The sequence below is a fragment of the Anomalospiza imberbis genome, chromosome 1, assembly GCF_031753505.1.
Source record: "Anomalospiza imberbis isolate Cuckoo-Finch-1a 21T00152 chromosome 1, ASM3175350v1, whole genome shotgun sequence".
Lineage (NCBI taxonomy): Eukaryota > Metazoa > Chordata > Aves > Passeriformes > Viduidae > Anomalospiza > Anomalospiza imberbis.
In genome coordinates, this window is record NC_089681.1 from 119886227 (window position 1) to 119958315 (window position 72089).

General features: G+C 41.6%; 1 protein-coding gene and 1 long non-coding RNA gene across 2 annotated transcripts; both read right to left on the reverse strand.

The window, feature by feature from the left end:
• Window positions 1-6552: 6552 nt before the first annotated feature.
• On the reverse strand, window positions 6553-25965 carry LOC137484687 (uncharacterized). The gene is made up of 3 exons (XR_011004964.1): window positions 24311-25965; window positions 9054-9232; window positions 6553-8902 (listed from the first exon to the last, which is right to left on the reverse strand). It is a non-coding gene; the product is annotated as an uncharacterized lncRNA (long non-coding RNA).
• A 34399-nt stretch (window positions 25966-60364) lies between these two features.
• On the reverse strand, window positions 60365-69592 carry NPY (neuropeptide Y). The gene is made up of 4 exons (XM_068208748.1): window positions 69485-69592; window positions 69107-69294; window positions 63825-63905; window positions 60365-60655 (listed from the first exon to the last, which is right to left on the reverse strand). The coding sequence occupies exons 2-4, from the start codon at window positions 69292-69294 to the stop codon at window positions 60631-60633; spliced, it is 294 nt and encodes a 97-aa protein (XP_068064849.1). The 5' UTR covers window positions 69485-69592; the 3' UTR covers window positions 60365-60630.
• Between the last annotated feature and the right edge of the window lie 2497 nt (window positions 69593-72089).

The window sequence follows — 72089 nt, forward strand, 5'->3', positions numbered from 1 at the left end:
CAAATTACATTTTTATGCTGCTGGAGTTTATGGACTTACATTAGTTTTAATTCTTACACTGAAATAAGCTGTAAAATAAAGCTGAAAAACATGCAGTGCAGCCAGGGTCACATTTTTCAGCTGATATGCTATGTGGCTATTAAGGATGCTTATATTTTCTTCAATAAATTGTCATTTCTCCTTCTCCAAAGTCAACAGAGGAGTGGTATTATTCTTCTGCCTCTTCATAAAACTCACTGTGTTTCATCATCTTTGGTACGGGGCTGAAGTCCGCAAAGCACTTACACATGTAGGGAAAAAAACCTCAGAACAACTCCCAAAAGTAGCTGATTAAAATCAGACTGATTTAAGAGGCAGGGAATATACTGATCTGCCTGATTTTAATCAGCCTGTTTCAGAAGATTGCTCCGACACTCGATGTTATTTTCAAATGCTTGATCCCTGTGCTAGATGAATTTGCTATTACAGCAGGGTCACTAAAGTGCTGTCTCTGGTGAGAGCAATGGGAGTTTTGCTACTGACTTCAGTGGAATCAGGATTCACCAGTGATATAGCTGGAGATTATCTGCTTTTGATTTGACTGCTGCAGCATTCCCCATTTCTCATACCAAACATGGATATTTGCATGTATTTGCCAATCTGTGGACATCACTGACTTTCACCAGATAACCCAATGCAAACACTAAGTTTAACCATTTAATCATTTAATCATTACAAACAGTACATTTAAAATTATTCTACTAGTGAGGGTATAACATGCAAATATCTGTAACTTGTCTCATTTTTGAGCAGATTAATCTTTGTAAAGGAGTTCGATGATCTGTATAAAGGCTGCTAAAATCACTATGCAGGATTTGAGTGAAACAGAAGAGCTCACAGATCTGGACTCTTATGCAATAATTTAAGTTTGCAGAATGGAAGGTACCCAGGAGACCTCTATCAAAATTTCACTTTTTTTCTAATCACAGATAGATTTAAGCAGTCTCACATTCCTTAGCACTCTCAACTCCAGATCACAATGTTTAAAAAATGTCGCTTTCAATGCATACCCAGAAACATGCCAATTCACTGCACAATTCATTAGCAAAAGGAACAACACAGCTTGCTGCTAAATGTCTTTCTCTGATCTGCCTCTCAGTTGAATCAGAGTGGTGTTGCACACTGTATAGCTGGTAGAACTAGTCTAATTTCCCAGTGTGATAGTTCAGGGACCTTAAAAAACAATTCTATACTGAAAAGTGTATGAAGATGTAAATAATTTAATTTAGAGTTTAGATGTACAAGAATCATAAATAGAATTAAATTCATTAATAGAGTCATTTGGCTACATTCACAGCAATGTGCAAACCCATTAAGAGCCCCAAGTCAAATTCTAAATAGAAGGTTGAGGGTGGCTCTACAGTTAAGTTAAAAGCATTTTTTTAACTAAAAGTCTAACTGCATTGTGGGCGGTGTGCTTCTACTGCTGAATAATTTCTGAACGTCAGAGCCCGCAGCACTTCAAAAAAGGTGATCAACACCCCAAAGAACATGGATCTGACTCTAACAAGCAAGATTATTTTTTATAATTCATTGTGAATGAACCCAAAATTTCCAGAAAATACTAAACATGCAAATGAAATTTATTATGGTGGTAGTAGATTAATGCACTATTTATTATTTTCATTCAAGCAACTGTAATTATCTAAAGAGAAATGGAGATTCATAAACAAGTTATTAGTTTAGCTGTTAAATAAAACCTTAAGAACTCTATTCTCTTTGAAATTTCCTTTAAGTTTACATTCCTATCAAGGAAAGTATTCTAATGAGGAAATGAAAGTGTATGTATGCCAAATCTGAAGTTCTAATTGAGTTTGTTGACAATAGCATAAGCAGAGTACAAGCAAGGATTTTGAAACAAAGACCATGAGTCAGCCAGCTGATGAATGGCAGCTTATATGCCATGGAATATAGAATCATATAGAATATTTCTTCCTAACTTCCATTAATAAGAGAGTGTGTGAGTGCGTGCATATGAGTAATGTCAGCTTGAGACTGAGACTCTGGAATCTGTATCTGCAGCTGAACAAGTCTGGATGGTGCTGGGGTCCTGATTCAACTCTCACTAATATATTTTTATCAACAGTTTTAGTACACAGAGGGATTGTTTAATTCAAGCTGCACCTATGGAGATAGCAAGAAGCTGGTGAGGAGATTCCAGCTGCCTGTGCTGCAGCACCTAAAGAGCAGTTTCTCCAGACAGATACTCATGTTCCCAAACCTGCACTCACCTGCACTGTACCCCAAGGTCAGAGGCTGCTTTTGACAGTATTTACTTTAACTGTTTGTTCAGGATTTTTTTTTTTTTTTTACATTTGCCAAATAAAATAAGCACATTAGCAAGTGACCTGATGATCAGCTAGTAGGGCATGATGCCAGTGGAGTAAGGTACACAACTGAAAGTGCTACTCAAAAGGGCACAGCCAGCCATGCTTCTCTCATCACCCAGAAGAAAGAAATCTGAAAACCACAATACATTATCTCTGAATTCTGGCATTGATACTTCTCATGTACACACTACTAGGATAAAAATAAATTACTGGAAATACCAAACCATTTACTAATATAAACACTATTAACCAGTTGACTTACAGCTCAGTCAAAGAAGAATCACAGTTTGCTTTAAATTCCAAGTCTTATGTAAAATATGAGCTGCTTCTGGCTTCAGAGTAAATATGTGCTTTTGTTATCAAGCACCTGACATTTGCAGGATAAATCCTGAGTGAATTTTAAAATAGAGAATAAAAGTGAAAATCCTTTTCATTTCATGAAAGGTAAACTGACTAGTTCCTGGGAAGAATACAATCTTCTGCTCCTGAAAAGAAGCACCTGGGTATTGTCAGGGCAACTTAATTGTCTGTTTCTAGCTGATAGCAAGAAATGAACACTACAGAGCTCTGTTTGTGTCACCAATGTAGATCACAAACCTTTCCCATAGAATTGGTTGTTGCTGAGATAACTCAGAAACAGATTTTACTATAGGAGGAAATAAAATTAATGAAAACTTCCATGTCTACACAACAAGATAACTGTGAGGGAATGAAAAATAGCGATTTCACAATTAATTTGATAATAAAATCAAAACTGCAATATTTACTTCAATCTTTTTGTATTCCTTTTCTCAGAGATAGAAATGTTTATTGTTAAACAGCTAGAATGAGAACTTCAGAGTTTTAAAGACTGTTCTGAGTATCTCATAAATTTTACCTCATGATCACTGTGGTTCAAAACCATTGCCCATTCTTGGCACAATAGAAGGAATGAGTGTCTGAAATTGCATTTCTGTGGTCTGGAGGAATAATGACCTTCAGAGAAAAATGTTACTAGTTTCCTCACTATATGACTCCACCACAGTCATTCCAACAGAGAATGTGCCCACTTTGGCTGAGAAAAAAATAATTTATTTCTGTAGAGAAATTCCTACCATACACAAGACACCATATATTTAGGACATAGGGGTGCCCCACTTTGCATTAATAAAACTAGTGTTATAAATGGTATTTTTTGTACTGTGTAAGTTCCACATCCAACCAGAAGAATAATAACTACAATGAAACAGAATCAGATTATGTTTTGCTGCCATTTATCAGTAAAATTCACAATGTATTAATGCAAGACTTGTGCATTGCAAAAACTTAAGCCCTAGTGACCTGAGGTTAATATTCATGTATTTAGATTGCTGTCAATTCCCAGGATTTAAGAAAAGCCTGGGATTTAACAGAGTGGTTAGAGTAATCGTAAGAGGCTGCTGTTAAAAACGTTGGCTTGAGCTTGAGCCGTCAATCACATTTAAAAGCAATGTACATATAAAAACAAGGTTATCAAGTGACCATGAAATGTCTTTTGTCATCAGTGTGTGAGAGCTTCAAGAGCTACAGACTCTCAAAGTGGTAAAACTCACAGAGGCTGGGTCAGAGAAAGGGCTTGGAAAGCCCTGCAGCTTCCCCAGTGTGGACTGAAGAGAAATGTCTGTATTCCTGTCTGCTTCTGTGGCAAACATTGTTCAGTTTTTTTCTGCTGGAATAGTTCTTTAGGAGTGCCTATTTTAACAGAAGGGAGCCGCAGGAGGAAAAACCTTAATGCAGCCGTGCAGCTTCATGGGGAAGTAGGGAACTTACAACTCATGCAGCATCAGATAAGAAAGCTTCTTACGGGGGAATGTTTCTGTTCCAATTGTCTCACATATCAATATATTTAATAATGTTGAAAAAACCCAAAGAAATATTAGCGTTCTGGTTTTGGCTGGGATAGAGTTAATTTTCTCCTTAGTAGCTGGTATAATGTCTGGAATTTATTATGAAAATAATGTGTTGATGACACACTGATGGTTTCAGTTGCTGCTAAGTGATGTTTATACTAAGTCAAGGACTTTTCAGCTTCTCATACTCTGTCATTCAGAGGTGACAAGAGGTTGGAAGGGGACACAGCTGGGACATCCAACCCAAACTGGCCAAAGGAATATTCCCATACCATACGACAACATGCTCAGCATACAAACTCTGGGAGAAAGCTGGCCAGGGACCTCTGCTCAGGAACTAGCTGGGCATCAGTCTGTGGGTGGTGAGCAATAGCACTGTGCATCCCTTGTTTTGTATAGCCTAATTATTCTGATATTGTTGTTATTGTTGCTATCATCATCATCATTATCATCATTATCATCAGCATTATTATTATAATTACTATTGTGATCACCATGATCATTATCATTATTATTATTCTCTTTCACTCTGTCCCATTAAACTGTCTTTATCTCAACCCAAGGGTTTCCTCACATTTACTCTTTTGAGTCTTTACCCCATCCCACTGGGAAGGGGGAGTGAGTGGTTGTGCGTTGTTTAGTTGCCAGCTTGGGTTAAACCACGACAGCTAGAAAAAGTATGTGGAAGGAAAAAAAGTGATTTCTTTTCCAGAAGTACAGTACTACAAGCCTCGGTATTAAACTGCTCCCTCTGACTTGGAATGGGAGGGGTGGAAGCCTGACAATCTGGGGTAACGGCAGGGACCATCATTCCTCCATTGCACTGTTCCTCCATCATCTGGATAAAATAGAAGATGCCCCAAGGTATTTCAGTGGGCCTGGGGTAATCAGTGAGGTGGGAGGGAGATCAGGAGACCAGCTCTTGTCTGTAGCACTGTCCTCAGCCAACCCCAGGGATTTCCAAATGGAAATCAGAGCTACGGCTAATGCTGCTTGACACAGAATTAATTCTCCCAGGACCTCCTCTTTGCTTCTGCAGAGCTGCCACAGAAAAAAAAAACTGAGCTGGACTGTGTGCTCCCCACAGGGTTGCACTGCAAGGAAGACTAGGAAGACAGAGGAGAAGAGTGAAAGGAGAATCCCTTAAAAGATCCATCCTGCAGCCCCACAGGATACAGGCTGAGGGAGAGTTCATAGCTTAAAATTATATAAATGTCATATATCTCCCATATCTTGCCCACAGGAATAACAATGGTCTGCAGCAAAAAGCAGCATGAGTTCTGTATTGTCTCTCATGCTGGTATATTTGGATTGAAACTAGAAAATAAACTTAGTGTTTCATCACTTTTTCAGACTTCAAATATGTATGTAGCACTGCTTTCTGTCTCTCTTACAATTGCAAGCTGAAGCAAGTATTTTATCTGTTATAACCAGTATAGCATGGCTTAAGAACATTACAATGATTTTCTCCTCAGTCATTTTATCATCTCACTTTTTAGGTATGAGCCAGTATTTTGTAGATTGGCTAATTTAACATGTACAAATCTGTCCAGTGGAAAATGGTAACAGGAATTTTTACATCTTGAATAATGTGAAATCACTCCAAACACTCATGCACCAAGACATGAGAGAAACAGTTGTGGTGTGGAGCCCCTGGGATTTCCTCAGATCACCTGCACAGTGTCACAGAACCCCAGGTGTCCCCAGGGGTGACAGGGTGACAACACACAGGGCATCCCAACCTCACTTCCTGGGCATGAGGGCCTCCACCCAGGCAAGGACAGCTGGTCCATGTGTCTGTCATCAAATAGAGTGCAAGAGGGCAGGCATTTCTCGAGGTTGGATATGGACTATAGCATTTCAGCCTGCAAAAAGGAGCCCTTCTCAGAACCTGGCTTAGCCAAGAGGTGTCGAGGAACCAGGGGCAGCTGACCCCTGAGCTGGGTGTTTTGTGCCCTTTGCAGTGAGACAGATGATTTCTGCCCTGTGAACCGGCTGAGAGCTGTTTACCAAGAGCTCAGCACAGCACTGCACCTCCAGCTAACTGGAGCGTGTCAGCCCCGGATCAGCCCGGAGCTGCCTCAGCACTTACAAGGGCTTAACCTTCGCCCATGGAGCCCTGGTTCCAACTTGTTAAAATGTGCAATCAGTAATGCAACAGCACAGATTCTTCTGCTGACGTGGAATTAAGAACTTCTGAGGGATTTTGAGCAAATCATGGGTTAAACATTGCCCTGGGAACACTCCTGGAGCTCCCGTCATACTTTGCCTTTTTTCCCCTTCTGAAAAAGAGGTTTTTGCAAGCCATGCAAATGAGTGAATTCAGCATATAATTCCAGAGTGGCATGCAGCTCCTCTCTTGCCACATACACAGACACTGTTTTTAGTGCACATCATCACATAGTGATTAATGGCAACATGGCATTTACTCCAGGGAATGCAGCCAGCTTAAACACGAAAACCCACATAGACTCAGATGGACAGACAGGCATATAAATTCTATTTATTTTGCCAGCCAAGCAAGAAAACTATAAAAATAAGAATACAAAAATCTGCTCTCATGTTTGCTTTACTCAGGGATAAAGTGATTTAACAGAATTACCAACCATGATTTTTTCTGAATAGCGTTACACACACTGGCCTGTCACCACTCCTGTAGCTAAGCTGCACTCGGCACAGTACCAGATGCACGAGAGAATAGAGAGAGGGACTTTCCACTGTCTCTTGATTCCTTTCTTTTGGTGTTCCCAGGGGATACCATCAAGATACCAGCCCTGGGAACAGCCTCAGCTGTGGTCACAGCTAAGGGGCTGCTGAGCAGCAAGAAGTCACAGGCCTGGAGTAACATTTACACCGTGCTGCCTCCTCCTCACCCAGCTGCTCTGTGGTGAGAGCTGTCACCCAGGATTCTGCTGGGATGGAAAGGTTCCTCAGGAGATCATCTAAATTGCTTTATGGCCCTTTCTATTACTCTGGAGTTACAGAAGTAGACTGCAACTATATATATATTGTAAGACTGAAGTTCTGCACTGATATTTGTATTCTATCTATATTTCATCTTTTGTAGCCATCAGATACTATCAGTGACAAATTGGCTCTCCAGATACTAAAGGTTTAGTGCAACTGGTACAAATAAATGAAAAGGACAAAGGTTTGGGCCATAAATACGAAACACAGGGTACAATTGAATTAGGTTATTTTTACATTTCAGATTAAAATTGCCCTTTCTCCTTAATTTTCTGATTGTAACTTAAATCTTTTAAGGTCAGTGGTTCCCTGGTAGTTTTGTGTTATCTGATATTCTCTTTCCTGATTTTCTCATTTGTGCTCCTCAATAGGACTTCCTCCTACCTTTTTGTCTTTAATACAGGATTTTTTTTTCTAATTTTGTTTTAAAAAAAAGCAAATAAATCTCTTTTTAAAAAAGGTTCTCCTCTTACAGAAAGATTTCTTTCTTTCAGAAGCATTCCTCCTATCATGGCATTATAATTCAGTTTGCTAGCCATCTACAAAAAGAAGCATTTGTGAATAGGGTTGAAAGGACATGAGGATAGAAATCAGAAGACTAATGCCATTCAAATGTGCTTCTCTATGTAACGTTTTTGTGATCACTTTCCCCCACTCTGTTTGACTAGATGGGAATCTCAGAGGCTAAAAATTATAGATAGAGCATACAAATATTATTAACTATCTAAATCTTAGTTAAAGTCCTTTTGAAGGAATATAAAATCCTCCATTTATTTAGTTTACATGACTCTACATGAGCAATTCAGAGGCAACAACATATAGAACTGACTCATTTCATACTGGGAGGGAGAGAGAGAGGGAAGAGCCTTTGTTTTCATCACCAGATATATATTTTTAATAGCTGTCCATTCAAGGCTGAATTTTAAAATATCAGATATCCAAGGGAGTCAAAAGCAAACATAAAACCTCTCACATGATTCAGGCACGCCCTTGCCATATTCCATGCAAGTATTTGTCTATCTTGGACATATTTTCTGGTTTGATGGGCTTTAAATCAAGCCCATGTAGAGAAATAAGACTAACCAAATTATCACACTGTGCTACATGTCTTTACACAAACATTTTCACAATTTTTACTAAACAACCCCAGATAATAGAAAACAACAATGAACCCTTTTATAATATAAACTTCATACTCTGTGCAAATTGCAATATTGTCAGGAAGCCAAATTTCTCGTTAATATATTACAAACTTCTCGGCTATTTGCATGCAGCAAGGATATTAGAATGATTGTATTTTAAAAATAGACTCACATAACATTTTTTAATGTAATCAACCATGGATGAGGCCCATCTGTCATATCTAGTCTGTATGACTAATTGTTAGTGGTCTGTAATTGAAATTTAAATTTATTAAATGAACAGAGATGCCATTATAAATGTACTAATTTAATATGTGGAAGGGGGATGGCAGGATATGAAGCTGGGCAGTAGCTTCTGAGCACTGCTTATGTTTATACATATTCAAATGAATGTGATCCTTTCTACAACTGGGCCAGTCCTTCTGCAAGGCACATGAGGGCTGGCAGATGCCTAAATCATCAGAAACATTCTCCTCCTCCTTTTTCCATACTTCAAAGGGCTTGTGAATGGAAGATGAGCTTAGGCTTGTTGGATGTTTGTATTTTATAGGAGACCCTGGAAAAAAAAAAGAGTTCTTTGTTATCATTGTAAAATATGGTAATGTCCAAGAGATGACCTGTGGTTACACACACGCCATAGCAGTGGCCAAGGCCAGCAGAGTGTCATGAATACACATGCAGACAGCAGACAGATCTGTTTTACAGACCATGGAAGAAATCTTAGCCAGATTGATGGCAGAACTCCCATCAACTTCAGAAGAGTCAGGATTTCTCTTCTTGGAAGTGAAGTGCATTTCTGTGATGTGCTAAGCATCCTCAGCTGCCATCAGGTAAAGTCGTGGAGAAAGGAGGTCACTCAGCCCCTGCAAAATTGAGTTTTTCATCCCTAGAAAGCAAGGCAACATTTTCATGCTCAGTAAGAAAGTATTTTCAGAATGACTACACTGCTAATTTTTCTTCACTGGAATAAATAACGACTGAACATACACAGATGTCATCACCAGATGTGATTTCTTGGTTGGAGTCACTGTAGAAAAACCACCAGTGAGCTCTGTGTTGCTTTTTGTTGTTTTTTTACATTGTCACTTATTTTAGAAACCCCATATTTGCTCCGTTAATCTGTTTTATTATGGTTGTGTTCTATCTTTCTGTTGGAAAAATAAGGCTAAGCGCCAGATTTAATCCCAAGGATAGAAGATCAAGCCTGCTGTGAGAGCCTGTAGTTCATTAATGGCTGCAGCACTGACATGTTGGGTATGTACATGGGCAAGAAATGGGGCATATTTTTTAGCACTAGTAGCTTCATCCTGCAGCCTCCTGAGCAGCTTTAAATTGCAAGTACTATCCTGAGAACTGAGGGCACTTGGTGCCCTGCAGGGACTGCCAAGGATTTCACAGAACTGGTCCTTTCAAAAGAGTGCAGCTCTGTGTGTTTTCAGAGATGAATTTTGGGACTCCTGCCACACAGAGGTTTTTTCTCTGAGTTTTTTCCTGGTGTTTTTGAAAGAGCTACTTTTTAATATGAGAACGAAACCAAATCCACTCCAAGTAAAAAATGCTCATTTAAATAGATAACCACTTACAGCAGATGAGACAGAGACAAGTGTCAGAAAAAGGCTGGAAATGCTAAGGCTATTAACATAAGAGGTCAAATCAGACACTGCTCTTGGATTTGGCAGAGGCTCCACAAACAGCTTATGACCAGAGAGGTCTCCCTTTTGATTAGGTATGTCGCTTTTGCTTTTCAGCTCTGCCTTGACCCTTTTCACATTTGCTGTGGCAGTGCTTCTTTCCAGAGCACACTTGCAATTAGGGTAGGAAATTTTGGGGTGCTGTTTGTAATTTGCAACTGCAAGCAGTTTTCACACAGAAATAAGCAAGACCAAGGGCAATGTTTTGGAGAAGAAAGGTAGTATATGAATATGAATGCTATGGTTGCTCAGTAGAGAGGAAAGAGGAGCCACTCTGGGAAGAGAAATCAATCCTATCTTTGTCTAAAAACATTAATGCCCTGATTCTCACTATTAAACATAGAGCAGGATCCACAGCTATTCCATTACCCATAATTATAATGATCAAGCCTGTGTGGCTACAGCTTAAAAGGATATTTTTATATTCTACTAAACATTCCCACAGTTGATGGGATACATTCTTCTTTATGTGTGAGCAACATTGTCCTTGAAGCTCAGTTATGGTGCCAGGTGAAACCACGGATAAACCCTGTGTGAGTTCCCACCTAAGCACCTGACTAGAGAAGGGCAGAGTGGCACGGGCCCTTGCTGAAGAGGAAGCTCATCAAACAGCTTCATTTTTCTGCTCATACCATTCAACTCTGCAACTACTGTTTGTTTTATGATCTAGCAGGCATTTTGCCCACTTTGTGGCATGCAGCCTTCCCTCTGATGCGGAGCTCATACAAGGCACTGCTCTTTCCCAGGATTGCTGGGGTGTTTCAGGATTTCAGGATTGCTGAAAATTGTCACGTTTTTATTCTGGTGGCTGGAAGAGAAAAACTCTACCATTTTAACTAATCTTCTGTACATCCTTCTCTGAATACTTCTTGTTGGCTTCCTGACTTATACAGTTGATGATACTTTTTCTTTGTATGTCAGTGTCACAAATGTTAGCAGTCTAGGTCTGGTCTTCATTATTCTTTTGTTGCTTTTCCAAAATACTATTTTTCTTCTTGGCTCCATCACTTTTATGGTGACTTGCTCATATTTTGTATCCTACGATTTTGCTTACTTTATGCTGGCAATGCTTCTTGTGGTTTGCTGCAAATTACAAATTATCAAAACAATATAGTATTTCAGAAAATTGTGTGGGAAGAGCAGAGGGAAGAAAGGATCTTGTGTTTGTTTGTTTTGAAAAACCAGTCTCCTGCTTGCTTTTACTGTCTCACTCTTCCATCAGGCTGCCTCCCTAAACCTAAGGAGTTCTATTTTAAAAACTTTCCAAGTGACACAGGAGCAGGACTTAGGGAACTTGAGAAACTTGAGCTAATCATTTCCAACAGCAATTTGAAAATGTTACTGTCAGCCTCATAGGACTGTCCTCGTGTCAGCTCATGAGATCTCCTGCAGTGGGTGCATGCTAATGCCTTTCATTTCACTGAGCTGCATGCCACAAAAATCCATCCTCTGCTGCCTGTTCTCTCTGTGGGATTCATTCCCACTCACCAATCCCCAAGTGGAGGCCAAATTCATCTTCCAAACCTTGCAGACTAGATGACCAATCATGTAAACTGGCATTACACTGCTGATTCAAAATCATAAAAGACAAAAAACCCTAATGCTTTAAACTAAATCATCATTAAATATTGATGCAGGACTCAGGGCTGGGAAAGATCTTTTGCCTTATGCCTCAGACCATGAAATGTAGCTAAGATCTGTGGCATCAATAAGCCATGAATGAACTGTCTGGTACTCTTTTGCAGCTATTTTAAGTTCTTTTTCCCCAGCGTCCCAGCCTGGTTTGCTCTGCCCAAGCCACCTGCTGGGAGGTTGTGCGCTCTGCAGCTTGCAGGCTTTGCGGGCACACTCAGTGCTCCCTGTCAAGAGGACATCAGCATCTTCAGATCTAGTAAATAAAAATGAGGTCAAGCCTATAACATTTTCCACTGAGTAAAAATACATAAATGTTGCCACTGTGATTAAACTCTCTTTTTTCTCTGCTCCTCTGAGGGATTTATTGCTTACACACAAGCTTATCAGAATCGTAATTCATTCAGTTTTGCACCTATGTCTCCTAGTTCTTATCCAATTACTTCAGCTCTCTGGTTTTGTAAACTTTTATTTCTCAGGCTGTGCCCCTTCCCATCAGGAAATGTCTTCTGGGGTCAGATCTGAAAGCAATGCACTATGATTTAGCCTCACGCCTTCCATTAATGTCAGTGGGAATCAGGCTGCTAAACCTTGAATACTGTCTTTAAAACGTAACTCACAGTATTTGAGCTCTTGTGCATTTATAACCATTTATTCTCGTGTCAGATACATGTGCTGGCAGACTGGCCAATGGAAATGCTTTTTTTTTCCTCCTTTTTTTAAATTGATCTAGCAGTGGAGATGAATGAAAGCCTGGGGGGGAGTGCAAATAAAAGGGTCAGACAAAGAAGGTTAATGCTTTCTGCACAATCTCATCACAGGACTTAGGACTGCTACAGCACCCCTACGGAGGAGCTTACGTGGCTTGGTCAGCAGCGTACACAGGACAGCAGCAGCACTGATCTAATTAAATGAACAAAATTACCACAGCTTTCAGGATCAACAACTCGCCTGGTAGCTCCTGTTTAAAACTGATTTACGTGTTACCGGTACAGACAGCTCCATGTAAGATAAAGCAAAGCTGCTAACAAAACTCACCACTCCTTCCTTATGTCTCTCCCCCTCTTCTACACAGAGTTTGCATGTGAAAATTTACGCAAAGCATTGAGTCGCTCTTAGTAATGTTTCTGTTATGATCAGCCTGCCTAGACATCCCGTCCCTCTGCCAGAGAAAACTGAATGAGGGGAAAATACTGAGTCAGAGAAATGTGTGAAAAGATTTACATGGTATTTGCTAGCATCCCAATAATCAGCTCTGTAATTGTGCATTTATTAAAATCCCACATGTTTATTTGAGCTGCTGGAGTTGTTCCACTTAATTAACAGAAGAGAGGAAGACAAAACCCTGTCTTAAATTCACACATCCAGACCCAAATCCTGCAAATTCCTGTTCAACTGCTTAATTTTCTACACCTGAACAGCCCTTCAGGGGTCAGAGCTACACAGTTATGTTGTTAGAAAGGTGCTCCACTGACAGATCCACACTGAAGTACCTGCAGGGTCCTGAAAGGTGCAGCTAAGTTTCTAACCTGGGATGCACTTGGCTCCACTTATTTCTGCAGCTGTTGGAATGATGTTCAAACAGCACCTGCAGCCTCTGGTCCCAGGTGTGCTTGGATAAAGCCAGGGGAGGTCAGTGGGATCATCCAGACAAGAAAATCTGTTCAGTGAACCCCAGAATCTGTGTGGACAGGGAGGGGACCTAATGAGGAGCCCTGATCAGCTCCTTAGAAGTGTGGCAGAGCACCAGATGGTTGTGGTCCATGTGGATAGCAGTATTGTAAGAAAGGAAAGGTGAGGAGAAGGAAGAGTGGGAGAGAGGTGATGCAAGGTGCTAGAGGTGAAGCTGAAGCTCTGAGGTGCTGACAATCAGGATTTCTATGGAAGCTGTCTCTGAAATGCTCCTGGAACCCACATCTGCCAGGGAAAGAGAGGCAGAAAGACAGAACATTTAATGCTTAATTAAGAAATAAGGCATGTGTAGCCTAAGTGAAGGCATCAACATAACAGGCATCAGAAATACAGTGGAAAGAGAATGGTAAGTGGGATTCTGTAATACCAAATATTAAGCATATAGGGTAAGCCATGCTAGAATAAACAAAATTAACAAATTATCTTGTCAGTAGGAAACATAAAATCTGTGGGGATTGAAATTATAGACCTAGTATGGTATTACCACTATAGCAGGGGAAGAACTTTGTGTATGATACTGCCTTCTGTTACCAGGAGGTTGACACCATCTGCAGAATTCCAAGGGGGGAATTCCAAGATGCCAGAGAGGCAGGAAGGGCAGTAACACCAGACTTCAATAATTTACATGCAGATGGTCCAGATATTGTGCAAGAATGTAATATGAAACAGTCAATAACTATTGCATGGAGAAATTGCATAAGGATATAGATCAGAAAACAGGCAATTATTGAGTTGGCTTGGAGGAGAAACTTATGTAAATGAGGAATTTTGTTTAAAAGAAACAATGCAACAACAAAGAAAATTAATTATTTCCTGAAGACATGAAGTCTGTTAAAGGATGCTGTGCTGAAAGCACAAGGCCAGTTCACATTATTCATCAAGTAGGCTTGAAAATGGGCAGTACATGGTAGCTTTGAAAATGGTGAGATAAAGGAGGTTATTAGAAGAATAACTGCAAATCCTTCAAACAGCTGAAGTTGGATCCAAATGAATAAATTAGAAAGTAACAGACACTCTGGAAGATTACATGTACAATGACAATTTGACAGCCAAAAAGGGGTTTGATGAGTTTCTAGCAAAAGGAATCACAACTAGTAATAAATCTCTTTTTCCTGAACATCAGAATCAGGAAGCTTGCCAGAAAATCAGTGGAGCCCATTGATCACCAGAGTTTGAAGGAAGCACTCAGAGAAATACAGCTATTAGAGAAACTAAATGAATGCTTTAGATTATCACATCAGAAACCATTTTGGAAAGGGGTGACTCTGTTAGCAAGTTCGTTTGAAATAGCTGTGCCCAGGAACCAAGTCTGGGAACACTGAAACAAAATGGAGAGCAACAGGTTGCCAAGACCCAGGTGATATCACCCAGGAGTTTCAATGGACCTCAAGGATGAAATAACTAAATGACTGAGTAGCAGACTATAACTCTATGCTTAAAACTCCCTTGATATCCAAGGAATTGTTATCAAATATCAAATGCCTGACCAACTTTTTTTAGCAAAGGTTCCAGGGGAGATGGGGGAGATGTGAGAAAGAGCAGACTTGAAAGTCTGAAATCTTTGCAGTAGGCAAATTAATAGAAAATGTAATGAAAAACAAAATTCATTGACACTTCAATAAATCTGATTTGCTTGGAAAGAGTCAGCATGACCTTTTCCATTTTTACAGATTGGAGTTGTTTGACAAGATCAATGTACATACTTATCAAGAGCAATTCAGTTGATACAGTCTACTTAGACATCTAAATGTTTTCAGCAAACTTGTTTCTTGATTCCCCACAACAGGCTTTTGAGGGAGTCTAAAGACTTCCCTATCAAGAGAAAGAAATCATTGCATAATAAAAAGATATTTATAAAATAATAAGCAGAGGAGGGGACCAGAGTAATTCTGCAGTGCTGTGTAGTGCAACAATTGCTGTCAGGGTGTTCATAAGCAACCTGGAAAAAGCAATGAACAGAGGGGAAAGTTTGTTGACAGCAGCACAATATTTATATTGTTAAGGACAAGGGCTGACTTTAAGAGTAAGGCTTTAGTAGTACTTTAATGAGACTTAGTGACAAGACAATAGAATGGTAAATGTGATGCAGAATAGATAGATATAAAGGGATATGTAGGGGAGAAAAAGCAATCCTAGTTTCACAGTCAAAATGGCATGCTGTGAGATGGCCACCCTGAGTCAGGAGCAAGATCTTGGGACCTATTTTGCAGATCTATGAATATGCCAGCTCAGCACTCAGTAGGGGTCAAGAAAACCAACCTTAAATAAAGCATTAGGGCACAGTAGGATAGGAATAATGAATAAAAGAAGAAAGAATATTGTGCTAGTGTGCAAACTCATGACTCACCTGTGTTATGATTAGTCTGTGAGGTTTGGATCTTTTCATCTCAAAAATGGTATAGCAAAACCAAAGAAGGTTCAGTGTAAAGTAAAAAGCACAAGCAGCTTCAATATCTGATTAGATACAGAAAGCTTCAGTATAGGCAATGACTTTACCAGGACAGAATGTTTCCGTCTGGAAGAGAGAGAATTCAGTGAAAAAGTACACAGTATGAAGAGTATGGTGAGGATGCCCAGGAACAGTCACTGCCTGCCTTCTCCAATAAAAGGGATGTGAGGGCTTGGGGGGGAGAGTGGTGTTAATACAGAGCTAAAAGGAGCCTACGAATTGGAGTAGACATTGGAGACACACAGATGGGAAAGCCTTTGGAAGCTAGTGAATACAAAAAACACATCTATCGCAAGAAGATCCTGACAGAAAACAGCTTAAAATTGTGAAAGTACAATTTGGGGTATCTGGAGGAAATGCCATGTATGTCCATTCTGCTCTTATTCTTCACTAGGCATCTTACAGAAAGATGATCCTGAGCTAGCTCAGTTTTTGGCTTGAGTGGGTGTGATCATTTGTGTGTTTTTCTGCAGAAACACACACACAATCGGGGTGTTCATTCCCATCCTAGGCTGGGTGCTCCTGTGTGAGCACCCACACCAGCAGGACCATAACACCATGCACACATGCTCACACAACTGCACCTCCATCCCTGTCTGTCTCTCCCACTGCCATGCAGAAAGGGTGGCTCTGGGTACAAAGCCAGAGAGAGAGATGGGGCTCTGTTGGGCAAGCCCAGTAAAAGGAAGGGAGAAGCTGCTCTGTAGAGTTGCTGAAATGTCAAAGCCTGCCTGGAGAACACTGCCTATGCTCTTCCCCAGCCTCTCCTTATCCCAGCCCCCTGCCTGATGCTGTGATCTGCAGGCAACTTCCTCGAGGTGGGTGATGGCTTGGGATCCCTCTCTCCTGCCAGCAGCTAACATGCCTAGGAATGCAGGGTGGTCCTTCTCACACAGGGATTCAATGAGTCCACCCAGGGGCTGCTGAACCTGGAGGATAAACATGTGATAGAACCCAGGAATAACATACTGTTGTCAAGCCTAAAGAAACCTTTCCTTACAGCAAGCTGAACTGGCCTTGCCCAGAGGCTGCTGGCAAGCATTAAGCCTTGAAAACCAGCCCACTGGTCACAGCCCAATCCACAGGGTGCTCATCCCATCAGAAGATTTAAAACAACAACAACAGATAATTTTTGCATACAGCCTTATGCCCCTTCAAGGGACCCAGACCAGCTACTCAAACTCCAGAGTCAGAAATTTTCTTTAGATATCTTGTTTTAAGGCCAGCTAGGCCAATCCCAGCCTTAGCATTTTGAACCCACACCTTCCATTTTTCTTTGTGCTTATAGAGAGTGCAGTTTGAATACTTGAAGTTCTTTATTGGCACTATCTTATATCTCACTGTAACACTGTCTAACTGTAACCCCTGAGGACATCAGAGCTCCACACCCTACAAAGGGTTTATTTAGAACTTAAATTGAGCCAAACCTTTCTCTCTCTTCTGTATTTTTTAGAGTATTATTCATATTTTAATGTAAACAGACACTGAAATGGGAATTTCCATTCTTCATGGAAGAAAAAAGTATGGTAAATCACATGGGAATGCCTGTTTGTATGAAATACTGAGCTGAATTTTCAGTCTCAAGTGGTTAAAACTAGTTAAATCATTCAGATTAGCAGCTGTGCTTGGGGTACTTATCTAATTGACCTAAGCTTGGCAAGCTTTTGATGCTCCCTCATCAGTGACACTGCTCTATGTTACCGAAGATGTAGCTCACAGATTTAATTAAACTGAAAAGTACTTTGGTTTTTATGTTGGGGTTTTTTTCTCCAAAAGGATGGAATCGTCCCATGAAAGAAATAAAACTGATGGCATCAAGGATTAGAATTGATCTAACATCAGTTCTTGACGTTTTATGTCTACATCCTCCTGAAGTACCTGAAAAGAGCCTATGCCCAAAACTTCTCAGAGCAAAAAAAATATTTGGCAGTGCTGTCTGTCAGGTGGATGGACTTTTCCCATCTTGCTGAGCAATACCGTTTCAGAGCCCTGCAGCTGGTTGAACTGCAGCCTCTCTGAAGAGTGGATGAGAGGGCATAAATACTCTCCAGCAGTTACAACATGGCTCTGAGCCCTGGAGAGAGAGTTTATTTCCACTAACTGTCTGCCAAAAGCCTCCCTCCTGTCAAAACACAACAGATGAATTCACAAATTCCAGATTTACGTTCCCTCACATTTGTGGGCAGGTGATCAACTGCAATCATCCTGCAAAAGGCAAAATAATAACCACTATGGCAGCCAGCTCCTGAGAGAAGTATCCTTGAACTCTCTTCTGTTGCAGCTTTCTCTTTTCATGTTAGTAATCAAGCGGGCTGGGTAAAAGGCTTTGTGGCAGCAGAACCAACTTCTGTGAACCCATAGCAGCCTCCTATCCCTTTGTGTCCAATGGATCAGAGGTGGCTGTTTACATTTCTTCTTCCTTGAAGCCTGGCAGAGGGGGCAGAAGAGTTCTTGCTCTTCAGGTTGAAGACAGTCTCCTAGACAGGGACTTCCTTAGCCAAGGAGAGAGCAATGGATGCTGCTGGAAGTGGTGGTGGTGTTGAAGGGTCTGTATTTTAACAGGTTGGGTTTTTTTAATAAAAGGTTACATTTATTTTGTGAAGAAATATAGGCTCACAGTAGAAATGTGAAATATTTCATTAAACTCTGAGAGTACAAACCCTCAAAATAGTAATTTCTTTTTATTTTTTACTTGGTTGAAATGTTAAGGTTTCTCATATAAAATAAAATTTAAAAACATACCAGATAGAATCCCTGTTCAGAATTTCAGTAAAAAATTGCTCCTTTCCTTCAAGTGACGGGGAAAACCTACAACTTTCAGCTCATGCAAATCTAACAGGTTGTATGTTGATGTGACTCTAACTTCCTGAGGTTTTTCTTTTCACAGTATGCCTCCTTTATGTCTCTTCATAAAGTGAGAAGGGAGAACTTCTCGCTAACCATTCTTACATTTGACAGCATGCTATAAACTTAGTAATGCCAAAATTTTCCTTCTCAAAGTTATGTTTTTCTTAAATCATTCTTTAGATTTAATGTTCCTTTCATTCCCCCTCCTTAGGAGTGCATTCATAGTTCTAAATTACTGGAAAGAAAATGGTTCTTTCAGAGAGAAAAGTGTGTGCATTCTTCTCTTCCCCTGAATAGCAAAAACACAGCAGTATCTCAAAGTGCCAAGTCCTGCACTTGAGTCACAACAGCCCCAAGCAGTGCCACAGGCTGGGGGCAGGGAGGCTGGGAAGCTGCCTGGAGGAAATGGATCTGGTGGTGCTGCTTGACAGCAGCTGAACAAGAGCCAGGGTGTGCCCAGGTGGCCAGGAAGGCCAATGAATCAGCAATAGTGTGGCCAGCAGGACCAGGGCAGTGATTGTCCCTCTGTACTCGGCACTGGTGAGGCCACATCTCGAGTGCTGTGTTCAGTTCTGGGCCTTTCACTGCAAGAAAACACTGAGGTGGTGGAGCTTGTCCAGAGAAGGGCAAAGGAGCTGGGAAAGGGTCTGAAGCACAGGTCTTGTGGGGAGCAGCTGGAGAAGGCTCAAGGAAGACCTTGTTGCTCTCTACCATGACCTGTAAGGAGGGTGTGGCCAGGTGGAGATCAGCCTCTTCTCCAGGTAACAAGTGACAGGATGAGAGGAAATTACCTCAGGCTGTGCCAGAGGAGGTTTAGATTGGATATCAGGAAAAAAACTTTTGTGGAAAGGTTTGTAGATTATTGGAAGAGGATATTTAGGGAAGTGATGGAGTCACCATCCCTGGAAGTGTTCAAAGAACAGGCAGATATCACACCTGAGAACATAATTTAATGATGAGCATGGTGGTTATGCTAGGCGGATGGCTGGATTTGATGATCTCAAAATTATTCTTGAACTTTAACGATTCAATGATCTTCCAAGAGTTGCTCTTGTTTTTTTCCCTCGATGAAGCTCCTTCATACTTCAGGCTTTTACCCCAATTCTGCCAAACCAAGAGAGAAACCAGGAGCGATCCAGCCTTTCATGGTTCTATTGGCTACGATATCTGCTTGGGCTTTTCTTCCTTGGTGAGGCTTCAGGTGGTTTTGGTTTTGTTTTTGTTTTTTTCCTTCTACCAGAAGGGCAACTTAGAAATATCTCCTTTCAGGCAAAAATCTTTGGCTAGTAATTTGGGTGGGTTGATTTTTGCCTGCAAAATTCCACCTGCAAGGGGGTTAATTCAGGCATGATACACACATTTTCATCAATCCTTTCTGTAAAAACTGAATGGCTTTTACAACCACACATATTGAATCATATTTTGAAAGAATTTGTGGTAGGTTTATTTTAATGTTTTTTAGTTAAAATTCTCCCACAGAACATCAGCCATGGACAAACGAGGTGCCTGATCACTGCTTATTAGAAATGCAAAAGATTAGATAATGGGGTATCTGGAGAGGAAGAAAGTAGCTTAATGCAATTATTTAATTCTTTCAATTTCTTTCACCCCCACTTCTTATTGAATAGTTCCTGAATACAGGAAATTAAATTCTTATCTGGAAATTAGCTTTCTACAACACAGATTTCCATACATCACTGGATATGTTGGCTTATTTTGCCTTTATATCAGGAAAAGATCTGTGCTGTTCTGCCTCTGGAGCAAAATAGTCCTTCTGGATGCTGTATGAAGAGTAGCCCATGACCAGAAAGAGGATTTTTTTTTCTCATCTGAAATGATCTTATCTGAAAGCCAAGGTTTTCTCAGATACTGAGCTCCATTTGTGAGTCTGATTTGAGGAATCCAGTTAGAGGTAAAGATGTTCCCTTAGCTTTCATTCAGGTATTTCATTTTAACCATGATGGCAATTAATTTGTGTTCATCATGCAGCCAACGTCCCCGTGAATTCAGAGTGCTCCAGGCAAACAAAAGATGCTGTCGAGGTCAGCGTAATTTTGCCATGTGGCAATAGTAGGCAAAGGTAAATTGCTTTCTCCTATTTCAATATAAATGCTAAGTGCTCCAAGCTCTAAAAATTCATGTGTACTCTTCTACTGAAGGGGTGCCAACCAGGATAGCAGGCATGTTGCACTTAGCCAAGAAGCAGTGCTTTAGCAGTGACCCAGGAAAGGAGCTGGTGTTACTTGTTCCCCACGGTGGGTCTGACTCGGTACTGCTCTAACTGTTCAACCCTCCTGTGAGCACTAAATTCAGCAACAAGTCTAAAAAGCACTCAATGTTTACATTTCTCATGGTGAGAAGAGCCACAACTGTCTGGAATCAGTCTCTGTTGAATATCTTTGGATCACTGATATCCTTTCCCTATCAAGTACCTAGGGAGAAATATAAAAGTTAAATATTCCATTTACTCAACTTCTAACACTGAAAGCTGCTGGCAGGGGTGGCAGCTTTGTTTGAGCTGTGGTACAGACTAGAATATTCTGACATCCCCCCATTTGAGTTAATTGATTTTTTTAAAAGTCACTGAACACATGTAATGCAGTAGGAGCCAATAAAAATACCAATTTCATCAGCAGAATTAAGCACAGAATATAATAAGAATTTAGAAGAGATTAATGAAAACAGGAACTATAAGAGATAGATACATAGATACACTATCTATGGACACATGAGTTTGCATACAGCTAAACACAATTAAGGGGAAGCTGGAAGATGCAGCTTGTATGGGTGGTCTTACATGGGATTTCCAGCCAGAGGCTATAAATGTGCCCTCATGGGCACAGCCTCAGAACACCAAACTTGCACATATTTCTAATCACACATGAAAATGCATCCAGCCATGCAAAATTCTGCTTCTCTGGTAATAAACCCATGTTAAAACTGAACATATCTGCTTTGAATAATGAACACGGGACACTGGTACTATTTCCTCACTTCCAGGATGCTCAGCTTCTGCTTCCCAAGCAGCCTTGTCCCCTGGCAGTGCTGCTGTATTTTTCATTATGATATTCTGTACATGCAGCATTACAAAAAAATTTATCATTTTGTCCCTGAGGCTTTGGCTCTTCCCACGCTTTTATTTGCTCAATCTTTTTCTAAAACTAATCTAGGCTTTCTATTCCTCTTCTTAGTTTTTTATTCCTTCCTCCATCCACTGACCCTCTTTTTAATAAGAATTGGGTTTTGTTTCTGTGACCCTTTCTACACTGTTTTACTCAAGTCTCTCTCAGTCTATTCTCACAACATGTAGAGATATTTCCCCTATTTGAATCATAGAATGGTTTGGTACAGAAGGGACCTTAAAGGTCACTTAGTTTTCAACCCCCAGCAAAGGGCAGTGACACCTTCCACAGACCAGATTGCTGCAAGCTCCATCCAACCTGACCTTGGACATTTCCAGGGATGGGGCATCCACAACTTCTCGGGGCAACCTGATCCTGTGCATCACCAGCCTCACAGCAGAGAATTTCTTCCTAACATCTAATCTCTTAATCTCCTAGTATCCACTCTCAGTTTAAAGCCATTGTCCTGTGTCCTTTCACTACAGGCCCTTGTAAAAAGTCCCTCTCCAGCTCTCTTGTAGGCCCCCTTTAGGTACTGGAAGGTGCTATAAGGTGTTCCCAGAGCCATCACTTCTCCAGGCTCAACAACCCCATTTGACAGATGAGGGGCTGAAGACTTGGGTGTTTAAATGCAGAAAAAGCTGAAGTCGATGAGGAGTTAACTGCCTCAATTCCTTCATGGTCCTGGGTTGCAGTGGTTTCCTTCACATAGTGGTTCCTATTCCACATAATATTTTGACTTGAGGAGATGATAGCCTTTATGTGCTCTGGTTTTTGGGTAGACACTGAATACTGTGTTTCATCACCTACTTATGATTTTTTGTTGTTCTTTCTGTATGTACACGGGAGGGAGTAAAAAAACTGTATTTTCAATGGGTAGCAGTTGAAAGGAAGGGAAATATTTAATATCTGAGCCACACAGACAGGAAGGTCCTGATGCTTAACGATAGGTGCCCCCTGTATAGCTTAGATCTTGCCTTTCTTAGGCATACAAAACTCTCTGTAAGTTTTGTGTGTGCAAACAAAAGAAATCTTCAAATGCAGCTGCACTGCATTAAATGGATTTTTCAGGATCCCAAGGGGCATTTCCTCAGTAACAAATCATTACCCAGTTCTAGAAAACATTTGTGGGAGTGAGACTCAGCTCCTTAAATCTTAAGCATAAATAGGGTTCTTCCCAGGAGTGGAATGCTGCTGAGGTTTTTTTCTCAGGAAGCCCTGGAGCCTGAGCAACCAAACATTAGCAAGGATGGAAGCACTGAGTGCTCTGAAGGAGAAATGGGGAGACGGAAGAAGATCTATTTTGGTGTTTTTATTCATTGAGCTCTCCTAACCTGGCCATGCGTGTTTGTGGGTGGGCCAAAATGTGATAGACCACCTTTCATTGCCAAGGCTTTAGCATTTGGTGTCTGTGATTGGTGGGAGATAAGAGCCACCTACAAACACTACAGTATTTTACACTGGAATATCTGTCCCCAAACCACTTTGTAACAAACCAAATCCCTTGCTAAAGATAGTAGAACTTCTATTAAAAGCAGTGCAATTTCACTGCGTAACAAGCCCTCACGGGATGAGTTGCTGAAGTTACTTGTTGCTTTAACAAGTGCAGTGCCAGATGGGCTGAAGGAGGCCTCAGTGGAAGACTTCACAAGGGACTCTGAGAAGCTGTTGGCATGTACAGTGAGAACAAGGTGATAGCATTTTCAGAACTAACCTTGTTTCTACCACTTAAAAGAAATCCTCCCTGTGATAAAGAGACTTTTAGGAGATCTCTGTATCAGATAATGACATTGTAATGGATTTAGACACTGTCACATGCTGGGAGTGACTGATCTCACATGATAATCAAGACACTTGGGCTGCAAAACCATCCAGGTTGTCCTGAATGACTGCATTTGTATATTCCTCTCAATTTTGTGACTATTTAGTACGAGATGATCTGCCTCAGCTTGTGTGAGAGCCACTGTCACAGCAGCAGTGGGGGCTCTGCTGTATGGCCTCTCACCCCCACAGGAGTGAGGGAGCTGCTTTCCCCCCACAGCACCCTGCAAAGGGCATGGTCTCCACGTCAGCCTGAGCCTGACTCAGCTCCTGCTAACCGGGACTGGAGAGAGGGTCACAGTGACACATCTATCCAATTACACATAAAACACAACACAGAGTTCACTGGGCAACCTTTGCACCCGTGGCCAGGAAAAAAACAGCCGGGCAAAGGCACCTTGCAGCTTAACAACCTGCTGTACCCAGAGATGAATTGGGAACCTGAGCAAGGGTGCACAGACAGGCCATGGTCTCCCACCAGGCTGTGGGTGCATCTTTCACCCTCTCTGCACCTGACTTTCTAGCCATAAAAGAGGATAGCACTTCTTCGCTACCTCCCAAGCATGTTGAGAGGATAAACACATTGGAGAGATCATAGCTGTTCAGACACTGCGGTGTTTGTGGGGAACAGTGGGAACACAGCAGCACCAGAGATAGAAACCTGTGGGCAGAGATGTCTGTGTGTGTTATCCCGTGGGTTAGTTACTCACCCCATGTGTTCAGACTCGATAGACACAAACACACAAATTGAGCACAGGCTGGCTGGTTATCTGCCCCACACTGGCTTTTATAGACACAGTTGCATAACCTAGTTAGATAAGGCAGCTTCTCAGCTTCTTTTTTTTTTTTTTTTTGAGTATAACATGAAGTGACGGAATAAAGTTCTCTTGGAATATTTTTGCTTTTCCCCTGTTGATAGATTTTCTAGTAAAAAAAAAAAGACTTGTTTATTTTTATAAAATAAATTATGTACTCCCTCTAGTGTCAGAAATTGTATATAGGCTTAAACCACGCTTGATCAAATGTTGCTATAAATGCTAAAATAAGGTGCAATTTAATTTCTACACATTTTAAGGCTAATAATTTATAGTGATGTGTAGAATTAACAACAGTCCTACCTGCTGCTGCTCTGCCTCCTCAGCACTGCAGCTATAGAAAAGAAATATATTATTAAACAGTGCAATAAAATAAGTACTTGCCTTATTTATAAATCCAGGTCTCTGAAAAAGGCCTTTTGCAATCCTCTTTAATTCCAGTTCCAAACTACTGCTTTGAAAGGGAACATCTGAAAAGCCAAACTGTAACAGAAAGGTGCCAAACGGGAGAGCTAGAGTCAGGCGAAAATCCAGGGAAGGACTCCTGAAATCCATCAGAGAAGAAAAAGGGAGTCTCCTGAGTGCCCTCATGTCTATTATGATTTCATGTTCTTTCCTAGACTATCTTTTACCACAATCTGTGGAGCACAGGAACACAAGTCTTTAGGCTGTTGGAGCGCCTGGAGCAGTTCCTTGGGGCAGTGAGTGCACCAGGTTGAACACTTCAGCTGCACAAGGTGCTCAGTGCCTCCCTACTTCTGCCTGAAGAGGGCCAAAGGCAGTCATGGTTCAGGGGCTCCATGCTCCCCCATCCACCTTTTTCAAACCATCATTGCTAGAGTTCTTCCAAAACATCTGGGGAAAGGTGTGTCTTCTGTTGCACAGAGGAGAGCACTCCTGGCTTCCAAAAGCAGCATGTTGACCAGGATATTGGATGTCCTCCATGAGTTTCTGCTCTGGTGCTGTTTTTAAATCATGGGTAGAGGTAACGCCCTCTGTTTTTCACTAATTGGAAAAAATTAATGTCCCTGGCAGCTGGCCACCTGCAGAGACTCTGGTTTTCCTGCCAAGCAAGGTCACAGAATTGCAGAGCTTGGTAGGGTGAGCGGTGGCAGGTGAAAATGGAAAACACAGGAGGCATTCCAAATCCCAGGGAGGCTCACTCCCTGTGTCTGGCCTGGGTGAGTGTTTTCATACTGAGGCAAACACACAAATTCTGAAGCCATGAGTGTTTGCAGGTGCTGACCACACACAGACAAACTCCTTTTCTTTAACCACCTAACCACTAATTATACACATCTAATTTTATCCACCCAGTTTGAAAGAACTATGATTACTCTTTGCCTAATCTTTCCTCTAAATACCCTGCCCAAGGCTGGCAGGCTGTGAGCAGTGCAGGGGAGGCAGCAGGCATGCACAGTGTGGCAATGAAGCTGCAGAGGTGAAGGGTGGGTGCTGCATCCACAGGCATTGACCGTGGCCCCAGGCAGGTCTGGAGAAGGTGCTCACCTGGGATCTGCATTTATCCAGACATCAGCAGCTTCGAAGCCTGGTTTTCAGGAAGTAAAAGAAAACAGCAGCTCTCAATGCTTCTGATTTCCTAAAAATATACAAGGCTGTGCCCTTAAAGTTGTGCCATGGCATGGCTGGTCAACCTTCTTACCAAAAATATAGCCAAGACTATGCTGTGCACCCCAAAATGTAGGGGTCAGATCATACTGTCTCCTCTTCACCGGTTTGCTGCAGTCAGGTAACACACAGGGCCAGGCAACAAGCAGGGATCACCACCAGCTGGGGGTCCACCACCCTCTTTGGTGACCTTCTGGTTCTCCATGACTCAGCTGTTTTCTGCTTTTGATCACACCCATCTCCTCCCTCTCAAAACAAGATTAATTATTTGAAGGCACCAGGTACTGTACTGATGATGGGAATTTGTTACCCAGGAAGCTGTGCGATCACCCTGGGATCCCCACTCCTGCCCACCTGCAACCAAGTGATTACCCTCAGTCAGGACCTCACAGCTCCTTCCTTTATAAAGAGAAATAAAATTAGTGATCTTCTTTGAAGTTATTGTGTTTCTTTACAAATTGCCAAAAAATGTTCTTTCCCTGAACAAGTGAACAAAGACTAATTTCCTTACTACAAACCTCAACTCATTTTCAGCCAGGCCTTGGCCCAAAAGTTTTCTCTCTTTCAGTAACTGCAAATTTTTTTCCCAGTATTTCAAGATCACAACACTGTAAAGACTCTGAGAAATTATGGGGAACGCTTGGAGGTGCACAGCTGTGGGCTGAAAGGCAATAAAGAGGAATTGCAACAAGGAAAATTTGGCTTGGATACAAGGAATTTTTTTGTCACCATGATGACAGTCAAATACTGGAGTATGTTGGGAAGAGCAGTTGTTGAAGATATATCCAAACTCAGCTGGAAATGGTCACAAGCCACTTGATCTTTTTGAACTTTCTTTGAGCGGGAGCTTAGATGACATGACCTCCAAAGGTCTCTGAATAAAATTATGCTGTCATTCTGTGATTACATGCAATAAAATAGCATAGCCACCTTTCAGATATTATTGTGACTTCTGCCTGTTGCATGGATAGCAGGAGCATTGACTAAACATTGTCAGGGCAAGAGGACATATCCACAGGCTGCACCAGGGGAGAGGCAGGTTGGACATCAGGAAGAATTTCTTCACAGAATGAGCTGTTAAGGTTTGGAACCAACTTCCCAGGGAAGTAGTGGAGTCTCCATCCCTGGAGGTGTTCAAAAAAATGACTGGATGTGGCAGTGGTCTAGTTGACATGGCGGTAATCGGTCAAAGACCGGACTCGGTGATCTTGGAGGTGTTTTCTGATTTAAATGATTCTGTGATTCTGCAAACTAAAGATTCAGTGTGTTTGCCTATCCCAACAGTATCGAGCCTTTTACTTGTCTATTCTCTAATACGTGGAGCCATTATCCCATCTCTGCTGAAAACAACTGTTCTGTCTCTGCCCCACTAGAGGGTGCTTTAGCAATATAAATCTTAAATGCTTGATTTAATGCTGATTACTGACATCATACTACTGAACTACTTTGCATATTGGAGATTGACAACTCTTCGAGGATCTCTGAAGAGCTTTGCAGTAATAGATCTGGAATGCAGCATTTGTGCACGTGTGATAAGCATGCAACACTAATAAACACACACACAAAATTTAGGGTTCGTTTCTTAAAAGCTAAGAAACTGGAAACGTCTTTGCAGTATTTATTTCAATAGCAACTGTCTTTAATTTTTTTCTCAGTTTGGTGGTACCTGGTACCTTGGGGCAGCTCTCCACAACTAGACATAAGATACAGTCCGTGTTCAGATAATTTGAGTTGGTGTTGGCAGGACTTGCAATGTTGTTACCTTTTGTGATTTCAATATGAGCGTCCTGATACGAAAACATTTTACTTTTGTTATTGTTTTTAAAGGACAACCCTTACAGCATCCTGTTTGCTTGGAAGGGCTAACATTCCTTGGCAAAAAAACTGAGGAAAATATAGCCCCTCTGAAACCATTATCAAAATCCTTGTTAACATCTGTGGAGCCATTGTTGGCAGACAGGCTTAAGCTGTGACTCTTAAGCCTTCAAATTTAAGGCAAGCACAAACACTCCCCATCCTGATAACTCTCCTGATGATCACGGGTACACAAGAATGGAAGGAAGGTGTTGTCCTTTAGCTCTTGTCATAGGAGGAGTGGTTGTAGATGTCATGTATAATCTTTTCACATTATAAAAAATGTGATGGGTCACAGGCAGTCAGATTGTTGGTGATGCTGTTACACCCAAGCTCTTTTACTTACCACAATCTGCTCTCTTGCTGAAACTCAACAGAGACCTGACATGTATCATCAGGTAAATATGGCAAATGGTGGCTGGGACATTGCTCAGGTTCACTCTACTGTAGCTTTTGAAATGCATGACAGCACAGTAATAAACCTGCAGGCAGTTTTATTGTGAGCTACAAATCTGTCATTTAGACCCACGAACAAAGCATTCTGCTATCAGCAGCTATCAGCACGTGGTTGTCCTGGCTTCAAGAGGAAGAAGCCAACCAAAAATAGTATTAGTTTTGGAGAAAATTTTATATATATAATGTGAGATATGGTAGAATGAATAAAAGGAGTACTTTTTATTCATAAGCAATAGCTGAGTTTCAATGCATCCACATGAGACCTAGGAGAATTCCAGCTGGAGTTCTCTGGTACATCTGGCCTCATCTGGCTGTCCTGGAAGCTAATCCACTTACCTAGTGGTGGGCTAGAATAGTCTCTGACTGCATTTCAGACAGACAATAATGTCTCTCCCTGACTGTATCACTCCTTTTTTTTTTTTTTTTTTTTTTTTTGAAAACACTTCCTTGTGTGTTAGCACATTGTCACACTCCACCAGTAATACACATTTAAGTGTTCAGGCATTGGGTCAAGGCAGAAAGAGTGTGATGAAAATAGGAAGATAAGGGGCAATGTGTGGTGTGAGGGGGTTTACAACTCCCACAAAAAGAAAAAGCCAAACTGATAATGTAAAGAGAATGAGTTTCACAGGCATAAAAACCTATTGCAGAGAAGTAAAATCCTACTGGAAGCCTTAGAGGAAAACGAGCTTGCAAGACTTGGCATCTCCCTGTAGAAGCTACATGAAGGACGGAAGTGCAAACTTCATCCTGGCAGAGGAGGCTGCAAGATGGAGTCACAGACTAGCATGGCCAGCCACAAGTTCTTCTGCTTCCTCAGAGAAAGGAAAAAAGCTCCCAGAAACCCTCTGTCTATTAAGGGTAGACTGAAAGGATAATTGTGCAGGGGCACAACCATAAAAGCTTAGGAGCAAAACCAGATACAGCTCCCCTGGGACACAGATAAACAAGGTGTATTAATGCCTTCATAATGTTGAAATTACTTAAGAGTCATCTAAACTTGTAATGGAGCAGGAAAATTATCTACTGATTACATGGTGAAAAGCATCCTCAGTAGTCACTAAGGGTCACTTAGGACCACGTAGTTAATGTATTTAACACCAGCAGCTGAAAATAAAAAATCAGGCTACAGCAGGGAATGGGTAAACTGACAGTGTTGATGTAGGTTACAGTTCCTCAGTCCTGGTGGCTCAGAAAGGTCACACAGGGTGCTGGGCTCCAGTCACACTTCCAGTTGAGGAGTAAATGGCTCCAGCCAGGTGAGGTATTCACAGTGCCCTGCCAACCCCTACCCGAGCTTGGAGCCAGCCACTTCTGCTACTGTGATCCCATGGAAGAAAAGGCTGGTTCTCAGCCTGATCACAGTCCTGGGTCCAGCTCCCTGCTCAGCCATGCCCAGGGGAGGGGCGGGAATGGGGCAGGACCTATGGCTGTGGCCACAACCTCTCTGGGGAGTCACTCTGCAATGCAAACTTTCAGGAGCCAGTCAGAGCAGCCTCAGAGCTGATAGGGAGCTTCAGAGAGCTCAGTTAAAACAAGATATTTCATAGCAGAGAAAGGTTAATGCTGTTCCTACCACTGAAAAGAGGAGATATTTACTGACTAGTCAGCTTCTCTTGATTTTCTCTCCTAAATATGGAGGAAATCTAAATTATTGACTAGTCAGCTTATCTTGATTTCCTCTCCCAAATCTAGAGGGACTAATCAAGCAACTTGTAACCATAAAAAGGATATAAATGACAGCCAACGTGGTTCTGACAATAATAAATCAAGGAAAGTTTATTTCCTCCTATGACAGGGAAACAATCCATGTGAATTGGAGAGAGGCGCTCCCTGCTACTTCTTTAGTACCATTATTGTCACTACCCTCTCTTCACTGGCCTGTACAACAAACTCACAAACACGTGAGTGAAATGTATCCTAGCTGGAGGTGTTATCAGTGGTATGTAACTGGCTGGGGAACCCAAACTTCGGTACTGGCTACCCATAGTTCACAATCAGCACAGAATGATGTATCAAGAAAGATCCCACAAGGATCTGTCTCCCATCCAGTATTATTCAATATTTTCATTAATGACTTAGATGATGAATTAACAAGTATACTTTATTAAATTTTCAAGCAACACCACTGCTGGAAAGGCTACAAGCGTGAAGGAGGACAGAACCAGAATTTAAAACATTCTTGATAAATTAGGAAAATGGTTTGAAAGTAATAGGCAACAATTCAATAAAGACACACAAAGTTCTACATTTATTTCTATAAATGCAGGATGGAAAATGTCTGGCTATGCAGCAGAAAAACACCAAGCTTTACAGTGAATCACAAACTGATCATGAGTCGAAAGTATCACACAGCTGCAAACCAGACAAACCTGGTGTAGCTGAGTTAGGCTTCTGTCTCTGAGCCACATGAAGAAATTTCTGCCTGTGTTTGGTAGTAATAGGGGTCTGGCTTTTGTTAGCACTAGCTGTGAAAAACACTGGCCAAGTGGGGAGAGACCGAAGGGGAATGGAGAGAATAAAAAGCACTCTAGAAAGCCGGACCCATGCTATGAGATTAAAGAAAATGGGACTGTTTAGTCCAGGGAAGGAAAGGTGAGAGGGAAATTATGCCAGTTCTCACTCATATAAAAGAAAAAACAAAGTGTAAGTAAATTTTTTCCATGCCCGTTCTGAGACAGGCAAGCAAAAACGAGTTGAAACAAAAATAATCTAGAATGGGTATAAACTCTTTTCCCTGCCCATCCTGAGAAAGATAAGAAATAATGAGTTTGAATAAAAGGAATCTAGACTGGGTACCAACAAAAACAGTAAGGCAAGCAGAATCTTAAACAGATTGCTTAATGAGGATGTAGACAGTATTTAAAGATTTTGAAGGATGATCTGGACACTCAATGAAAAATGTTTGGCAGAGATAAGAACCTGTTTGAAATCTTACTACAAAAAACATTCATCACAAGTTTGAGAAGATACTTTCACAAGTTTAAGGGGCGATGCATTGTTCTGCTCACATCACTATAACAAGTATATTTTTAAAAAAACCCACAAAAACAACAATAGCAAAAACCAACAACAAAACCACACACAAAAAAAACCCACAAAAAAAACCCCAAAGACACCCCCAAAAAACCAAAACCGAAACCCAGTATCCCAAAATATTGTACCTGGAAATTGAGAACTATTTTGTTCTCAATTAAGCTAATTTTGGTCCTACAGCTTGGGCAATACTGTGATCCTTACATGTCTCCCCATTACCCTGCCACTTGCTGTTGTGCCGTATCACAGAATCATAGGAAGGTTTGGGTTGGAAGAGACCTTAAAGTCTATCTTGTTCCAACACCTCTGCCATCCTTTCACTAGACCAGGTTGCTCAGAGCCCTGCCCAAGCTGGCCTGGAACACTTCCAGGAATTGGGGAAGTGAAAGCATCATGTAGCCATGCTTTTTCTCCATACTGCATTAAAAAACTTGCAATTCATTTGACTAGTTTTGTTTTAGGATACGATTGTTTGATTGCCTCTGTTGAGCATCCTGGAACAGTTTAGACAGCATTTTATAAAAAGTCCTTTCTAGACCTGTTTGGGGACAAAAACACATCAGAGTTTAATGTACGTCCATCCTAGTATTTACAATGTGTTTATGCTAGCAATTCTGCCATGACTTGGTCTAATATTTTTGACAGATTTTGGTGCAACCTAGGGTTTCTTCTTTTCTCTGTTTACACTCAACCAAAGACAGCAACATCTGGAGATTTCCTTGGCTATTTCAAGAATCTCTTGCCAAGGAATATATCTCAGTGGTCACAATGCCCATATGCCATTCCTGGCAGCTCTGTAATTTCACTGCTTGTGTAGGTAAGCAATTCGATTTTTGTAAACCTTTCAGCTAAGACTGAATAGTCAAGGTTCAAAATGCCAGCCTGGTATTTCTGAGCTGTCCAAGACTCCAGAGAGCTTATAGAAAAAAGCAATAAATAAACTAAAATCAGAAACATGAAATATGTTTGCAGGAAGCAATCTCTTCATACAGGGTTTATCAATGGCCCTTCTGCAAGTCCCTGCTGACCACAGCACAGGGGTAAGCTGCAGATAGGACATTTTTTTAAATATCCTGCAAACTTGGTGAACTTTTACTGTCAAGGAAAAATAGGGAGGTAACTGGAAGGGCAGGAACTTCTAAACCTGCTGGAGAAGCATAACCTGCCTCTCCTCTTGGGAAGCTGCTCATTTCTCACTGTGCAAGTGTCACTTCCCAGGGTAGGTCCGGGGAAAAGAAATGTCAAACAAATATTTTCATTAAAAGTGTAAGTATCTCTTTCCCTTAAACTACTCATCCTGTTTGAACAAAAAACTGGGGCAACCAGATTCTGCAACCAAGTCATAATTTCTTATGTGTAATTATTTATCATGATGCCATAGGTTCTGTCTTGCCTCTGAAAACAGAATAGATTCTACCTGTTGTTATTTCAGATTCATAATGTAATCCCATCTCATCAGAACAAAGATCAACTCCCTGATAATACTGTTCCTATTTCTAATCAGTAGTTTCTTTATTAAATTGATTTACTTTGAAACATTCACTTAAGATATTTGCCTCACAGTAAGCAAGAAATGGCATTAGCCAAATTCTACCAACATTGTAAAGTTCAATAAATTCAGAACCAAGGGTGTGCCTGTTACTTCATTTAACATGCTCTTGTGCACGTTCATCATGACACAGCACTTAATTACAAGGCCACATACCCTTTATTGGGTAGTGCCAGACTACTTACTGCCCTGGATGGACAGAGATCAATTAATAAGCAATTTTATTTGTATCATTCACTATGTGGCTTCAGGCACATCTGCTGGATGCTGACCTGAAGAAAAGTTTAACTTTTCTCAAGGATTTTATACACATGCTTCCTCTTAATACTTTGAGGTTCAATTCACTATCCCATGTAGGTGCCAGAGTAGTCTGAGGAGCTGACTGTGACTGATGAAATGACCACAGCCTAGAACCTTATTTCCTGTTGGCTGAGCCACAGCACCACCTAATTTCTCATGGGCTAAATAACTTCTTACACAAATAGATTACTTTCTGATCCAGGTCAGCTGAAGTACCCATCTTATCTGTGGGAAGTTCTTAACACAAAGCAGCTCAATCAAGTGTGACAGAATCACTTCACTAGGGATCTTCTTATGGAGAAAACTGAATGGGACTCCACAGGGACCTTTCAGGACTGGTTGGGTAGAAGATGATGGGATCCACAGGTGCTTGGGGCAGACCTAAAGGAGTCCTTGGTGTGTAGAAAAGTCTCTCCAAGGGCAGCTGGGAGGAGGCAGATTAATTATCCCTGGCCTTCGGGGCAGATGCTATAAGGCAAATGGGAGTAAGGGAATGGAGTATCTTTTAGCCTCTTTAACCATAATTCTTCTGGAATAGAGCCAGACACTCTCAAAGGGGGAATTCATCTCTATCAGTGTCCTTTATCTTTCTGCATCCATTCCCAAACACAACAGACTGTTGTCCTTATCCTCACTAGCAGGACTAGGTGTGCTGTAATTAGGTTCAGTCACAATTGAATACAGTAAGACCTAAATTAAAATAGAAGTAATTGCAGTTAGTAGAGAAATCTCACTAAAAGCTTTTGTCTTGAATAAGATTTAAATCTATATCTTCCAGTCCTAAATGGAGAACTACACAGATATGTGTGGATCACAAAGGCCTAGTTAATACAGTGATTACACCAGGGACCTTGAACATGTTCCTACAAACAGGATGGGGAGTAACAGTTTTCACTGTTATGCACTGTGAGTGCAGCCTTTCCACATGTCAAAGAGTGGAATTAATGGGACATTTTGTTTGATAAGCAGTGCAACAGCATTGCAATATTTAAGTTATTGGTTATCATGTTTTATAGGCGTAAAAGTCGTGATCACTACTGATGGGTGAAGACAATAGCATATGTCATTATTTTACCTTTTGTGTAAAGAAAAAAGAGTAAGAAGCATAATTGTTGCATTTGGTTGTGGTTTCTATGCCTGTCAGATAACAGTTAGCAGGGCTATTAAAGTGCATTAGCTCTCTGCTGGTGTTTAATGACAAACAGACTTGGTCCATATTCATCAAGCAATTATTTATACCACGACCTTTTATAGAGCTGTGAATTACCCTTAAGACTTTTGCAGTGAGTGATATTTCTAATAAACTGTTAATTTTGCTCTATGAGTTGTTCATATTTTTAAGCTGGGAAACTAAAAACTGTGAAATTAAACCCACAGTGCAAGCTGTGAAAATAGGATCTATGAGACTAGGACACAATTTCAGGTCATTCTAATGTAATAAAAGCGCATCATGACAGCAGAAATTAAGGAGAGCTGCAGATATTAATATCTGCACAATAGACTTTATGAGAATAAATGGAAGTGACCTGCCAAGGTAAAGAATATACACAGATTTCTTCAATGCTGCCACTGAGACAGGCTCAGAAATGGCATCTATATCAGACTTACCCTCAGATCTTCAGCTGCATCAACGCTGTGAGACACCCTCATCCCTCATGACAGCTCTGTCAGCTCCTTGCCATCAGGATGGGGCTGACACACACTCTCAAGCTCCCTTGCGTTAGCAATACAAATTTCTGCAATACAAAAAATAGAAGGAAATTTTGGGGGTCAGGCCACACACTTGTCAATAAGGTCAAATGGTTTCTGATGCCAGAGGATGCACTGTCTCAGAGAGGAGCACGTGCTCAGGATGCGCCTGGCTCCTGTCACAACATTCATGTCCTAAATCAGAAACTTGCTTAGGCTTTGTTCAGTTCTGCCAAGGGGCCTGATTTTACAGGTACTTCACAGACTAATGTTGCAGACAGGCGTCTGGAGAGCTTATCATGAGGGTATTTGAGCTTAATTTCCCACATTAAGATGCCTAAATGGTTTAAGGAGAAAAATCTGGTCCCAAATGACCTTGCGTACCTTTTCCTCATTTTCAGAACTGATGGAGACTCTGCAGACTCTGTCCACCAGACTGCAGTGTCATCTCCTTCCACCTGGCTTTCCCCAAGATCCTCCCAGCTACCGATTGCCATGAAGTGCCATTGATATCCAAACCCGAGGTGCAGGGTGGATCAAGCCAGGTGCTGTTGAGACTCAAATGCTCAAATGGCCTCTGGCTTCTAAAGCTGGAGCCACAGAAAAGAATCATAGAATCACTGAGGTAGGAAAATATCTCCAAGATAATCAAGTCCAACCTCCAACCAAATACCACCACGCTTACTAAACCATATTACCAAGTGCCGCTACTCATTTTTTTGAACGTTTTCAGGGATGGTGATTCCATCATGGAGACTGACACTGACCATTGTATCATGATGAGTTATTCTCTTAAACATATTTCTTCCTAAATACAATCTCGTCCTGGTAGATGGTTGGGTAGCGTGTAAATATAATCAGAAATTGAGCATTTATTGTTTGACCAAATGGATCTCCTACTAAGAATTTCCTAACTTTTTCTAACAGGAACCAAACCCAGAAGAATAAGACAACATTTCTCCAGGGTTACCATTTTTATTGCTACCTTCCAGCACAAAGCAATTTTTCAGGAATGAGGAACAACTTCCAAAAATAGAGTTCAGAATAGAAACACTGATTTTACAGTTTTGAACAAGAACCTTATCATTTGTGTCTCTCATGAATGTTTTATAGCTTGATGATTTTCCATTCCTCAGCAATGTACACCACCAGAAATCTTACCTCATTATGTGCTTTCTAAATGGATTTTCCTCTTCTTCTCTATGCAGTATTGCCTCATAGCATGTGACTGATTTAGCAAAACACTTCAAGAATTGATGCCATGTATTAAAATGTAGGTTATATTCACTCAGGAAAAACTAATTTCCCTTGTTACCTGTCACCTTGTGGCCATCCAAATTCCAGACTAAGAATCTTCAACATTTCAATGGTACAAGGGAACTGGAGCTGCCTGGGTGCTGAGCTGAAATAACAGATTTATTTTGAAGCCTACAACTCCTTTTGACAATGCCCTCTGACCCCCAAAAGATACAGCAAAATGTAGGGCTCTCATTTCACTTTGCTTGGTGCCATCTAACACCCTGGGAAGGGATGGCAGGTCATGCTTCACCCTGTGCAGAAAGTGCCATATCAGCCAAAGCCTAAGCACATTTTATCTATATGCATAAAGTAGCACTCAGGGAGAAAGGCTACTGAAGCAAAGCACCTATTCCAACCTCTCTAGCTCACATAATCATTTCAAATGGCATTTATTGTCGAGAAGATGCTGGCAGAGTTAGCACTGACTGTTTCATTGCTAGCAATATGCAACTCTGAAAATAATGATTGGGAAATGTGGTGTGTGTTTTTTTTTCCAGTACCCACCAGGAAAAAATTAGAGTAGCACAATAAAAACTGCAAAACCAGGCTGATATGTTTTCTAGCTATCCACAGAGAAAAGTAAAAATCATCTTTTTTTTTTTTTTTTGGAAAAGTGCTTTTGTACAATCTTGCAGTATCTCACAATCTAATTTAGTTTCAAATCCCATCTCCCAAGAAAGTACCAATAAGAACTTAAAGACACCATGGTACAGATCATATTTCTCTCATGAAGAAAATTTCTAATATGCTTTCAAGGCTGTGGTGATTCTAGTTTTTGGAAAGAAATGGAACAATTACAGTACATGATGTTTTGGTGGTGGGTAACCAGAAAAGATTTATACTTTTGCCTTACATTTAACACAATGGTACTCCACTTGCCTAAGAACACAGTAATACTGAATGCAACTGGTTTGTTATCACTTCTTGAAATATGGGATTAAATGACAAAGAGGGAAAAGATTTCTCCCTTTGAAACGCCTCAGGTGCATGACGAAGTATCAGCAATATTTTGTAAGTTCAGGTATTGATATTATTTCTCTGTAATAGAGTCTTCATGACCTTCCTGGTGGCATTTTTCAGACTGTTGACAGTATAGATGTTTGTGGACACTAAAGGGAAGGTCCATCTCCTTAGAGTGTTGTGACTTTCCAGGAATACTTCCTAATTTTTTAGGCAATTGCCATGTAATTTTTACACCAATGAATCAGTTACTAAGTAAGATGTAGCTGATTTAGCGGAACACTGTTGATAGCCTCTTCCAGATAATTTAGCAGTTAACAAGACTTAAGGTCATCTGGAGTGGGCTGCCATGTAGGTGCTCACTTTGGTTTTTCACAGCCCTAGAAAGGACTTCTAGTGCTGGCTAAGAGGCCAACATGAAACAAAGACCTGCCTACCTGGCTCATGGAAAGGAGGCACCAATGTTCTCCTAGGGATTTCAGGAGAGGGTAAGGAGGATATGAGTCATAAACAAGTGATTTCTTTTGAAAGGAATTTCCACAGGTCATTGGATTAACCCTCCACTCAAAGCAAGAATTCTTAGATGAGACTGCTCCAAACCTTGTCCAGTCACACTCTGAATATCTCCAGGAGTGATTTCACAGTCTCTTTGGGTAGCTTGTTCCAGAGTTTGGCTATCCTCATGAGAAAATGTTTTCTTCCTATTATCCAAAGGAAATATTTCTTGCTGCAACCATATGTCCCTGTCCTCCTGTCCTATCCCGGTGCACTTCTGAGAAGAGTCACAGCAGAGTATGAAAGAGACAAAATTGATAGACCACTTTGAAATAAAGATTATTTCTGATAAGATGCCTAGATAGGTAAATGGTAGCAGGCATTTTGAATGCCAAGAGATAAAAATTTCCCTGAATGGTCAGGAAAACAGAGATAATGTCAATTCTGAACTGATCCAGTAAGAAGATTCATGGTTCAAAGTCCACTAGGCATTACTACCCTTCACTCTGTTCTGGCATTAAAAATAACCACTGTCATCATAAAACTTCACTCTCTTTTCTCTGAGGTGCAAGAAGTTGAGTTTTATTGTAGTGAAGGCCTGCACAGACTTCCCTTTCAGCCAAACCAGGCTCATCTGAGAGAAATTGCTGAGACTAAATACACCAGATGATAGATTGATTTCAGGGCAAGAAAGAAAGACTAATTTAGCCAGCCTCTGGCAATGGGGACTAAAATCCAGCTCTATGAAATGGTGGAGCATCCTTCTGAATGGAAGTGAACATACTTCTACCAAGGGGAATGTATGTAGGAGGAGAGTGAAATTAAGGTGAAAATTCATAGTTTCTGTTTTTTCTCTTTAGGGTGCCAGCAAATAAGGATGATTAGATAGAAGTCTTCCTTAGATCATCTCTCTCCTGGATGCTGCTCTGTTTGCCAGCATAGACTGAAACTGAGGACATATCTACAGTATTTCACAGAGTCACAGAATCAGACAGGTTGGAAAGGGTCCCTAAGACTATTGAGTCCAACCTTTGACCAATTACCATGTTCTCAAGTAGACTGAGCACTAAATGCCACATGCAAGTTATTTCTTCAACACGTCCAGGGATTGTGACTCCACCACCTCCTTGGACAGCCCATCCCAGTGTTTAATAACCCTTTTTATGAAGAAATTCTTCCTGATGTCCAACCTGCCTGCCTCTCCCCTGGCACTGCCTGAGGCCATGTCCTCTTGTCCTGTCATTGGTTGCCTGGAGAACAGGCTGATGCCCAGCCAGCTACAGCCTCCTTTCAGGCAGTTGTAGAGAGCAATAAGGCCTCCCCTGAGCCTCCTTTTCTCCAGGCTGAACATCCATAGCTCCCTGAGCTGCTCTTTATTTGACTCTTCACCACAACACACATGTATGATTCTGAATTTCTCTTAGTGCTTGGGAAGATGTCAAGAAACACAGCAATGCCTTCAGACTCAGGTGATTTGTGCATTTCCAGCCTTCCAGGCCTGAGTAGGATTGCCCCATCAGTGCCAGCCATGAAACCTGACACAGAGGTCTCTGCAGAGCAACAGAAGTGCTCAAGGTCCTGGGAGCAGAAACAGAGCCTGCAGGAAACCTGGTAGAAGGTTTGGGTAGGGAACCTTGCACATGCTGTGTCATTGCTAGTGTCAGTGGGAGCAAGACTGATCAGTGTGGCCTTGATTGTGATCAGATGCTGTAGAAAAAATCTGGTGGCACTGTAAGAAGAAAAAAATCCATTCCCTAGAGGTATCTAAATATTTGGTGTCAGGATTAATAGCTGTAATTGTCAGAAACAAAGACCACAGGTGGCTAAACATAACTATGGTCTCTTTCATGAAGACTTCATATCTCCCACTGTTACCCAGAGCCGTGGGAAGAAAACAGGCTGCACTATAGGATCATGGATAGCTCAAGGTTTCTGTACTGACTCTAAAGTTAGTTCTGGCTTTCATCAGAGGATGAGCATTTCCATAGCATGCATTGAAAGACATCCAATAACCTCTGACTTCTGTAATTCCATGAAGAGTTCTTTGAAGTGATTTGGCTATTATAAGACATCTTGAAAGAAATTCTGTCCATCAGTGCTTGAAAGGAATTTAACCCTTAAAACTGGCTGAGCTGTAAGGTTACTCTCATAAAGGCCATTGGAAAAAAATTCATGTCCTTGAAGGCTGAAGTATCCTAAGAACATTCTACAGACAATAGAATCAGAAGTGTAGCAGAAGAAAATAGGGGGAAAAAACCCTTTTATTCTATGTAAATCTCTGAGAACAGAGATGCCCATACCTCTCCACATATTAGGCAGCATCAGGCATACTCTACTTTATGTACTCACAAACAGATCATGAGAGGTAGGAATGGAGCCAGGTTTATGGATAGTTTGAGAACAACAGAAAAATAACCTGGTCTTTAGTGAATGTTACTGAAGGCACATATATCTCACAACAGGAGTATAGCTCTGGTTTATCTCTTAAAAATGGAGCTGCTTAAGCCAATACTGGAAATACCTTTCTTCTGAGACATTTTTCTCTGTGGAAATTGTCAGTGAATAGGCTGGTTGCCTCCAAATTTCTTCCTGGTTAAAAGTATTTGAACTAGTTATAAAACCTTTGCTGGCAGGATCGATTCTTTAGTAGCCAGATTCAGCTTCTGGACTGAACTGGGAGATCCCTCATCCACTGCACAGCTGTGTGTGCAAAACTCAAGGGGGTTGTTAGCCTTTTTTGGAGTGACCAAAACCACCTGAATTTTAAGAAGTAAAGAAGACCAGCCTTTGAACACTGGCTACCTGCTAGATGGCAGAAATCTCCCTGACAGATTGGCACCCAAAGTTTTGTTTGTCCTGAAGGGTTGTCTCCCCAAGACAAGGGTGAGCCTCTTAAAGAAGCCATTGGATCAGCTGTCGTTGCTGACTAGGCAGAGCTCCACATAAGAGATAACAAGTGCTCAGCATTCATCAGACATCATCAGTAGCACAGCTTGAGAAATGACAGACTTTATATAATATGTGAAGTTGCAAAAATTACATGTGCATTTTAAATCCTGTTGAGAAAATTAGCATTTGTGTTGACTGGATATTTTTCAAGAAGAAAATGTGATGGTCCTGTGACCAAGCACCAGGTAAAACATTTCATAAAATCTTAAACGTACTGTGCATTGCTGGCTCTGTGTCCATAAAGGAAGAAGAAACAAAACAGTCAAAGCAGAATTATAGAATCTATAGATGTTCTAATTTTGTATGAAGGATTGCTATATTAAATATACATAATTTGAGCAGTCTGGTCTAGTGTGTGGTATTCCTGCCCTTGGCAGGGGGTGTTGGAACTAGATGAGATCTTTAAGAACCCTTCCAACTCTAACCATTCTAGGATTCTATGATTTCAAAAATCAGCCCTGGGAGAAAAGAAGTAGTACTACATCTATAAATTTATATATAAATGTCATGGCTTAAGTAGAGAATCATATAATCAATACAGAACCACCTGAGGCACTCAGATATGCCTCACAAATGTCAACTCCCACAAAAACTCTGTGATATAGAGAAAAACACCCTCATCTCCCTTTTATGGGGGGGCAATTGAAGCTTCCAGAGTCAGAGGTCAAGAATCACTTTCCTGATCATCAGATCTTTGATCACCATGTGACCAATAAAGAGAAAGGCAGCTCCAAAACAGGAGTTGGTCTTTAAGTGAAAAGGGCTGTCAGTGATGATGCTTTTTATTGAAGCAGCTCATTTAAGTTTTTAATTACACCCTGTGAGTCTCAACCTGAAAAGCTTTTCAAAGTGATAGGAGCATGGTTGTCTTACAAACAGGAAAACACTATTTTTCCAATCTCTAATTATCATTATTTTTTATTTTCACAAAAAAAGTAGTTCTCTTTAGTTTTTCTCCTTTTTTTTTTCATTATCATGTTCCTTATCACAGAACAATTCAGGCTGGAAAGGACAAGGAAAGGTGATGCTTCTCAAAGGCTTTTCCTTGCACAGCTTTTGGAAAGGGTTCCTCTTATGACAGTGGAAGGGCTTACCCCAGTGTCCCTTTAGATGCAATACAACTCACTCAGTAGTGCAAATGCTCAGCAAAAAGCCAAGGTATTGTTTCAAGATGTAATTGTAGTGGGTGTATGGAATAAGGAACCTCGAGTTTCGTCTAAACCACATTCAGAGCATAGGCTTTAAGTCTAACAGAAACAAAAAACCAAACAAAAAACCAAAAAACACAAACAAACAAGATGGAAGGAGCATTAAAGTTAACTTGCAGCACAAAAAAGCCTTCCTGAATTGTCAATAAAATACAAAATGCCTTAGAGGCAGGGATGCTTACAAAGCTAGGAGTGCAACAAGAAGGTTAAATGGAATTGGAGTTACCTTACTCTCTTCAATAATGAAGTGGCTCAGCCTGAGCATAAAATTGCTGCACAGTCCTGTCCCCCCTTTTACAAAAACCAGCTTTGACACTGTTTGTTTGAGAGTGGTTTATTTCACTATTTACTCCTACTTTTTAAAACATGGTTTTCCCTACAAAGTACCAAGGACTGCATTAGAAAGTGAAGCTCCCAGAAGACAAAGAGATCACAAACAGAACAATACCTCTACAAATACATCCAATTCCTGTAAAAGGCAATGGATTCGATATATTTTGTGGGTTAAGAAACAAACATTCATAATATGTGTAAATCATACCTCTTCCTAAAGGCTGGATCCAAAATTCACAGGCATCAGTGAAGTCTTTTCACCAGGTTAGTCCAACTTGGAAATCAAGACTGTTATTATTCCTAAAAAAGTAGGAATCATTTGAAACAATGAAAAGTATTAATCTAAAATTATTATGAATAATTTTGAAATAATTAGAAAAATTAGGCATAAAATAAATATTCCAATTACTATACTTTCTTAGGAATAGTATAATTATTCCTAATATAACAGATCTCCCAAATCATATTTTTATTTATATATATTTCCCTAAATAAGATGGTGTCTAGAATAATTAATTAAAGCCACATGTAACCAGCTGTAAACCTCTTTAAATCCTTCTCAGTCTTAGGAATTCTTCCTCAGTGGTGCAAATTATGGCCTCTTCTGGGGTAATTTTGTGGTTCACCAACTCATTTCATTTAGACAATCAACAGCCATCAAAAGCAGCAACATCTGAATGAAGCACAGAATCCTTGAGTGAAAAGCAACACATGCCACTTTCAACCTCCTTAGCCATCTGGTCTCTCATCACCAGGTTATTTTTAATAGTCACAGACCACAGTCATAAAAACTGCTTGGGGAATAGAGCAAAAGATTATTAATTATCATGACCTGAACTACTTTTTTTCTACATGGAGGACACTGATTGTTTAATTAACATTTTTCTTGATTGTTCTGAAAGGCTGGAGGGATTATCTGGACTTAATTACCAGTATTTCATAAAGCAGTACATAGTCCAATCAGAAATGTTTACAAATTGATTAACTTTGTCTGGTGCAAAAGTTTGTTATTCCTAATTAGATGTCCCTTGAAAAAGAACACCAAAACAAAGCTTAGGATGGTAATAACACAGTAGGAACTCACAAGGATTGACATAATTGCCTCTCTAAAGCTGGAATGATGGACCAGCGTGCCATTTTCTGCTCAGGCACAGGGAAATGCTCCATGAGCTGTCTAGTCAGGAGCAAAGCTTGATCATATGCACACGTGTGTGTGTGTGTGTGTGTGCGTGCAGACCACATGTGCTGCAGAGCATCAGGTCTGCACCAGAAACATCACAGGGCTGCAGAAACTGCAGGTCACGGGTGCAGTGTTGTTCTGAGAGGTCCCTGGGGGAAAAGTCCAAGGCTGGACCTGAGCCAGAAGTGATTTACATGGACAAAGCAGCAGTCATGCGAGGGCAAGGAAAGGAAGGGGAAGATGCAGTAGCTCAGGGAAAAGCCATGGCACAGAGGCTGGAGAGAGCTTTCCTGTCACAGCATTCATATATATAGCATATTGTAGTCAAGACAGCCACGATACACAGAGTATCCTCATACAATTTCAGAAAGCTTCAACCCATACAGAGTAACACCATACCACTTTAGAAGGCTTCAAGTGTCTGCCTACACAGAGTAACACCATACCCCCCCAGAAAGCTGCAAGCATCTGCCCTTCTTGTTCTTTAGCCCAACCTTTTATACCCCTCATGGTTCATGCATTGCACCTTTGTGCCTTCTGTTCCCTTTCCTGATGGGTCAGTAAACCTGGGCACTCCATGGCTCGTTGCTGTCAATGCTGGTCACCTGCTTTTCACAGCTGTAAACCATTTGGGATGAGGCTCAGACACAGCCCCACCCCAATTAGCACAAACTGTGCACCTACACTTTCCAAAGTACCTCTGCTGTCCTGGTCAGCACGTTGAACTCAACCCAGATCTCATCTATAGTGCCTGAGCTGGTTTCAGGACAGGACCTGTGCACTGTGATCATCCCCCTCTGCCAGAGCTCCCCTGAGCTGCAAAGCAGCAGGCAGCAGCTCTACTCACAGCAAGCCCTGTGAACCCAGGGGTAGCTTCCTTCTACTCCAGACGCCTCTGTCTCCTGGAGGGCTCCAGTTTCTCCTTCAGATCCTTCCCTTGCCAGGACCCCTTGTCCTCCAGGCCATGGCCTGGGGAGGTAACCCGCCCCTTGCAGAGGGTGCCCGCTGCACAGACTGCAGCTCCATCCCTGGAGCACTCACTGAGTCCTTGCTGGATGGGTACATGGCACACCTGGCAGTGCTGCACGGCTCTGGGGGGCTCTCAGAAGGCGAGGGGACAGGGTCCAACTGGGGCATGTGATCTTCAGAGGGGCAGATGAGAGCAGAGGGGACAAGCCACAGCAGTCAGTGTCAGCCAAGATCAGAGAAGGCACCAGCCCATGGGATGCGCTCCAGCAGCCTGTGCTGAGCTGCTTGGCAGGTGTATGGGTTCAGATCATCGTGGGGAACATGGCTACCATGGACACATGTACCTCCCAGCCAAGAGCTGACTGCCTGCATGATGGCATCCAAGTAAGATCCAGGAGTTTGGGGACAAAGTCTGTACAGTGGAACTGAATGTCCCTGACAGCCATCACATCCACACCACAGGTCCCTGATGTTGCAACCTACTCCTCTCGTGTGCTCCTGGAGCTCAGCAGTCCCCTCACTCCCTGCAGGCACTGCACACAGCCCCTCCATTTGCCCAGGCCCTGCCACACCTCAGGCTCTGCCTTGCTCTTCAGAGAGAGATGGGGAGAAGACTGCCATCACTGGTCTCTTTCAAAATGCTGTTGGTAATTTTGGGGTTGAGAGAAGCCTGCAGGAGGCAAATCTCAAGTCAGATGGGTTTCTTAATGAACTCTTCTGTGGCCTTAGTAAGGCACTTCTGGGAAAACTGATTAGACATAGTAACTCAATTTCAAACACTAAGATTAGACAATGATCTAAAGATAGCTATAGTTACATGGCTCTGTGGCATATCAAAGTTAAGTAAGGCAGAAAGGATATTTTTGTTAAAAATCAATATTATGACAAAGAGGTTAACCATAAAGAGACTGACCAGGAAAAAAAAAAAATATATATATACAGCCCTAGGATGCAGTGAAGGGGTTGGTAATCAGATTCCCTTCATGGAGAAGAAAACAAAGTGATTAAATGATCTTTGAAAATATTAAGCTCTATGGTACGACTTCCTAGAATAATGTGATTAATACTTTTTCCTATTTGTTATGAATATCCTCTTTGTCTCCCCCTCCCCCTCAAAAAAACCCAGATACTCAATTATTTAAAGCTGAAGCATATAAAAAGGAATTTAAGAGAGTACACCTAGAGAGGGAGGGAGGGAGGGAGGGAGGGAAAAAAAGAAAGAAAGAAAGAAAAGAAAGAAAGAAAGAAAAGAAAGAAAGAAAGAAAGAAAGAAAGAAAGAAAGAAAGAAAGAAAGAAAGAAAGAAAGAAAGAAAGAAAGAAAGAAAGAAAGAAAGAAAGAAAGAAAGAAAGAAAGAAAGAAAGAAAGAAAGAAAGAAAGAAAGAAAGAAAGAAAGAAAGAAAGAAAGAAAGATAGATTTGTGAATTGCAGCACTGCTGAAAACTGGCCACTTTATTTAGCTTTTCTCCAGAACTGCTGAATAATCTTTCCATTTCTCTCTGCTGTCATACCAAACCTCGTCTCTTGCACCTGGAGGAGGGGAATGGCAGCAGTTGGCTAGTTATGCTAAAGCAAGCAAGAGAAGAAGCAAGATTGCAAAACCAAACAGAAGAAAAAGTGTATGCCCCTGAAATGCCCATAAAATAATATTTACATGCATGCATGCATGCATGCAAGTGTGTGTGTGCCTGGGTACAGATACAGGTGTATGTGCAGCAAATGCTTGGATACCTGTACATATACACACACAGAGCACAGCTAAACAATCAGTACTAGATGCAAAATTCTCATGCCATAAGGTGCTACACAGTTCTATATTTGGTCAAGTTATGTGATGCCCATAAATATAATGATTTTCCTTACCAGAATTGAGGAAATACAGCTTCCTCCAAAATGAGATTTCTGCCTTTGTGAACATTCTTTCTGGTAATATGACTAATGGTTTTCTAACATAAATAAGCCAGGTTTTCTTTTTATTGTAGTCTGATCAATATGTGGTCATCTGTGTTTGCAGCCTTCTGGCTTGGTTTCGTATTGTATTTGTTCACTCTAGTGGAAGGAGTATATATTCATACATGCAAATAATCCCCTCTTCCCTAAGGGCTTTTGATACCTGTTTACTGAGATATTAAGGGTAGTTATCAAGCTTATTTACTTAGAGCCATTCAATTGTTTTCAGACTACTACACCTCTGACAGTCTGGGTTGCTGCAAACTCCTCTGTTGTCCTTTGTTAGGGAGTGGTTTTTCGTGTTTGGTTTTGGTTTTTTTGGTTTGGTTTGATCTTTATTGTTGTTTTTGTTGTTTTGTTTTGTTTTATTGGTTGTTTTTCTGCTTTGTTTGGGTTTGGTTTGTGGTTTTTGTTTTGTTTTGGGGCTATTTTATTTGCTTGTTTAGGGTTTTGTGGGGAAGGGTGAGGTTTCTCGGTGGAAAATTTGCACAGCTTAAGAACAAATCCTTCCAGAGTGCTTCAGAAAGGAGCGACTGTTTCCAGGCAGCTGCACAGTTGCTGTGCCCTACGTACCTCAGTGGGTGCATGGGAACCACCTTTGTGCACGTTCATACCCATGCAAGGAGGTTGCTGAGTTTTCCATGGGCTGCACAGGCATAGACACGCAGCCAGACGTTGCTGCAGGGGGTCTGACACCCTGTGTGCCCACACCTGCCTTACCTCACTGCAGCGTGCTCCTCTGTCCATCCCTTGCCACGAGATTTTGCCCAAATAGCACAAACTGTGGGAAGCAGCTTGCCCCAGTTCTGTCAAGGACACTGGGGAACCTGCTCTGTAAAGACACCGAGTTTCTTGATTGTGCTACCAGCACACACCCAGATTTCAGGAGACAGAATTAGTGATTCGCAAATATATCTGATTGAGATCATGCTGATTTAGGTTTAGGTCAGATATTCATGATGGGAAATAAGAGTGCTTTAAATAAAAGGGAGACTCTCTACTGGGGAGACTGCAGTAGGGTAACTAAATCAGACCCAAATCACACATGGGGGCTTGTTTAACTGAGTGAAACTGAGCTGTAAAGCCAGCTCTGGGCTGTGATTCACACTACTTTTATCAAAATAAAAAGCTTTTTTGTTTGATACTTCAGTTTTCTTTTCTTCCTATTTGTTTCTTCCATCTTTCTGTTTTTCCTTCCTTTGCAGCATTTTCCCCACACTGGCTCACTGATGGGAGAAGTGCTGTGCCAATTATCTAATAAAAATCTGGCAGAAAGTCAATCACACTCAATGTATGACATTTAGAAAAAATCTGAATTATGATTGAAAAGTCAGGAATCTGGTTATCCCAATAACAGTAAAATAGCAGACTTCTTTTGTTAACACTCTCATCTTCAGGAGCGAGTGGGAAAGGACGTGAGGGTGATTTGGGTAACTGCAATTATCCAAATATATTTATAAAAGACAGATCTTTTTTTCCCCACCACCCACCTGTAAGACAGCATATCTTGAGCTCAGCTTGTCAGTATCCAAAGAGTCACTGCTGACAGTGCAGATTACACCTGTGGAACCCAGAACTAAAATCACTGCAACTCACTACTAGGTACCTGGTGACAACCCCGCGTTTCCAGGTAGCTTGTGTGCCACAATGGGCACCAGGAGGAAGGTGGGGCTTGTTCCAGAAAACACTGCACACTCAGGCATTCAATCACAGATTGTTATTTGTGCTTGCAGAATACTTCAAGTGCAAACACAGCTCAAACAGACCCAAAGGATGTGTTCAAGTGAGCTGTCACAGCTTCCTGGTGCTAAACAGGTCTTCTGTCTCCATCCAGCTCTGGGTGAGCCTGAGTGCAGGGCTTCCCCAAAAGAACCTTTTTGGATTCCAGCCAAGGAAGTGTGAACCCTCTGAAACACTTATCTCACCACAGCTGGCAACACATGGCCCCAGACAACAAGAAGGCAGTTTTGCAGTCAGTTGAGTTACATGTGGTGCTCATGGATGCTGATGGTCCACCCAGTGCAGTGGAGGGGCTTCCCCCTTTGCTTATAGTACAGCTCTGGCACTGGGACTGACAGAAACTTCTCTGCAAAGTGTAGAGCTGTTAAGAAAATGTCAGAAAAAGACAGCTCAGTGACCACATTTTTCAATCTTGACTTGCAAGTGAAAAGAAACATTAATTGTCTGTTTATGTCATCTCCTCCCACAGCTGACTGATGCAGAATACAGCTTAAGGTGGCATTAAAATATAATGTGGGTGTTATAATTTGCCTGAAGTACTTTGGCAGTTTTTAGGTTTTGTTCCAGAAATTATCTGAAGATTGCCATCCTATCAATGTCCTTGTAAGTCACCTACACCCTCTGCCATTCAGTATGGGAGTGTACAGCCCCATGACTTACAAGCATTTCCAGCAATGCCAATGATTACTACATGATGCTCATTGTTTTGCATTAAAAGCATACCAGAGGTGTGTAAGTATCAGTCTGGTACTCTGCAAACATCACAGCCAAGCTCTGCCTCAGGCTGACCAATGCCTTCCACCCCCAACCCCACTTCCTCGTCTGTGGGAGTTGTGCATAAGCAGTGATGCTCAGGATGCATGGGCTGGTGCCCTCCATGCCTTTCTGGAAGTAGATTTCCAAACTCCTGTTTAAAAACACAGAAACTTGCTTGATATTCCTTAAACACTCATGTTTCTGGCCTCTTGGCCAGAAACCATAACCTGATTAATAGGAACACGGTGTCTCACTGCTTTTTTTGCCCAGCACTGATGAGTACTTTGCAGCCTCAAAACAGCTCTTCAAAAGCCCAAGGATGAACCTGCCTCTCCTGCAGCACTCAGATGCTCCGGCTGAGTGCCCCAAAACTGCCCATTCCACGGGGAGTGAGGAAGGTACAAAAGAGCAGCTTGCAGCAAACCAAATGCAAGAGTGATCTTTTCCCGCCCATGAATCACCAATCCTGCCAGTGCTTGCACAAAGGAAACAGCTGCAGCCACAAATCAGGCAACTTAATAGGTCATTGCACTCTCCAAGTATTTCCCTTTGAGCTTTTCTCCAAACAATACAGAAAAAATGTCTGGTCACATTCTCTTCATTAAGGAGCAAGTGGGTAAATCTGCCAAAATATGCTATCCACTCCCTGGTCGGTGAGGTGTAACATCCAGATCCTGTTAACATCACTTACAGTAATATCACCACCAAAACTGTTCAGGTTTGTGAACTGGCTGTTTTTTACAGGCTGACAGCAAGTAATGAGAAGGTTGCAAAAATCCTACTTCATGCAAGCATAGAAACTATTAGATCTAATTATCTCAGTGGGAATAGATATACCACAGTGTACCCAGAAAGTGGGGGGGGGTGTTTTACCCTGAGAATCACCTGGGGTGGCCCAGGGCAGCACCAACTGGTGGTGCTGTGCCAGCTGAACTGGCACTGATGGACTACGTCTATTGTACCTACCCTGAAGCTGTGTAAAATTTACTTTTGGCTCCCTGCTAGGCTGCCTTTCACCATTTCACTGCTGGGCTGGGAGCCACATTGGCTTTGACAGCTCCTTGGCAAGCAAGCCGCAGGACTGTGGTCCATCGTTAAGTAATCCCCACTCCAGGAAATGTCACACTGTCTCCTTGTTTAATAGGATCATAGAATGTTTTGGGTTGAAAGGGACTTTAAAGGTCATCTACTTCCAACTCTCCCTGCCATGGGCTAGGATACCTTCCATTGGATCAGGTAGCTCCAAGCCCCATCCAACCCAGCCTTGAACACTCCACAGCTTCTCTGGGCAACCTGTTCCAGTGCCTCACCACCCTCATGGTGAAGAATTTCTCCCTTATATCTAATCCAAATCCAAATTCAGTGTAAAGCCATTTGCCCTTGTCCCATCCCTATGTGCCCTTGTAAAAAGTCCCTTTCCAGCTCTGAGGTAAGCCCCCTGTTTGGTACTGGAAGGTGCTCTACGGTCTCTCCAGAGCCTTCATAGCTCCAGCCCACTGATCATCCTCATGGACTCCTCTGGACTTGCTCCAGCAGGTCCATGTCCTTCTTGTGCTGGGGCCCCCAGAGTAGTACACAACACTCCATGTGGGGTTTCCTGAGAATGGAGCAGAATCACCTGTCATGCCCAGCTGGTCACACAGCTTTTGATGCAGTCCAGGACACATCTGGCTCTCTGGGCTGACAGTGCATATCCCTGGCTCATGTTGAGTTTCTTGTCCACCAAGACCTCCATGTAATTTTCCCCAGAGCTGATCTTAATCCATTCTCTACCCAGGCTGTACTTGTGCTTGGGATTTCCCCAGCCCAGGTGCAGAACCTATTACTTGGTCTCATTGGATGAGGTTTGTTTTGCACAGGCCAAACTCTCAAGCCTGTCCAGGTCTCTCTGTATGCCATTCCTTCCCTCCAGAGAGTTGACTGCTCCACACAGCTCAGTGTCATCGGCAAAACTGCTGAAGGTGCCCTCAAACTCACTGTCCCTGTTACTGACAAAGATGTTGAACAGTGACTGTCCCTGAGGACTCATCACCATGCTCCTCTGAAATCTTCCTTCTTCTGCAGCACCTGGGGGATCAGGCCAACCAGTGACTGAGGAGTGAAAGAGAAATTTCCATCCCTCTTCCTACACACTCTCTCCTGCCTGCTTGTGCCCCTCATACTCCCATTTGTGCTCAGGACCCCATAGGGCAGAGGAGCTCTTTCCTCCACTGAGCAGGGAGCAGTTTTGGGGCACTGAGAGCAGTGCCAGACTTTGATCAAAGCAAAAGTGTGTTCAGCTGCCATAGTAAAAGTGAAAAAGAAGACAATATTAATGGATAAGTAAAATTCAAGTCCATAATTTCTAAGACTGGGAGTCCTAAGAGGTTCTTCCCAAGAAAACCTAAATCCACTACATGTCAGGGGGAGCTTTTTAAATGCAAGTCTCAGGTATCCTGTTATCAAAACCTTTAGGTTGCAAAGGACATCTCCATAGGATGCAGTGCAGTTTCATACCCGATATGGTCCATGCTGAATATTTCAGGGCATGTAAAGTTATTATAATGTGGCTTTTATATGCTATTATGTCTGTCTTTCTTCATCATGAAAACATTCCCTGTGCCATTTATATTATAACCTAGAGAGAGGTCAGTTTTATGCTTTATATTCTTCTTCTCAGCTGTACTTTTTAAACCAGCAGTTATTATAGCAGAGATGGAAAGAAAGCCAGACTTTTTATACACAGAATACACAGTATTAATGAAACTGCTTACCTAGACAGAGATAAAAATTCCCACAATGACACCTACAAATGGTCAGCTGAACTTAGATCTATGTCTTTAATAGCAGTCTATGTTGGATGGATTAAGAAAAAGGCATATAAAGCCTGAGATGTGCCAATATATTTTCCTCTAGTCTATTTACTGAAATATCCCACTAGGGTTTTAGTCTTTTTTTTGTTGTTGTTGTTGTTCAAAATTATTTTAATAAGCAAAAAGTAATATAACAAAAAAAAAAAAAAAAAAAAAACAAAAAAAAAAAACCACAAAAATCCCAATTTTTTCCATGACATCTTAGCATACAGCCCAGCCATATGGGACCCACAGAAGAAAGAAATATTCTTTTTTGAGGACACGTACTTATTATCTGGGGTGTTGTCATGCTTTCCAGTGCAGCTTTTCTGGTGATGTTTACTTCTGCGCCGTGGGTGAGGATAGTCAAAAAAAATCCAGGGACCCAAGATGTGAGAACGGTTGAACAAGATGTGAGCAGTTGGTCCTACCATTACTGACAAACCACTGGGATTCAGTAACAGTCCCAGTTTGGATCCTGAATGTCTTTGCTTGGCCAGCTGAGCCATTCTGGTGAGGTAAAAGCTGTGTGCAGTTTTGTCTCATGTGCTCTCATGGATTCAAGAAAAAAAAAGTCTGGGGTCCTTTCTTTACAGCTGGGCAAACCCATACATGGGGAAGGGAGAAAGCAGAATAGAAACATCTGTCTTTCAACTCAGCACCCAAAAATCTTAAATCATTTCCCTTTTCCCTCTTTCCCTATTCACTATGTAGAATTAAAACCCAAGGTATTTTAGCAAGTAGCAGAACAGGTCTTCTTGCAAGCCTCTCCTGCCTGAGCACCTGGGCATGTTTCTGTTTCCTTCACACGCAGCTGGAAATATCCCTGCTGAGAAAGGAAAATGAAACAACTAATTAACTGGTGATGTTCTTCTGGTCCCGTGATTTTCATAAATCCACATGAACACAGATGCAAGTGTTACCTGGGCACTGGTGCCCCAATCAAAATTCAGGGAAGGACAAAGAAGGAGAGAGAAAAGGGCAGGGAAGGGGGCTGATACCTGTTGCTATCCCTGCCAGTGACTTGGCATGGATGAAACCCAAGTTCACATTTAGTCTCATTTCATCTTTGATAATTGCTGGCTCTCTTTCAATGAAATATTTCCCCTTTGAGTTTACGCAGCCAAAAAGATGTGTGTTCCCCAAAAATCACAGGACATAATCATTTCCTAGAATAATTTTTTACCTGCCTGTAATCTCCAGTGGGGTTCTGCTCACGAGGTTTCCGTGGCCAGCACAGCTGCTGGCAGAGATGGGCCATGTGTTGTATTAAAGCTCAGAGCACCTTTGCTGGCCCCCAACACAGTCTTCACTCTGAATTTCAAAGAATCGCTAGCAATCTGCAGTAATCAAAATTATCCCTGTACCTTTGCAGTGCCTAAAATGTGCAATTCCCACAGGCAGACTAAGCCAAAATCTTGCTAAAACATTAAGGTGCTCACCTTACATTGATCCAGTCCAACAGCGAGCTGATTCTCTGCTAAGGCTGGCAGCCATCACAACCCAGCGTTCACCTTATGAGTCACTTCTCACCATAGTGAAAAGAGGAAAACACAAGTTCCTTATTGCTGCTTGATATACCACACAGATCTCCATTCACCTGAGATTTATGTTAAAATCTTCTACAACTACTAAAAAAAAAAAAAATTGGTTCAATTCAATGTAAATGAATTAATTTCTGATATTTCCAAATGATAATTTTCTATCTGATTTTCCTCACATTATATAATTAGATTACCTAATGGGAATTGTCAAAACACTGCAACTTTGACAGCAAAGTCTGAGCAGAGCTCTCAAATTAGAGGTACAACTTGGAGAAGGGGTTATACCACCAGGGAAAAGCTCACCCTATTGCACTGTATGTGGATTAAGGTACTTTGAGTTTAAAATAACATGGCTTTAGCACAGAAACCTATGTGGCTGGCAAAACCAACCCCCCTTACTTCAAAGGAACTTTAGAAGAGGTAAAAAAGCAAAAGAGAAATACATATTTTTTCATATGAAAACTGCTTTCCCTGTTGGCAGGCGTGTTGAACAGGGACAGCAGAGTGCTGGATAAATGCAGTCAATGCCTGTAAGCCAGAGTTACTTGGATAATAGCTATCCAGCTGGTGGAGAAATGAGAAACATCAATCTAAGGTACCTTAACTACATTTTAAACTAGAAATATACCTGTAGACCCTCAGGTGCACTTGAAGAGGAAGAGCTTGTAATTTTGCACATTTGGTTGTTGTGCTGTAGGGTAGCAGATATTTTTCTGTACAACTTGGCCTGGGGACAGCCAACGTCCCTTTGTAAGCTTTGAAGTTTGGCACAGGTTCTCTATGAAATGCTGTCAAGGACAAAAAGAATGTTAGCAGCCTAAGGAGAAAGGAGGATGACATGGTGATATCAACTGAGTGCTCGGAGTAAGAGAAAGAAACATTCTTAAGAAAATTTAAATATGGCAGCACATTGTCTCAGCCCATTTCCTTGACAGAACATTAGGCTGAACCTCTTTTTTGTCGTAGATGATTTTCATGGGGGTTGGGCTTGTTGGTTTTTTTTAAAGAAGATGATAAATCAGACCTGATATATGAGATGAAAAATTATTTCTTCCCACTTAAATGGAGCTTATTATTAATTCTCCAGGTCTGAGTCACAGAACAGGAAATATATTTTAATCCTCTCAAGCTATTGTGACAGTCACGATCAGCACTGAAGCACAGACACTCTGACGTGTGCCAAGCTGTGGTGGGCCTGGGTACCACCGTCAGTTTGCCTGTGGAGAAATGTAAAATGTACTGCTGGCTAAGACAGATAAGGCAGCCAATTTAACATGTGGTTTTAAGCAGCTCTAAATGCATTTCATCTTTTAAAGGCAGATTTAAGTTAAGGCCCTGGTGTAGCAACACAAAACTTCATGTCAGAAGTCAATAATTTTCTGATTGCTGATTTGAAACGACTGATGAAGCAAACAAATGATGTCATAGTTTAAATGTTTCGAATATGAATGCAAGTCTGAACATTTCTGATTGATCTGATTATTTAACTTTAACTCTGCCTTCTTAGAAAAAGCTGACTATAACAAAATGTGTTTGAACCTCTGAACTATTAATATGCAATTGATAAAATTTATTTCCTAGTTTAGGTGACTTAATTAAAATCCACTTTCAAGGCTTATAATGCAATTGAACAAGTACTGGAACAAATGTATAAAAATATAAATCTTTGCCACTACTGATGGAACAGGATTTGGAAAAAGGTATGTGGAAAGACAGCATTTTCAGCTGACTTTAGTGGGGGTGACAGCTGAACCAGAGTAATCATCAGAAACATGGCAGAGTGAATGAATGGGTATAGTCAAGAAAATCATCCCTGGCAGAATAGTCTGCATCATAAATGCAGAATAACATCGAATTGCAATCCTTTTCTTCCACATAAAAGAATGTGAAACAAGAACAGAACATAAAAAGATGCTTTTCAAAGGAAAAGAAGCTTGAAAACAGGAGAAAATTCTTTACTGTGGGGGTAGTGAGGCACTGGAACAGATTGCCCAGAGAAGTTGTGGAAGACCCATTCCTGTCAGCATTCAATGCCAGGCTGCATGGGGTTCTGAGCAATCTGGTCTAGTGGAAGGTGTCCCTGCCTATGGCAGGGGGATTGGAACTAGGTGATTTTTAAGTTCCCTTCCAACCCAAACCATTCTACGATTCTATGAAAATACAACATAAGAACTTGTGGAAAAACTAGTAAGAAAGGTCTGTTAAAGAGCCTGTCACCTATTTAGCATACAGTCAGCTAAACCCTCTTTCTTAATTGATACAAACATATTTATTTGACAAAGAGCATTTCACACTCTTGTACCTCTGGGAGAGGTTGCCAATTTACAGCTTACCAGGAAAGTTGCTGTGAGAACACTGTTATAGCTGTATTCAGTATTAGTCACCATCAACTCTATCTGCAAGAGCACCTCATGGCTCCCTGCACTCATTTTACAGCTTACTGGGAAAGTTACTGTGGGAAGCCTGATATAGTTGTGTTCAGTTTTAGTCACCATCAGCTCTGTCTGCAAGGGCACCTCATGGCTCTCCTGCTCCCATCAATGCTGCTTCTTCAAAGGTGGAATGACTTCCGACACATTTCCATAGAACTTAAACACCTTGAGACACGCACTTGGCAGCTCACAGCCCAGGACCTTCTATTGAATGCACAGGAAAATGAGATAAAGAAAGAAGTCTGAAATCTTCTGAGCTGGGTGCTCATTACAGGCAGGTGGGAGCTGCTTGTAGCTAAATATAGCTTGGAAGGTCTCTGGGCCTGGCAAAGACTGGGTCATTAGAGAATAGCAAATAACTTAGATAAGGGCGAGCTTAGTGAACACACATATTAACTGGAAACAAGATAATGTTGCACTACTTGTTTTATAGCACGTTCTTAATTGCTGTAATCCAAGAGTCTACAAGGGCAAGGCTGCAGGTGCAGTAGGACCACTACAACTTACTAACCATTTTATTTATGAGCCTGAATTTCCTCCCACTTTCTCTCTTTGCACATGGATGGAATATCTCTGTAGTCTAGATTTTTTTTCTTTTATTATGGTCTTACAGACTGGAGCACAATGAGCTTCATATCTGGAGTCTCCAGGTGCTGCTGTAATACAGATAAATAAATGACTGATAACAATACAGCCAGATAAATAAAATACACTGACCTGATATGAATTACTGCATTAGTTAGGCAATTTCCACTCAGTAGCACTTTCTTACTCAGGGTACTAACCCACCAAAACAAAGCAAGAGTATTTTTTTTCATTACTGTATGCTACATTATGTTTAGTTTGCATTTAGTTTTCTACCTTCACTGAAATCCATCTGGAAACATTTTGTTTTCTTTACTGAACTCAGTGCTTGTCACACCTGGAATATTGTGTTCAATTCTGGTCCCTGCTGCACAAGAAAAGATGTGGACAGACTGGCGAGATCCAGAGAAGGGCCACAAAGATGATCAAAGGACTGGGCAACCTAACATATGAGGAAAGGCTGAGACAAAAGGGTTGGCTCACCTTTGAGAAAAGGCAGGCTTGGAGGACCTTATCACCATGCTGCAGTATTTAAAGTGTGGCTCATAAGAAGCGGGAGATTTCATTTTCTACAAGCAGTCTCAAGAAAGGGACAAGGGATAATGGGTACAAGTTACCCTTGGGGAGATTCTGATTGGACACAAGAGGAGAAATTTTCACAACCATCAGCCATTCATTTCTGACAAGGAGAAAAATCTCCACTGGGGAACTGGGGGATTCCCCAGTGTTGGACATTTATGAGATTCAGCTGCACAGGCTGCTGGACCATCTTGTACATACCATGATTTTGCCAAGAAAGGTTTGATCAGGTGATCTTTGAAGTTCCCTTCCAACCTGGTACTCTATGATTTTGTGATTGATTGTGTTAATTTATTTTTTTAATGTTTGTTGGCTTTTAGTGGCTAATGGTGATCAGGTGATAACACAAGGGTGGCAATGGGAAAAAAGGTCCAGTGTTGGATTTACACAGGAACCCCTGAAGGTCATGTTGCCAGGCAAGACATGTAATCCCATGGGAAACACAGAGGAATGGTCAGTTCAGCTTAAAAATACCCTTCCCACATATGCCAAGTGCTCCTGGGCACCTCGCCCTAAGCACCAAGGTGAGGGGCCAGCAGAACACCAGAAGGTAACACAAACCTCTATGGAAAACACTTGATGCTTCACCTGAAACTTGGTATTTATTTGCCAGCTACCAGGTAAATCCCACCTCACCCCAACACAATGCCATGTTTGGGCAGCACTGCCCACACTGGAGTACCATGATGGAGGGTCTTTTGGCACAGGGAATTTCAGTGTTGCAAGTACTGCAGTGGGCTAGGTTTGTAGGGATTGAGAGAGAAGATAGAGAGAATTTCCTGTCCTGGAAGACAAGGTGGGATCATCTTGATCTCCTCTTTGGTTAAATCAGTGTTGGGCATAACTGTGATGTACTTCACAGAAATTGCCAAAGGTAAAGGTGGACAGTCTTTTAAATGTTTGACACCTATTTACGTACATTTCTCATAATTTCAAACCCACAATAAATAAAGGAGAAAATATTATTACCTACTTTCCCACCATGGTTATTACTTCTTGTTTTTCCTATTACTTCCTCGGATTCTAACATAAATTTCAGCCTTTGTTTTAGAAACAAGGCACTGTTTCTCATGGTTAGAGAGAAAAAGATGAAAAACTTAACCCTGAAGTTAAAATGCAGGAGTCAGGCCAAAGAAAACTGGTATTTATCTTCATTTCACAGCTCATTTTTTAAGTCTATCCTCCTATTTGCAGAGCTGATACAATATTTTTAGTGTCCTGGCCTGTCAAGAGTGGTATATGAAGTACACAAGGAAGCTAAGAACTAAGCACACTGGAATTCTATGACAATGTTGCGTCTGCCCCAGAGAACAGAGGATGATGTTAGAACAAAAATAATATCACAGAGTGGATAAATAAATACTGTGTGAATGCCTTGCTTCTGTCTTTGAGAGCTCATCAGGTAATAGCTTTTCTATACAGATGAGTATTCTCGAATTTCAGGAAAACTCAGATAATTGAGTGGAACAACTCAGCACAAGTGTTTAGCATGTGCTAATTCTTTAACTCTCTTTTTCTCCCCTAAGGTACATTTGTAATGACAGTACAAGCAACATAAGATTAGTTTATCATTTTTATCACTACTGACACTGCAATTTACATGGTCACTAGTATACATAGAGAAATACTAAAATTTAGCAGGAATTAAAGACACTGTGTATCATATACCTCACTAACTTCCAATTTTCTTTTTAATAATTTCTCAAAGCAGAGTGCTCTGTGTAATTTGCCGCAGCAGGTCCTGGCCTGAGGTTGAAGAACACCTGCTCACTCCAGCAACTGGTGGCCATCCTGAAGTCCCTCTGAAGATTAATGCCTGCTGCCATGTGTAGCAATGGTTTACCCTGTGTCTTGGGTAAACCATTGAAATGAAAAAGTGTAACCAATGTATGTATTCTGTGACCATCTTCATAAGCTGTTAAAACAGGTGGGGCAGTGTTCCTTATCTCTTCCATGACTCATCCCTGAATGAACTCCCTCCAGAGGGCTATCTCTGCTAATGAGCCATCAAGGTCTCATAGAATTACATCTCCTTCTGAGATGCCCCGCCCAGGGGAAGGAACCAAGCATTCCTACCTGGATATAATCTGAGACTTGGAACGCCACAGGAGCACTACCACTGGATTCCCAGAGGACAAGAGCTCGATACCCACCACTGGACCTCCAGAGAAAGATCAGCTATTTCTACAGGATCGCTGCTTCGACAAAACCACATCCATCACTCCAGTGGGACTGTAGCCACCATTTAATCAGACTGCTACCATCACAAGATGTCAGGTTATATTCTGACTCTGTCAGTTTAAGTCAGTGTTTCTGTACTATTGCTTTTATCTTAATTTTCCTATTAAATTGTAGTTCTGACTTGGAATTTCCCACTGGTTTCTTTTCAAACTAGTACAACCTGGGCCCCCAGTCATTTCTGTGACTTTAGATTGCTCTTAATCATCACAATTCCACGTGTAGCACTATAGAACCATCTCCACATCTCTAAGTTAATGTGTTGCTGCTGAAAGCTAAGTTTACCAATACCAGTGACACCAGACTGTTTCATGAAAAGGAAAATTGTGTTGTGCTTTGCTGAAGACAGTGTTATCACAAAAGCTGCCCGGTCCTGGTAAGCTGGTAACACTTTGCAAACACATTTATAGAATCCTGGAACTTGGTTGCACTGATGCATCTCTCTTGGGGGCAACAGCCATGTGGAAGCATTTGAAAAGTGGGAAGGACATCTAAATAGATTAAACCTTCACGGTGATTCTTTTCCAGTTTGGAATGTCTTTATATGCTTTATTATGCATGGTTTAGTCACAGTGTCTAAAGAAAAGAAGAGGTGTATAGGAACCAGAGACCAGCATTTGTGTCATGCGCTGTCTGGGTCCTGACCATACAGCAAGATACACATCTGTGAACTAGAACCACTTAAGAACAAGGAGAAGGTGCTGCCATCCCTTTACTACTTAAAAACTTCAAGTGTGTCTAAGAGCCCCATTAGGCTAGTGATTAAACATGTAAAATCCAAAAATAAGAAAATATAAATCTGGAGACAGTTCGCCTTGTTCCTGTTTCTGTGGATCTTATGGTACAAACAGAAACTGTTAATAACCTCAAATGAGAAAGGCTCAGAAGGCAAGCAGCCCAAAGGTTGGGATTTATCACTGTGCTCCTTTACGTGGCGTTTAGGCAATGTTAGATGTCTCTTTTCTGGCACAAATAATTGCAGTCTTGTCTTGGTTTATGAGTTACTTTAGATGTTATTTTCTGCTATTTCGCATATTGCCAAAACAAAGATGCTACATCTGTTTCATTTAAAATTACTAGTTCAGGCTTACAGCCAAGCATCAAACCAGTTTCGAGGAGTTAGCAGAATTAAGCAGTGACTTATTCCTTCACATTTCAAAAATGCCTTTAATTTTATTACATTTGTCAATGTAAGCACTAAAGTTTTAAGAATGGCCATTCTAAAAAGATTGCCTTTCAGAACATTGTTTTCCTAAGTTATGAAGTCTGTGATAAATTATTTTAAACAGTTTTGAGCCCAGTCTGAGGCCACAATAAATGATGTCTTTATCTTACTTTGCACAGTAATTACTGTAATAACTGTGACACCATTGCTGTCCACACTACAGGGAAGTTATAATTCAGTTTTAATAGTTTAAAACAATGCTTTGTTATACCAATGACATGGTTGTTTGTTTTCATTTAGTATGTTATGTTTTGGAATGCACAAATAATTTATTTAAATAAAGGTATATACAAATATTATGAAGGAGAGAAACTCTACAGAATTCAGTACAATGGCTGCATGCACTGGGGATGATGCTATGATTTGCTTCAGAGGTGTGGAGTATGAACTGAAAACTAGGAAAAGTATTGAAGGTGTGCTGAAAATCCCATCACCACATCGAAGGGTCTTCAAACCTGCAACACATATTATGAATTAAAAAAACCACATTAAAAACATATTAAAGCCCCCTCTGAAAAAATTCAATGTTAAAACTGCCTAAAACATTCATTAATAGCAGTGATGAGAAATATATGTGCATATTTGCAGTTGAAGATTGTATATGTGACTCCAGCAAAAACAGATGCATTATGAATTGCCAAAAATCTGTACTTGATTGTAAAAATTGGTACCAGAACTTGCCTGTACATCCTGCTACCCTGCTACCATGTTTTACATGGCTGAGACTAGCTACAAAGCTGCCTCACACCATTAAATAGCACTTAGTGAAATTAAGCTAGAAAACTAAGATAAGTTGAGATACAAATTTCTTAAAGACATATTTTTCACACTAACTCAGGAGTAAACAACTTCAAAAGAGAACTCACTGAGTCAAACTAAATCACATCATGCTGTAAGCACCTTTAAACAAAACCCAAGTTTAAATCCATCATCCTAAAATAATATTATGGTATTCCACTGCTCAGTATCAAGCATTTGAAATGTATTGAAAGGGGTGCTGAAGGCAGAATTTTATCCAGAAATCCTCTGCTTGCAAACAGATGTTTTGTCTACACAGGAGGAAAGGTAACAAGTAGGAGAACATGGGAAAAGACCAGGAGAAATGCATTTACCATAATTATTCCCATCTAAAAGTAGCACATCAAATCTTGGTTAAATATCTAATCTGCCTCTACAGTCACTGTAGAGACACAGGCACCTTAGAGGGCAACTGAGACCATGCCCATTTTAATCAGGAAAGCTCATTCTGGAGTTACCCATCTCTCTGACTGCAGAGGCAACCTAGATGAGTACTTTATACTAGGTATCTAATTTTTAAAAAGGCAGCATCAGGAGATATACTGCCTATCACTGAGTATTAAACCTTTTCTCATCACTCCACAAAACAGACAAAATCAGAAACATGGCATATCACACATTTCTGTCATAAGAACTTACTAGTACTCAGGTCAAGGCACCTCCTTTTTTTTTTTTTTAATCTTTAACTTCCTATTTTGCAATTAGTTTCTAAAAGAATATCTCTAAACTTTCTTCATATGGTCAGTCATACACCCAGACTACAACATCCTTTGGGGCGCATTTTAGTTAGCAAAAGTAAATGTCAAACAAGGCCTGTCAAGCTGAATACAATTAAGTTACTTATCATTATCTCAGTGTTTAGTTACAAAGTTCAGTTCCCACAAACTCAAGAGGTATCTCTCTCTGTCACTGATTCACTGAGTGCAAATTACATTTGCTCCATAACTAGCTTTTTGTGTAACTACTTCTGAAAGATTTACTTAAGTTTGGAATAATAGCAGCCTGCCTTTCACTCATTCAGCCTGGCTTCCTCCAGGAAGAAGGCTTAGACAGCCGTGCTGTGTGTCCAGCTGTCCGACCCTGCATGCCTCTTCTCACTTCCTCCCCAGTTTTCACACCCTTTGGACAATTTCAACCAAGTCAAGGAGAGGTACACTGATTTTAGAGAGATTTGGCTCCTGATGTGCCATGAAACACAGGACTGGATAGAAAGAAAATTTGTGTCCTCACATGGAGGAAAAAGTTGGAGTGGGCTTCAAAATCCATACAGAGTTTTATCCTAGAAAACATATCCATAGGAAACTAGGCATCATTGTTCCCAGTACTCCCATAACTGTCAGCAATGAGTGAAAAATACCATACTCAGTTTAAAGTGCTGTTACAGGGGGTATGAAATAAAAATCTGCTTCTCATCAATTCTTGATCTTAACTGCAGACTAGTTGGTTATTTTGCTCATGAATTTTTGCTCCCTGGTGTGTTATAAATAGCACTATTGAAACAATAATGATAATAATAATAAAGTTTTGTGATAAAGGGGTGAAAATTACAGAGTATTAGACTATTAGGCAGCTATATTAGAGAGTATGGGTACTAACTACCCTGTGTGTTGCCTCAAATTCAAGACAGTGGAAATTTCCCATTATGTGAGGGCTCTCCCTTGTCATTACCAAACACAAAATAGTCTAATACATTTCACTGCACTCCATGCAGTTTTTCAGATAAAAATCTGCACAGAAAATTGCATTCCCACAGCTGTGGTTAGTCATCAAACCATCAGACAACACTCTCCCTATGCACAGAACTGCAGGTCTAATGGGCAACCTCCCTGGATGGCAAGTAGGAATTTTGGGTCACCCTTCAGTGTCATGATCATGCCCTAAATTCAATGCTACAGGCTATTATGTTTAAGTACTCAACTAGTCTAGTTGAGCCTTTGCAGAGCACTTGTTTGAAGACTCCTGAGAAGACAACTGCATAAAAAGCATTTATTTCTGCAGTAGAAGTATTGTCAGCAAACTTCAGACAATCAGTAAAGGCTTAAACTGAGCTCATTCATGCTGGATTGTGAGTAAAACCAGTGTTTTCCTTCATGAGCCAAAACTACTCCTGCATCTTACCTTTTCAACATACTTAATTTTCAGCTGTGCAATTTGCAGTCACTATTACAGTGTCTTACATTATGGCTAAATTGTCATTACCTAACTAGATAAATACATTATGTATATTTGAAATCCCAGTGCTGTTTGAAACACCACTGTTACTTTAGCCAAGTGCAAATGGAAATAAAAAGGCCTTTTTTCCCTGTGTAAAACATTAGATACAAAACCAATGTGAAATACTGTATTATAAAGAAATGTCAATGCTGTGCATTTGTGTATGAATTAATATAGGTGCATATTTAGCACTTAGACATCTTCAGAGAAAAAAAATTTAACTTGTGTGAGGAGCAAATGAGTAGCAATATGTCATCTTTGGAGCTCTAATATGTAAGGAATCATCATCAGACACCAGCATACAATTCTATGTAAAAATGCCCAGAATGAGGCAAGCATCATGGGAGTGCTTCCCTTTCTCTGAATAACAGTTATAGCCTGCTCCCAAAATTAGCAAATGAGGAGTTTATCAGGAGTTTATGAGGACTATATCATACCTGGTAAGGCAGTTCTTGCATTCATAGATGGTGCTGTCTCTTAAAAAACAAAGGAATTAAAGGTTTGTTTTTTTTAAGGACATGATTAACCAGCTTTTGATGGTATCTTTTCTCCTTGTGAATCATATTTATTGATAACAAATGAGACTGTTAAATCCAAATCCTTCATACATACCTGGATCTAGGAATGTTTTCTGTGCTTTCCCTCAACAAGAGGTCTGAGATCAGTGTATCTGGGCTTGATCTCTTTCCATATCTGAGGAAAAAATTTTTAAAGTTATATTTTTGTATATGTCACTTTTTACAAATGAAGACGGAGCACAGAACCATTAGTGATTTCTTTCTTTTCAGGAAAAAAAATTGAGCAGACATAAATAACACTTTCCAGCAATTTATTTTGGCTTAGCCATATAAGCAAATCTTTCCAGATTTTTCTACATTTTTTCCATAATTATTTTACATTATTATTTTAAGAAACTCTGAATATTTCTCAATTTGATGGCTGCTCCTGGATATTCTAGGACCTTGCACCTTACTGATGAGAGCATGGAGGAAGAGGGAAGAAGCTGTGCACGATGTGACTTCCAAGCATGTCATTCTTGCCTGCAATGCCAATTACATCATCCCATGAACTTTCTCATTGGTTTAGATTATACTTATCCTTCATCAGAAATTTTGAAAGATTTTTAAAGATAGCCAGCACATTTGGGGCTGCCCAACACATAGCACATTAGTCTGCAAACACTGAGCTATCCCAAGGTAATTGTCTTTAACTATGTGGCTGTGAGAATGAAAACTTGCTCTTTCAGAGTTCTTCAACTAAATGGGATATCAGGAGCTACCTTTGTCCTTTATTTACACAGCAGCTGGCTTTCTATTTGCCTTTTTCTTTTTTAATCCTGAATACTGTACATCACTTAACATTTAAGAGTACTGCAATTTCCATTACTTGGGAAGGAATTAGATCTCTTTTCCTGGGAAAACAGAAGTGGCAATGAGCAGCCTGCTTACATCACTACAAAGATTCATTAGCCTAAGAGTGATACCTATGAGCAAGCACTCCCTTGGTTGTGTGTTTAATTTGTGTGTGCAACTTCATTCTGAACCACAAAGTACATTAGCAGCTTTCATGAATGCTGCTTGAGTGAAATTCTGATTTCAGAAAAATCAAAGGTGTAGTTTACTTACATTTATTTTACATGTAGTTTACTTACATTACAAAGGTGCAGTTGAGACTTACATCCATTACTATCATGATGTTTCTCCAGTGACCCCAGTCATTCTAGGGGTTTAGTTTAGCCAAAAAAAAACCAAAAAAAAAAAAAAAAACCAAAAAAAAAAAACCAAAACCCAACCCAAACTACATTTTAAAAACTAACAGTTTTAACTGTTGAGTGCATTGATTGCACTTAAATGGGGAAACATATTCCACTTTTCAATCCTTTTCTTCAACCCTTTTTGTTTTTACATTGATCATTTTAGTGCATCACCTGTGCTCCAGAAAGATGAAGCATCAGTTTCAGAAATTAAATTTCTTAATCTGAGCTGACTGAAAGCAGGTATTTGAAAAGAACCAGCCAGAAACAGTAAAATGCTATTACAATAGTGCAATCAGGCATGATGCTGAAACAAATACCTTGCACTCCATCACCACCAAGGGATTTCTTTCTTCCTAGTTCCCCGCTCTGATTAATATGGATGTGACCTGGACTTCAACTGAGGAGGAAGTTAATTTTCTGTTATGTTAAAGAAACTGATTTAACAAATCAAAACTTGCTCTAGCACCTCACACTTGGACAAAACTCTCACTAATCTCTCAGGAAGTTTTGCCTGAGTAAGAAATAGGTAGCAACTTCCCAGAGTGCAGAGATTCACTCAAATAATGAGGACCACTATATTGGGGAGATATATATTTTACATGAGTTCCTTCAGCATCTTGGCCACTCCATGCCACTACCTGTGCTGGATGGACCCACCATGCCCTCACACAGCAAAGTTGCACAGAAGGTGTTTGCTGACTGCAACCAACTGGGCTGCCCAAAGAACATCCATTCTTGCCCCGTCAGTCTCCTGTCTACCCTGTCATTTTGCCCCTGGGAAACATCCTTGCTACTGACTTACTGAACAAGGGTAACAGACAGGGTCGATCTTTTTTTCCTGCTGCAAATGCCTGGAGGCGTCCATGCTCCAGCTGCTTCATGCCTTGCTCCTTGCTCTGAGATACACAATTTTATCAGAAATCATGCATGTTTAAAAAGACTTAAAATATCGTGATTCCAAGCCAGGTGAAAACACCTGTTCAGTTTTTATACTCCATTTGAGATATCAAGGCCTAGTTTGGGGCATGCTGATAAGCCACAGGTCCAGCTGAAGTCAAAGAGATTTAAGGAGTAAACATACTTAGTCTGAACAAGGACACAGTTTGTCAGGCTCAGCAAAATCTCAGAGCTTCCTATGGAAACTCTGGCTCTAGGATTCAAATCCCATCAATGTCCAACTCAGAAAATTGATGCATCTGATTCAGAAAATTGTCAGGAAACCAAAGTAAAGGGAGATCTGATCCCATGTCCATTAAAGGGTGTTGACGTGAAGCAGGAGCAGCAGCACTGCCCAAGTCATACACACTTTAGTATACTCTGCTCTGCCTGGAGCTCAAGCCATTTCCAGCAGGAATGGCCTGACTGCTTTGCTACAGCACAGAAGAGCCACAGACTCATGGAGAAGCTGCAAGTGACAAGGAAAGAAGATAGTTTGTTAGCAAGAGGGAGCACAGGTAGCAGCAAGAAGCAGGAGGAGGAGTAAAGATGGGCTCTGATAAAAGCCTCCTGAACAGTGTGGTAGAGAGGTATGAAGCAAGGATCACAGGACAGCTCAGGAAATGAAGGTGGAACTAATCCAAAGAGACACAGACATCTATAGAGCAGGAGTCTGCATCTGTGCTGGGCTCTCTTTTAGGTTATAAAGACCTGGCACATAAGGAACAAGGGATCTCATCAGAATCAAGAAGCCTGAAACTGCTCTCATGATCTGCACCATACAAGCACCTGTTAACCTCAGGTAACCTCACAGGCATATTAAAGCTGACAGGCACTGGTGTCTAAAGCTGAGATGGATCTGAAGATGAATTTCAAAGGAGAGAGGGAGGAAACAGCCAGATGGACAAGGTCTAAATACAAGAAGAGAAGGATGGTCTGGAAGGAAGAAGCTCATTGAGCTCAGGTGAAGACTCTGTGGGTCACCATAGCTCAGAGGGGAATGGCACTCAAATGTTTGAGTCAGGCCAGAAGCAGAAGGCAGAAAGATGAGCCAGGTGCAGGGGGTATGGGGGTGGGGGGTGGTATTCATAATCATTAAAACATCAAACAAGGCAGGGCAGATGAACCTGAAGAAAAAAAACCCATCAATCTCCTCATCTCCTCCTCTGCCAACATGTTTTTATTGCTTCACCTCACCAGCTACAGGCACCAGGTCGGGTGAGATGCTGAGCACAACTTGCTCACCCACCCGCAGAAGGAGGTGAGCCCCTGGACCTCATCTTCCCCCAGTCACAGGGCTCCCAAGCAGTACCATGCACAAAAAGCAGAGATAGAAACTGATTTTTTAAAAATCTGTAAGAAGAGAGAAAACTTTGAGCACATCTGCTGAAATAGACCAATCATCCTTAGACCGGTTCAAAATGCTTCAAAAGTTATTGATTCATTATGCAAGTGACTGTGTCACTGCCAAAACAGGAAACCTCCAGCAGCTCAATTAAGTTTTCCAAATGGAGGTGGCAGTGGCTTTATTTCTGGACTGTTAATTCACCACAGTGGAAAAACAGCACACCTTTTTGGTTTAGTTAACCTGTGCAGTCAACTTTTCGATGTGTATCACAAAGTTGTCATTGTAGTACTTTTTTCTGCCAAATTTCTTGTACTTTCAGGTCAACTGTGCTCCTTTAAATGCAAGGGTGGGTAGGAAATATGAGAAAAATCTAAAGAACAAAATTTAACTTTTATCCATCAGAAATAATAACTATTTCAGTTAATTTCAGAACCTAAGTCTGCACAAAAGAAGGAAACTGGTTTCCGTCTCTGAGTTGTGTACTTACAATTCATAAAATCAGGATAAAAGCTACACAGTCAATATTAAAGCAAGCAGACAGGGCACACACCAGAAGTGAAGGCTAAACAGAGAATGGGGTGGGTCATCTGGATTTGGGATTTTTTGTTTTTAAATATGACTTGGCTTTGGACAGGAGCCACCTTTGAAAAGAGAGATGAAAGAAAGAAAAGAGGGATGAGACACCAGCTTGGAGATCCCATCGCATGCAAGAGAAAATGGCAGCAGAAGCAGAATTTGGGAATTGGATTATTTTAATAGTAATCTAGACAAAAGGTTATTTGAGTGTAGACTGCAGACACGGAAGCTTGCCTCACACGTAAGCCAGTTGTGAATATTGCTTTAAAAGTTCAGAACCAAAGAACTGTATTTCTATCAGCCTCTTCATCCATCTTATGCTCTTAGGGCAGTGGCAGACAATGTTAGGGGCTTGCTGGGAAAGCTCTCAGTTGCATGATAGCCACCCTTCTAATTTAATTCTTCAGACTTCTAGAGGGACAAATGAAAGCCTAATTTTAGACCTCTCATCTGGTCTTGATATTAAACAATAGATAAATACGTCAAAGTTCTTCTGTGTCACACACTATTTCATGACCTCAGGGCAAACGTTTATCAATCACACAGCCTAACTAGACAGATGATTTTTTTATCAAAGAAGATTATTTTTTATAATAACTTGCCCTTTTTTATTCAGACTGAGCCTTTATTGGTACTTTAACAAGCACAGTCAACCCAGAAAGCCAGTTTAGAGCCAGGGAGGCTTGGGTTCACACTCTTTGGGCTTGAGTTCTAGATCTTGAGAGAGGTTTTTGTTAGGACTAGTGGTTTTTTAACACTCACAGCTGCATGAAGTAGCCTACAAACTACAAAACATCTGGACTACTACATCTCCACAATGGGCATTTTTTTCTTACCAAAATCTTCAGTGGAGTCAGTGGCAGCAACAGAAGTGGGAAACTGCTCCTAGTGCCCTGTCTAGCTCTCTCCAGCTCCCAGGTTATCTTTCCCTTTTGGGGGGCTCTCCCTGTGCACGCTGCCCTGTTCATGCTCCTGCCTGCCAGCCTGTGTGCCAGCGCTCGAAGAGGCTGAGAGAGCAGAGGCAGCATTGACACCCCAGCCCCTTCTGCCAACTTGGGTGGTGGAAATTCAGCTCCGGACCCATCGGCAACTCAGGGCTTCACGGGCATTGCTCGCTAAAAGGAATCTGTGCACCACGTCTTTCTCTATGTCCTTGGGGAAAGCAAAGAGAGACACCCAGTGTGAGGGGGCACCCCACCTTCCTCCCCTGAGCCTCGCCAAGGAAAGAAACAGCCCAGGGAGCGGGAAGGGAGATGTCTGCCGTCCCGCCCTGCCTACCTCTGCCTGGTGATGAGGTTGATGTAGTGCCTCAGCGCCGAGTAGTATCTGGCCATGTCCTCTGCGGGGGCGTCCTCGCCGGGGCTGTCCGGTTTGGAGGGGTACGCTTCTGCCAGCGTCCCCAGGCAGACCAGCAGCGACAGGGCGAAAGTCAGCACCGACACCCAGAGCCTCACGGTACCCTGCATCTGCACGGCGGGGCGGGATGGACGAGAGCTGCCGTCAGCACCTGCCCCGACGGCGGGAGCAGCGCGGCCGCCCCAGCGCAGCCCCTGACCGGCCCGGACAGCCCCGCGTCCCCGTCCCCATCGCTATCCCCATTCCCACTGCCATCCCGTGCCCGTCCCGCTCCCGTGCCCGCCCCGTCGCGGCACTCACGGCGGCGGCTGCAGCGGAGCGGCTCTCGGCGAGGCGAGGCGCGTCTGCCCGTGCGTCGGGGCTCCCGAGTGCGGGGTTCCGCGCCTCGCCGGGGTGCTTTAAGGCTTCCCCGGCAGGCAGGAGGGGCCTCGGGCGATCACGCCTCGCCGGCTCCGGTCCCCCCCGCCCCGCTCCGCCTGCCCCTGCCCCGGGAGGGGCACGGCGGCCGCGGCCGGGCGGGGCCAGGCGGCACCGAGGGGGCGGGGGCGCCGAGCCCCGCGCAGCCCCCGCACCGCCCCCGCCGCCCCGGGAAGCCCACCCGCGGGCTGCCCCCGAAATGTGCTCTCGGGATCGGCATCCTTCCCCGAGTGTCCCGTAGCGGCCGTGAGCGCCTGGATGTCTGCAGCTGTGGAGCCGCCGTGCTGCCAGCGCCCGAGTTCCCCGGGGAAAGGGAACTCTGGAGAAAGAGCTGGCCCCGCACCTAGGGCGCCGGAGGGGTCCCAAGCTTGGGCTTTGTAGCAGTGGTGCTGCTGGACATAAAGCCAAGAAAGCAGGACGGTTTGGGACAACCAGAAGTATCAAATCAGTGCCATAGGCTCAGACATCATAGCCAGTAAATGGGTAAATCAGAGACTCACACAGTGGTTTGTGTTGGAAGAGACCTTAAAGACCACATAGTTCCAAACCCTCCATGCCCCGCTGAATCTGGGACATGGAGCTTGTCCTAGCAACATGGGACTACTGATTCAGCTAAGGTGTCAGACTTACATGTCTCCTGAAACTTGTCCAGATCTGAGTCGGTGGTGAGAGATGGGCGCCTTGACAGTGATCTAAGCCCTCATATAAAAGAGGTCTGAGATAAACGGAGTGGGAATCGTCTGGTAACACACCCTTCTCCACTGATGACAGGAACAGCCTGGGTGACTGGGCTCGGCTAGACACCTGACTGCCAGAGTGCCTGAAGTTGGAGAAGATGAATCCCCTTCAAACAAACCTTCAGAATTTGTCAAAGCATTTGGTAGACTTGGAAAGCAGCCTTACATATTAGTAAAATAAGGTTAATTCTTTAGAAACAGATAATTCAGTTAGCATCTTGACTAATTCCAGTTGGAATGACAAATCATGACTCTCATCATATCTTTCTTTTACTTTAATTTGAAGGCAAAATAGCAAACACCAGAGTAAGAGCATTTGATATACTGACAAAAGGCTTCAGGACATATTCTAAAACTATATCATTTATATATTACTGTTACTAATTTCTGTAGTTATTGTCATATGCAGTTATTGGTTTAATAATAATACAGCAGATTCTGAAAAACTATATTCAGTTTGCAAAAGCAAAGCCAGGAATTGTTTTCATCACTCCAGAAACAGAATCTCAACATTATCTAAGGGGAAAAAAAACCAAACTAACAAATAAATGGCTCTTGTGCTGTGTAGCTAAGCTCATGAGGCTGTGCCCATTTCCATCCATGAAAGCAAAGAAAATTCCAGAAAGCTTGATGTCAAGAGATATTTTAAAATCTTCATGACTCCACAGTGCACTGGCCACAGACCTAACAGCAAGACTACAGGCTGCCTTACATCACACACTGAGTGAAGAATTTTAATGTGTGTGAATAATCTTCCGTGCTACAGCCAGCACCTCTAGCTCCTAATTTCTGCAGATGTGTGCACAGGGTGACATCACATCTTACAAAGTGGCCTCCCTGCATCCCCACACTCTCTGTCCTCCCACCAGCACACTCCTGCACATTCAGTGCTCACGCTGTCCTCACGTCAGCTCAACAGACGCAGCTGATGTGACAGCCAGATGCCTGTGATACTGCAAATGCTCTGAAGAGCAGCTGTGCTTTGGCTCCATCATTTTTCCTTTGCTATGCTGAATCCAATAAGATGCCTAAACCAAAGCTTGTATTGATCCAGTTTATCAGCTTTTATGGGGTGTGAGGGACAAGCAGTGACAGCACTGGAGATTGAGGCATCTGGGAAGGTGTGCCACAGTCACAGCTCTCACCAGCTTCTGCATGATTCTGGCACAACCATCTCCCACCAGTTCATAGAACTGGAGCTGACTCTGTCACCAATAAACTCTTTCACCACTGATAACTGAGGTTGCTTCTCTCCCACTCGCACCACTCTGTCCACACTATCAGTCTTCAAGGCAGTCCAAAGAGGAAAAAGCCAACAGACGAGCAGCAGAGCAAGATAAGCATGAAGTCTGGCATCTGCACCCTTACTTGGGCTATAAGGAGCAATGACATTCCTTCATCACCACATTCCTGGGTATGTGTGTCTGTATTCCCTGGTGCAGCACTGTCACATTGCCACATCTAGGCACAGACTACCACCCAGGCAGTCGGCATCTCCAGGAACCCTGGACAAATCCTCTCTCTTTTCCTAACGAAGAGGTACAAAGACTAAGCTTCTACCTCACAGGAAATGATTAAGGAATCACACTTGCTAAGTCCTTCTATAAAATTCTGGGTCTGGATCAGCAGTTACCTCAAAAAAAAAAAAAAAAAAAAAAAAAAAAAAAAAAAAAAAAAAAAAAAACCACAGGCCACACTAACAGTCAGTTTGTTTCACAGCACACTGTGAGGAAAACTCTCTCTCTAATGCA

Bases quoted from the DNA above. Each gene is read 5' to 3' on its own strand.
- NPY (XM_068208748.1), bottom strand. From the start codon at position 69,294: ATGCAGGGTACCGTGAGGCTCTGGGTGTCGGTGCTGACTTTCGCCCTG. The intron at 63,906-69,106 runs GTAGGCAGGGCG...TTTTTTCCTCAG, and splicing joins AACCTCATCACCAGGCAGAG to ATATGGAAAGAGATCAAGCC. The intron at 60,656-63,824 runs GTATGTATGAAG...TATGTGTTGCAG, and splicing joins GAAAACATTCCTAGATCCAG to GTTTGAAGACCCTTCGATGT.